Raw genomic sequence first — 71,663 nt, 5'->3', positions numbered from 1 at the left:
GTAACGACGTCGCTTGATATTAAAGCTTAAGATTTCACCACAAGAGAAAAGAACAACAAAAGGTGGATTAATTAGTTTAAGCTTAGTAAAGAGTGTCCTCTGTTGCTCAGGGCTAGCCAGTCGATTTTGTGTGGAATAATCCATGTGTTCCAGAGAAGGTCCGTGGGATCCCAAAGTCTTTGAAGCTATAGCGTTGGTATTTGTGAATATTTAGACACTGATACGAGGTTAACCCTGAGTAAATGTAATAATGTAATAACGTTAACTCGAAAAAGGTCATTTGACTAAAGAAATAGGGGTAAGGGATTCTTGTTATTTACAATATATAATTATTATATGATCACCAAATTTGTCCCATTTTTATTAATATAAAAAATTGTTAATATAATAATGTAAATGGAATTAGGCAACAGCTAAATCCTAATCTGTTTACTGTTTGCCAATATTTAAGAATAAGGTACATGATTTTAAATAAACAACTATGGATAATATCGAAAAGTTGGTTGCTCAAACGATCTTTGTTTTCTTTCAGTTTTTATTCATACATTCTCCCTTTCGTTCGTTCCTTCCCGGTTTTCCTCCCTCCCTCTCTACCTCCATCCTTTCATCCATCCTTCCCAATATTTCTCTATTTATCCCCCATCCTTCCATCCATTCATCCCTATATCCATCCGACCCTACATCCAACTATAATTTATCCCTTAATCTCTCCCTCCGTCCATATAATCTCGGCGTGCGACGAATAACGAGGGCTCTATCCCTTTTTTGAGACCAGAATTTCTTGGACTTCCGGTATGACAATACAATCGTTCAAAAACGTCACAGCCAAAAAAAAAAAGATGATAATGATGATGATGACAATAATAATAAAAAAATAATGTTTTCGATTTCTATTTTTTATTTCGATCGGAAGTCAAGAAGGTATTATATTTCACTTCCGGAAAATTGCGCATCCGCCAAAAATAGATTATGCCAGAGCCCTCGTTCTTCGCCGCAGGCCAGAAGAAACGTAGGATCTGGGTACGAGATTTCCATCCATCTGGTGATTATGATGGTGATGGTGATGGTGATGGTGATGGTGATGTTGATGTTGATGTTGATGTTGATGTTGATGTTGATGTTGATGGTGATGGTGATGGTGGTGGTGATGTTGATGGTGATGGTGGTGGTGATGGTGATGATGATGATGGTGATGATGATGATTATTATTATCATTATTCTTTTGGATTTCACAGCTTGTCGGAATTTTACATTACATAGACTCAAAGTAATTAAATAATAATAAAAAATAATAATAATAATACTAAATAGTATAAGTATTAATGGCTTGCAATCATTCCCAAAAGGATAAAAATAACAAAAAGAACATGGCAGCCATGTAAGATGATATAACAAAATAGACTAATGACGAATCTTTGGTTAAATTCATCCAACATGGCGGATGTACAAACCATCAATACTAGTAATAGCAACTTTCCTTTAGCTCAGGTAGGTGTAGCTTTATTCCTCCTACTCGCTTTCTCAGCTATATATGACGTGTTAGTTTTTCTATACTCATTTTCTATACTCAGCAGGAAAAGGAAAGTAACGTGTGTTGTTTCCAACTCTTCTTCTTTCAAATGAAACTTCAAGCGTTTTTCAATGACCATGTTTGCAATGCTGTCAACTGCTCGACCAAACACATTGTCTTCACCAAGTCTTTCGCTGCTTTCTAGCATTTCAAACCAAGTTAGAAACCCATTTTGTTCACAAAAACTGTCCATTGCTTGTTTGTCTTTGAATATCTTGTTTTCTCCAAGCCATTGTACGGAACAAGTGTTGTCAGTGAGTAACACGAAAGGAAAGTGATCGTCTTTGGCAGATGGTAGATTTTCTTGAACGGCTTCTTTCCATTTTACTGCTCCATCGAGAGAAGAAGGCATCGTTGGACCCCAAAATACCACAGCCCCAACAGGAGGTCCTATCTTCAAATAAGTTCTCATCATTCGGCTGTGCCTTTCCTGTTCACCCAACATCACGAACATAGTTCTTTGTTGACGTGTGGATAAAACTGGTAAGGTGACTTTCTTTTCGTACAGGCGAAAATCTACTCCCATTATAGGTCGGTCTTTACGTCCTTTATTTCCCATACATTGGTCCACATAAATCTCTTTTGATTTACCACCAGTCCAGTCACCAACACATAAGATACAAACTCTTTCATGTATGGACCAAGGTCCATCCATTTCCGGTCTCTGATCTGCTGCATTGGTTTTGAAGGTTTTCAGCTCGACCTCCTTGCCTAACTTACTGACCAACTGTGTGATTTCAGGCTCTGGAGTTTCATAACTACAAGAATACGCCATTTGCTTCAACTGTTTATAATAATTTTAAACAATTTGGAAATAATAGTTCAAGTTTGTACGTAAGTAAAAGTTAAGAATGAGGAATATACCACAGGAAAACCAAAATAAGGAAATCGATATTTATCGGTCACGCAAAAAGACATGCAGGGGAAGGTCAACGAAAAGACACTTTTTTCAATTTTAATTCATTTTTACTTTCTTCTCCCTTGTTAGTTTATTTTTCGGAGATACTAGTACAAAGGCTAATTCACAATCCGAAGGAAAATTAATTGTATGGTATGCATATCGTGAAGAAAGGTCTTTACTAGAGGCCACTTCATTATTGACATCGATTCATATCAGTTTTCCTCGTCTTATGTAGAAGTTTTAACACTATCGGGTTATCATTTGTGATGCCGAAATCTTGTCCCTCTACGCAAAACAATTCGCTTTCTCAGCTATATATAACTTATTAGATTATCAATACTTATTGAGCAGCAGGAAAAGGAAAGTAACGTGTTGTTTCCAACTCTTCTTCTTTCAAATGAAACTTCAAGCGTTTTTCAAGGACCATGTTTACAATGATGTCAACTGCTCGACCAAACACATTGTCTTCACCAAGTCTTTCGCTGCTTTCTAGCATTTCAAACCAAGTTAGAAACCCATTTTGTTCACAAAAACTGTCCATTGCTTGTTTGTCTTTAAACATCTTGCCTTCTCCCAGCCATTCTACTGAACGAGTGTTGTTAATGAGTAACACGAAAGGAAAGTGATCGTCTTTGGCAGATGGTAGATTTTCATGAACGATTTCTTTCCATTTTACTGTCCATCGAGAGAAGAAGGCATCGTTGGACCAAAAAATACCACATCACCAACGGGAGGTCCTATCTTCAAAACAGGGTTGGTCATGAAAGGCGTGTGCCTTTCATGTTCACCAAGAATTAAGAATATAATTCTTTGTTCGTATGAAAAACTGGGGAAGGTAACTTTCTTTTTGTACAGACGAAAATCTGCGCCCATTATAGGTCGGTATTCAAAGCTTTTATTTCCCATATAATGGTCCACATAAGTCGGTGTTGATCTACCACCAGTAAAGTCACCAACACATACGATGGCCAGACGTTCATCCATTTCCGGTCTCTGATCTGTTGCATTGGTTTTGAAGGTTTTCAGCTCGACCTTCTTGCCTAACTTGTTGACCAACTGTGTGTTTTCAGGCTCCGGAGTTTCATAACTACAAGAATACGCCATTTGCTTCAACTATTTATCAAAGTTTTAAACAGTTTGGAAATAATAGTTCAAGTTTGTACGTAAAAAGTTATAAGTGACTATGAGGAATATACCACAGGCAACCCAAAATTTAAAAAATCGATATTTTACCGGTCACGCAAACAGAAAGGAAGGGGAGGGTGAACAAAGGGAGACTTTTTTACTCGGGCTACCCGCAGGATAAGCCCGAGTCTATGTTTACCTTTTTGCCAATCTGTCGTGCAACGTTTTGGAAATCACAGGTAGTCCAGCGATCACTAATTGGCTTACTACAGGTAGTTCAAGAGTTCAAGAGAAGAATCATATATTTTGTGGCCACTGCAATATAACTGCGTAGCCACTATGCCATAGTCGTGAATGAGTGAGGGAATGTTGACACATGACGTCATCAATCACGTGACTACATAAAACTGTAAAGGCCTATTTACACGGCACGATTTGCCGCGCGCGACTTGACGTATACGGCAAATTTTGGTACCATTTACACGAGCACAACTTGTCGCACGCGGCACGAAAAAAACGCGAGCAATTTACTCGTCAAATTACATGACTATTTCTCATTACAGCAAATGTTTCTTGTAAAATGCCACCATTCACAGTTGAGAAGTGCAGTAAATAATCATGTCTACCTTGTTATTTGATGAGATCATTCAGAATTTTTGCACTTCGTGTTTAATTAACGGTAAAGACGTTTTCATGGAAATCCGCCATTTTGTTTTGGAATCAACTAGTTCCATAGCGAATCTCGCTCAAAAACGTCATTTTTACGTCATTTTCCTACGGCATGTAGTAGGATTTTAAGCCAAAGTTTAAAATGCTACGACAAGTCTTGAGGCCGCGTACGTCTGTTGTAGGACCATTTACACGACCCGATTTTGAGCTGATTTTGCCGTATACGTCAAGTCGCGCGCGGCAAATCGTGCCGTGTAAATAGGCCTTAATAAATCTACAAAAATTTGACCACTGTGAAAAGAATCTTCGATTATTTTTCATTCGAGATGAAGATAATTTCTCTCATAATAAAAAAACATGCAGTGAAATCGAATCGAAATGCACTACATTGTTTGTTTATTTTTTGCGCGAGTATACTCTCCCTCTTAGTAATTTTGCACACAAATCACCACCACCCCCAGGGGCTAGTTTTGTTCTTGGTAGATTCTTCGACAAAGTTTCCCAAGGCCGACAGTTTTAGGCTTTGAATCTCTTTGACCATGGCGAGGTCATTTAAATTGATATTTTTGGTGGTTACATTGTTTGTAAACGAATTTTATTGCTCTCACAAAAGGTGTTCAGTATGTAAGCACTACGAGAACAAAGCAAAGTCAGCCACAAGTTTTAAGAGTGATTTCAAGCAGTGTTTTGGAATTGAAACAACTGGCGAGCAACTGTTCTACGTGTATAAGGGCAGTCGCCGAATTTCGAAAAAGCGGAAAAACTTTCCTCCACGTAAGTAGTTTTTTCCCCCATAAATTTACCAAAAGTAGAATCTGCATATGTTTGATACAAGGTATGATCACTGAGTTTGCACTTTGTTGCAGCTCGCTCAACAAAGCCGGGGAAAGGGGAAGACCGAGAAAAAAAGCCTATGACGGGTGCGGGTGTAGCTCCTTCGACAATTTCAACCAGCATTCAAACCGAAGCTGTAGCAAACACTTTGGATATGAATGTAATGGGTGGAAAGTTAAAGACACGTGTTTTTGCCAGATCCTCCGTGGCCATGGCGGCAAAACCATTCTCCCCCCTGGACTTTTTGAGGAAGTTTCACAACACATGAAAGGACTATCACAACGTAAGTCATATTTATTTCAGTTCTTTTTTAATTCAAAATGCTTACCATTGACATATTCTATTTCAGGTTGCGACCTCCAGACAGAACTACAGCTATTGCCGCGAACAATACTATTTAAGAGCGACTGTCCACTAATATCGAGCCAAATCAAGAATCGGCGGCAACAGTGAAAAAATCGATTTTCTTTATTTTTGGTCCAGAGTTAGGTATTAGTGAGTAAGTAAACGTGGTGGGTTTTATTTCTTCAAAAAAAATGTTATCGCTGAGAAAAATCGAAAAAACGGTCCGTCCGATATAGGGCCCAAGACGGCACGAAATGAAAGCCATTTTAGGGGTCTCTTTAACGTTATCCTGTAAAGTCGCAACACATTTTCCAGCCTTTTTAAATTGAGATATTCGTTCTTCAACTATTCTTGAACATTTTCATGCAATTTTAGGCTCATGGGTTTATTTATTATTTTTTTAGAGGTCCGTCAAACTCGCTATAATTTGAGTCTGCAAAAACTTCGCTCCGGCACACAAATTCAAAAAATAAATTCTACATGTGGTATAATTCAGAATCTTTCAAAACTTCGGATTCTAAGCAAGTTAATATGGATCTTAAAAGTTCCATCAAAATTAGTTTGGGGAAATTTCCACAGCGGTCCAAACAAGCGAGTGAATAATGCTGGTTTTTAGAAGAAACCGCCCCGTGACTTGAAAACATTGTGTTTGGAGCCTTTGAAATTAGGACGAAAATCAGTCTATAATTTTGCTAAAACGGACAGGTTTTAATTTCCAACGACTTTCTTAGTGTTTCTTTGAGTTAACTTCAAAATATCAAAGCTTAAGAATCGAGTTTTCCTTTTATTTACTTTGAGTAAGAACTACCCAGTTTCTAATTAGCATAGTGCTTTCAACGAGTAGATTTCAAAATATGTTTTTTGGTCTGAAAACACTCCTACAATTCGACTAATGTCAAAGCAATGTTACAGAAAGACGTTTCCTACTTGCTTTACATGTTTTCTTGCTAATTCTGTACAGTTTTACTTCCATTTTCAGAATTAGTTGTGATACGTTTATCGGAACTTGGGATCAGTACTATTGATTGCGTGACCTAACGTCCCGTGGGGGAAGGGGGGCGGGGGGTGAAAAGCTGAATGTAGCGGGCTTCCAGGTTTTGATACGAGGGAAGTCTCGAATCATTTCTTATTTTCTCGATTTGCGAAGCAATAACAAACTGGCTCCTTGCTGGCCTGACAACTATATTGAACAAAAATGTACCAAAGGATTTTACTGTAGTTACTTAACTACCTCGCTGATACCTGAGGCTAATTTCTAATTTGAAGATCTTGCTTACGTGAATCATGGCAAAAGATAAACCCAAGAATGGGAAACATTAAGAAAAAATACTGAAATTGTCAATTCCTACTTGTCATGACGTGCTCATAAATACCTGGACAAGCGTTTCTTTTTTTTTCTTTTGTTTTCCTTTTTTTTCTTTTTTGTTGCCTTTTTTTTTTAGTTTTAGTTTTTGATTTATTTTTGTACTTGCGCTCAGGTAAAATCAACGAAAAGGCGTTTCAGTCAGAAAGACTTAACTTTTGAGTTCTACATATGAGTTTAAACCGAATCGGTGCGACTTTCTGCCATTAAACCTGACATTCGCAGTTTGCATAAAGGGCCATAATCTTGTCTGTATATGGCTTCTTGCGCTTGACTTGAACATCTGTGGTGTCAATACCAAAATGGAGGCATATTTGCTTCAACATTGCGATGGCAAAAGTCTCCAGTTTTGACTTTGATGCCAAATCACAAATGTTATATGTGTCGAAAACCAGTGGGTGCTTTACGGACAGTTCGCTTTTTGCCTTGGCTGCGAATTCTTCAATCTCATATTGATGAATGGCGTTTTCCAGTTCGTCAGCAGTATAATCATCGACATCTTCCTTTGGATCTGGACTCGGAAGCTTCTTCTTTTTAGCTACGCGTGAAAAAAAACTGGTAATCTGCTTGCTTGTCAAGAATTCGTCGCTGTTGAACAGTCGATTGCCGTTGATGTCCTTTGCTGTCATCATGGCTCTAGCAACTGACAAGGAATTTGCTTTCTGTCCAGTAGTTTCTCCTATCTGGAATTTCTTCAAAAGGTAGTCTTTCTGCTTTTGGGAGAATCTTTTTTTACCTCCTAGTGAAGATCTTAGGGCCCATCCCATTGGCAAGGTTTCTTTCTTGTTTTGTGCTGTCGTTCTTCTGTAGCTCGCATCTAAATGGGGGATCCCAATGAACTGTCCTTCTAATTTTTCTGCGTAACAAAGTGTCGCTTTGTCAAAAATGGTCTCCCGCTCCAAAGCAAAATGGTGTTTTCCACAATCTAGATGCTGTTCAAGGGAAGAATGTCTCAAGAACGTCATCGTACACCCTTCTTCAGGACAGGTAAACAGTGCACTTGGCTCTCTAGCTTCTGATGGAGCACTGAGTGTTTTCTCTGTGGTCGTTATTACTGATTCAACGGATTTGGGAGTTTTAGATTTGATCTGTGTAAATTGACTATCGCTGGTTTCAATCAACGTCAGGGATGGTATCTGTGAGTCGGTAGGTAGTTGTAGATCTTTGGATGATAGAAGTTTACCTGGTCCAATTTTGTATGCCTTCCAGATACGAATCCCATCTTCACAATACTCTACATTAGATACTTGACTGACACCATCCAGTTTCAATGTTGGCATATCTGGGATGACGGGGGATCCAGAGAGGATGACGCCCACAGCAGGAACTCCGCCTGACGATAAGATTGCTTTTTTCATGTGCTCATGAGAAATGATATCATTGCCTTCATTGAGGTGGATTCTCATATGGGACTTGATGGTAGCAGCCTTTCTATCACAGGCTCCCTTTCCTCCCTGTGGATCTGAGAAGTCCATGCGCTTGATTGCAACACCATGACAATGGCCTAATAACTTTGCATAAAAAATGTTCGGACCGTTGCGATAGCATCCAGCGTTGTCCTGACGGTAAAAAACTGAGCGTAGTTTGGGCATGATGACTTTAAGCCTTTCAATGACATCTGACATTATAGCCAGAATGACGACGTATTCCTGACTACATGACTCAAAGATGTGAACAAATGTTAACATTTCTAATTGACCATCTTTGCCTCGTTTAGTCGCTACTGTGATGTGCCAAGACATGCCACGTTTGGCAAACCAGTCTTTCTGACTCTCTCTAAACTTTCTTGGAATGAATTTCATGGCCCAGTCTTGGGTTAGAAAAACGGACGTCTCATCGAGGACTTCTAAGATGTCTACTCTAGCCTCATCTTGGTTAACATAGCGCAGAAGATGTGATTTCCATGCTCCAATGTTTGTTTTGGCCTGTCGCACACGGAAAGTCAGCTCTTCCTTTGTATCTTCAGAGAGATTTCCCGACTGCTCTTTTAAAGCTTCCTCTATGCACATGACGGTGTCGGTTAGCATAGTACACCGATCACATGAGCTATCGTGCTGGTGATTACACTCTGACTGATAATCTGAATCACCAGGGTCACTCAAGGCATACCGCCTACAATGATCAGCCACCGTCGAACTCTCAGATATGTGCACCTGCAATTTATATTTAAAAATATCCATCACTGAATTAATTTAAATTAGCCTTTAAATAAAACTAACCGAGGGGATGTTTGGTTTATCTTTAATGCTCTAGCTTTGATTCTCTGTTGTTGATTTTATTTGTACTGGACAGCGAAGGTCCGCTATATTAGAGTTTCAGTATTGTGTGTAAGGTTACTCTAAGTACGTGAATCCGCGTGAATTGCGCTATTTTAAAACATCTGCTTTGACTGCGGAGAGACTCCCTAATCGGCCTACGCGGTCTTTGTACCGTAATGTGATGTTATAGCGGTTACCTTGTAGTCAGTTTTCAGGTAGCGTTTTCCTGCTTTAAGGCGATCTTGTTGTTGTTTTGCCCAGGCCATTCCTAAACCGATGTCTCCTAGTATTTCTGTAACGCTTTCTAGATCGTCAAATGCCTCTGCACCTGTCGAACTTATGTAGTCCAAACCCTGAAGCGAAGTTCTTAAAGAAGCAGGACAGACCATAAGGATACGAAGCAAAGTACTGCGACTCAAGGGCGTAAAGGCTGACTCCCGACAGAATTCCTGGTACTGTTGAATTACCCTTTCGGGAATGATCGTACGAATTACGTTTGGGACCTTGACTAGCTGATCAGAAGATAATTTTATGGTTTTCTCTCCAAAAGGTAAGTCCTGGATGATGTGTGGACTGGTAACGAAGTTAATAAAGTGGTCGATCTTGCTTGTTGACACGGAAATTCTTGACTGAGGTGACAGTGGGACAGGTTCTCCTCTTCCGTAAAGTAGGCAGTGACGTTTGGCCTCAGTATATCGATACTTTGTAAGATCTGGAATCCATTTACGAAGATTGTTTAGACTGACCTTGTCCGCCATGATAGAGAGAATTTGTCTTCGAGTACCCCAACTACCTGCAGTATTGTAACATTCGGTCAGCGCATCCAAAAGAATGGTATCCATGTCTTTAAAGTTTGCTACATCATCAGAAAACCGCTGGCAAAGGGCTGTCGAAGAAGAGACTGACTGCCAGAGAAAATCAGCATCACACGGGGCAATTTCTTCAAGAACGGCTGTTACTCCTTGGTATGCTTTGCGTGTATAATATCGCTTGGTCCTGTCACTAGCATTAGACCAAGGCGTAGTTAGGGTGTGTCTGACTGGACTGACATCTCTGGAACGCAAAAAGCTATTCAGTTCTTGTAAAGGATTTCCAGATGATTCCTCCCAGCTGCTATCATCAGAGGGCAAAAAAAGGCTCCCACCAGGTGTTACTGGGTTTAGATGTGGTTGACCGGTACTTTTTGCAGTCAACGGGGTGCTGTGGGCGGTTGGGGTATTCATTGTTACCTCTTTGTCAGTCTCCTATAAAATACAAGTACATACATATGAAAAGTTAATTTTATTTCCTGAAAGACAAGAAAACGCATGGGAGTTATAATCATTTAATAGAAGGGGCGGATCCAGAATGTTTTAAGGGGAGTAATTCTTACAGGGTAACCAATGCCGTTGCCAGTCTAAAATGTTTTCTGACATAAACACTAGTAATGCATTCCCTCGCCACCCCTGGACCAGACCCTCAGGATATGTGCTAAAACCACGCCTTTATTTAATGCTACGAAAGACATCGACTCACCAAGGACATACACTTCATCTTTGCTTGAACAGTGTAATCGTCTAGAAGGACCCTGCATTCCCGGCATATTGCTGTATAACAATGAAATATTCACATGGCATGATTTCAGTATATCAGACTTTATGGCGTCAAGTTAACGTCTTCATTTGACATTGCTTGAATTTTCACATGCAGCTATTGCAGCATGCAATTTAGCGGGAAATACATTTATTTTCATACTGAATTGGCTTTATTTCATTCCTTAGTACACAAAAAGAGTAACATATATACTAACCTGAACCTACGGGAACAAAGACACCCGTCATCTGCAAGATAGTATTCGATTTTTCTTTGCCGATCCCGCGATCAGCTTTGGGCCATTTTGCTTTCTTTTCGCCATGCCTTGACAGCTCCTGAGGAACTCGGCAGCACTGGGAACTTCTGCGCCAGCCTATACCTAACAATGAACGATGACCTGGACAAATTGTCAACTCTGCAATATTGTCTGGAACCGAGAATATCGAAGCTCGAGCCAAAAGTAGTTCAACCTCAGAATCGACATCCTGTATACCAAAAGCTTTCTTATGCCCGGATATATCCAATTCACATGAACTAAGTGGTATCACGACCATCTTCTTGTTTCGATCTCTGGGATCATAACCGCAATTTCCGCCTACGATTTTCTTAAATGAACAGCTGACTTCCATTCCTAATCCCTCATGAACGAAAGCCGCTTTATTAGGAAGTGCTAGTAAACGTCATTTTCCCATGTCACGTGGTTGAACGCTTGTCCAGGTATTTATGAGCACATCATGACAAGTAGGAATTGACAATTTCAGTATTTTTTCTTAATGTTTCCCATTCTTGGGTTTATCTTTTGCCATGATTCACGTAAGCAAGATCTTCAAATTAGAAATTAGCCTCAGGTATCAGCGAGGTAGTTAAGTAACTACAGTAAAATCCTTTGGTACATTTTTGTTCAATATAGTTGTCAGGCCAGCAAGGAGCCAGTTTGTTATTGCTTCGCAAATCGAGAAAATAAGAAATGATTCGAGACTTCCCTCGTATCAAAACCTGGAAGCCCGCTACATTCAGCTTTTCACCCCCCGCCCCCCTTCCCCCACGGGACGTTAGGTCACGCAATCAATAGTACTGATCCCAAGTTCCGATAAACGTATCACAACTAATTCTGAAAATGGAAGTAAAACTGTACAGAATTAGCAAGAAAACATGTAAAGCAAGTAGGAAACGTCTTTCTGTAACATTGCTTTGACATTAGTCGAATTGTAGGAGTGTTTTCAGACCAAAAAACATATTTTGAAATCTACTCGTTGAAAGCACTATGCTAATTAGAAACTGGGTAGTTCTTACTCAAAGTAAATAAAAGGAAAACTCGATTCTTAAGCTTTGATATTTTGAAGTTAACTCAAAGAAACACTAAGAAAGTCGTTGGAAATTAAAACCTGTCCGTTTTAGCAAAATTATAGACTGATTTTCGTCCTAATTTCAAAGGCTCCAAACACAATGTTTTCAAGTCACGGGGCGGTTTCTTCTAAAAACCAGCATTATTCACTCGCTTGTTTGGACCGCTGTGGAAATTTCCCCAAACTAATTTTGATGGAACTTTTAAGATCCATATTAACTTGCTTAGAATCCGAAGTTTTGAAAGATTCTGAATTATACCACATGTAGAATTTATTTTTTGAATTTGTGTGCCGGAGCGAAGTTTTTGCAGACTCAAATTATAGCGAGTTTGACGGACCTCTAAAAAAATAATAAATAAACCCATGAGCCTAAAATTGCATGAAAATGTTCAAGAATAGTTGAAGAACGAATATCTCAATTTAAAAAGGCTGGAAAATGTGTTGCGACTTTACAGGATAACGTTAAAGAGACCCCTAAAATGGCTTTCATTTCGTGCCGTCTTGGGCCCTATATCGGACGGACCGTTTTTTCGATTTTTCTCAGCGATAACATTTTTTTTGAAGAAATAAAACCCACCACGTTTACTTACTCACTAATACCTAACTCTGGACCAAAAATAAAGAAAATCGATTTTTTGCTGTTGCCGCACATTGCTCGATATTAGTGGACAGTCGCTCTTAATGAATTCACTGTGTCCAATAAACGGTTTTTATGCATATAATTACTGATCTTATCAAAATCCATTGTTTTCAGTCTGCATTATCCCAACGAATGCATAGAGGAAAATCAGACATATTTAGTTCATTCATTATTGGTTTTGTTTCTATGGTAAACAAGCTAGAAAGAAAACAATTGGATTTTGATAAGAACAATAATTATACTAGATAATCACTTCGGCACGCAGCATTCGTAGACGCCCTCAGCTGCCTGCATTATACCTACGAATGCTGCGTGCCTCAGTAATTATCTATTAAATATTACTTGCAAAAAGTTTAATTTTTTTGGTATAAGCCGATTTTTTGCAGCATGAAATTTAAGATCATATGAAAACACTGTTATCGTACAATATAATTATTGCAAGCTAAGGGTGGAGATAGCGTATGGATTTTGAGAAATTTGAAAAAACAAAATTTCTCTCTAACGTAATGTATGCAAGAAAATAATGTGCGCACAACATTGGTGTATAAGTAATGAAATAAATACCCGATTTCTAAAATATCTTTCTTCCTTGGAGATGAACAGCAATATTACCAAAGCCACATAAAAAAATGGCAAAAGAATTTTGATTAGCCTGTTGCTTATCGTAAAAGGAAGATATAATCTATACATAGGCTTCAAACTCCCCCCAAAAAACAACGTAAATACACCTTGAAAAAAACAAACACAGAAGGTGGAGATAGCGTCTAGTTTTAGAGTGATGACTACTCGAACATTTACTAAAATTTGAACATGTAAGTGATTTGATGTAGAATAAGGATACTTTTTGTATATATACAAAATGTCGATCACAGTTAGGGTTGGCCAAGATATTATAGTTATTAATAAACTCTTAACATGTGTATCCATATCTATACGATGTACCTCTGGCACTGAATATTTGAGAGTATTTTACTTGTGTTATATATGACAACGAAGGAAGCCATGACACTTTTGCAGTGTCTTCTTCGCGCTAAAAAGTCCATTTTGTCTAGAAAACTAATATCTTTTTTCATCATATTAGTTGACCAGAAGATGAACTAGTCGTATCTTATTTTATAATGTTTAAAACACTGGTAAATTAGGTAAAAATATTAGATTAAATAGGTAAACAATGCAGTATTCTTGCTCATCTGGCTACGCACTCGTGTTCAGTCAAGCATTTCGGCGCGTGCGTATGCAAAATTCCCTCCTGTTTCTAAGTAATATATTTGAACTAATAAGGTACAGTGGAACCCCGTTAATAAGTACACTGTTGGGACGGACAAAACTGTCCTTATTAACGGGGTGTCCCTATTAACCAAGGTGTCAGAAAAACAGCTGAAAACACATTTTTAACCATTTATTTTTACTGTATTGTAAACCTTGAACTACAATGTTCAATACAACAGCCTAAACTGGAACAAAAAAGGCATTACTGTATAAGAACTACATTCGCATTTTCGGCACTGCATTGTACAATTTCATGTTAAGTTGAGTTCTGGAAAATAACATTGCAATGGTATTGCGAGCTTTGTCTATTTCATTATGCTGTAACAGCAAAGTCTATTGCAATGATCAGTGTGTGGTCCGTTCGTTGATACGCAAAAACTGAATACATAATCCGTACTAAGCTCATTATATCAATAAACAAATACAGTAAAGACGTCTTCATATTTCATATGTCTTTAATGCGGGGTTAATCATTGTATGGAAACTGTCATTCAGGTCCTAGAAATGTGTCCTTTGTACTTATTAACGGGTGTCCTTATAAAGTGGGTTAATTCAACAGAAAATGTATGGAGTTTTCGTTGGGACTTTGAAACCTATCCTTAATAGCGAGGTGTCCTTATTAAGCGGGTGTCCTTAGAGGTTCCACTGTACTCCGTATTTGACGCACTAAAGCCCACGTGTAGTCGGTGGGGAAGGACTAGTCCACAATGCACCGGAAGCCTAACTACAACATATGATTACGTCATACTATTACGTCATACTATTACACAGATAATCCAATACAATATCAAGTTGAGTGAGATTTACTTCGGATGTCTTTCATTGAAATCGAAAATCTGGAGATTTAGGACAAATCAAGATTCAATAGACTTGAAAACCGGTTAAGGTGAGCAGAAAATACGTTTACTTAATTACGTCTTTTACAGTACGAGTAGAAGTTTACATTCAGTTAAACTTGACAAGAACAACTGAGTGAAATTATTGAATAAAAGTCTTCGTTGTTTTGCCGATGGGACCCCGCGATAGGAGGCGAACAAAGCCGCACTTGAAAGAAAAACATACGATAGTTTATTAAAAACAACCGAATTGTTAAAGAATTACAAAGCTAAATAAAGGACAAATATTTGTTGTAGTATCTTCTTCGTGTTTTATTTCCTCCAGAATTAGAATAAATTAAGCTTACCTATAGAAATATTAAAAGTTTTGAAAGAAAGTCTTTAATTTGTCGATTCGTCGAGAAAAATGCTTGTCAAAAAAATAATAATATACGATTGCTTGCTAAACAACACACACCTGAATTCTTGAAGAACACTTCTTGATCCATCTTTGACTAAATAAAAGTTTTTTTTATTTGTTGTTGGTTTAAAAGTTGTCCTAAAGCTATTTTTCTCTGCATTTGAGAGCGGCTTTTCCGAGTAGTTTTGCTTTGAAATCAAGCGGGATTCCTGTGTTCTGTACACGGACGCCGTACGTAAGTAGTATGTACGTACGTACGTACGTACGGAAGAGACGTAGTAGTCAAGCCATTAAAAATCAACTCGATGGTTTACCATATTTTCTTAAATAGAGAGAATAAGAGAAAAATATGATCAAATGCCCTTGGCGGGAAAATATTTTCTTAACTATGGTGCTCCGCGCGGGAGCTCTTGTAAAAAACATTTCAAGGGTATTCACAGGTAGCCCAAGCTTGGTTTCTGTGGTGTCCTGTTGTAAGGAAATGTATGGGGATTCATCAAAAATTTCAATAAAATCATCTAAACGTGAAATAAAGCCTCGAAATTTTACCCGATCATTGATAAATAGCACTTCTTTCGCTCTGCGTGGTTACTTTTTGAATTTAGCCCGTTTTAAGATTTTTTCCCCACCAGTAAGAAATAAGAGAAGGTTGGAAACTCGAGTCCCAAAAGCGAACCATCACGAGTCTTTGAAACCTCGTACGTCTTCGAATTTTCTTTCCAGCGCCAAATTTTAGTCATGACCCTTCTCTCACATCCCTATAGAACCGAGAAAGTCGCATTAGAGATTAGTCTTCGCGTCTTTAAGCCATGAAATTTGCCTGTACTCACATACTACCTCGCTTGTTCTGACCTGTACTTGGAGCTCACTGTACACCAGTTCAACGGATTTCTTTCGGCAACCGACCCGAGGTCACGCCGGAAGTCTTCGTATCGTAAATGCGGATTGGATGTGGATATAGTCTTTCTTCGAAATTATGGTGAGTGTATTTTTTAACGGCCTAAGATACAAAAGTATTTAACTTATAATTTCGAAGAAAGACTATATCCACATCCAATCCGCATTTACGATACGAAGACTTCCGGCGTGACCTCGGGTCGGTTGCCGAAAGAAATCCGTTGAACTGGTGTACAGTGAGCTCCAAGTACAGGTCAGAACAAGCGAGGTAGTATGTGAGTACAGGCAAATTTCATGGCTTAAAGACGCGAAGACTAATCTCTAATGCGACTTTCTCGGTTCTATAGGGATGTGAGAGAAGGGTCATGACTAAAATTTGGCGCTGGAAAGAAAATTCGAAGACGTACGAGGTTTCAAAGACTCGTGATGGTTCGCTTTTGGGACTCGAGTTTCCAACCTTCTCTTATTTCTTACTGGTGGGGAAAAAATCTTAAAACGGGCTAAATTCAAAAAATAACCACGCAGAGCGAAAGAAGTGCTATTTATCAATGATCGGGTAAGATTTCGAGGCTTTATTTCACGTTTAGATGATTTTATTGAAATTTTTGATGAATCCCCATACATTTCCTTACAACAGGACACCACAGAAACCAAGCTTGGGCTACCTGTGAATACCCTTGAAATGTTTTTTACAAGAGCTCCCGCGCGGAGCACCATAGTTAAGAAAATATTTTCCCGCCAAGGGCATTTGATCATATTTTTCTCTTATTCTCTCTATTTAAGAAAATATGGTAAACCATCGAGTTGATTTTTAATGGCTTGACTACTACGTCTCTTCCGTACGTACGTACGTACGTACATACTACTTACGTACGGCGTCCGTGTACAGAACACAGGAATCCCGCTTGATTTCAAAGCAAAACTACTCGGAAAAGCCGCTCTCAAATGCAGAGAAAAATAGCTTTAGGACAACTTTTAAACCAACAACAAATAAAAAAAACTTTTATTTAGTCAAAGATGGATCAAGAAGTGTTCTTCAAGAATTCAGGTGTGTGTTGTTTAGCAAGCAATCGTATATTATTATTTTTTTGACAAGCATTTTTCTCGACGAATCGACAAATTAAAGACTTTCTTTCAAAACTTTTAATATTTCTATAGGTAAGCTTAATTTATTCTAATTCTGGAGGAAATAAAACACGAAGAAGATACTACAACAAATATTTGTCCTTTATTTAGCTTTGTAATTCTTTAACAATTCGGTTGTTTTTAATAAACTATCGTATGTTTTTCTTTCAAGTGCGGCTTTGTTCGCCTCCTATCGCGGGGTCCCATCGGCAAAACAACGAAGACTTTTATTCAATAATTTCACTCAGTTGTTCTTGTCAAGTTTAACTGAATGTAAACTTCTACTCGTACTGTAAAAGACGTAATTAAGTAAACGTATTTTCTGCTCACCTTAACCGGTTTTCAAGTCTATTGAATCTTGATTTGTCCTAAATCTCCAGATTTTCGATTTCAATGAAAGACATCCGAAGTAAATCTCACTCAACTTGATATTGTATTGGATTATCTGTGTAATAGTATGACGTAATAGTATGACGTAATCATATGTTGTAGTTAGGCTTCCGGTGCATTGTGGACTAGTCCTTCCCCACCGACTACACGTGGGCTTTAGTGCGTCAAATACGGAGTACAGTGGAACCTCTAAGGACACCCGCTTAATAAGGACACCTCGCTATTAAGGATAGGTTTCAAAGTCCCAACGAAAACTCCATACATTTTCTGTTGAATTAACCCACTTTATAAGGACACCCGTTAATAAGTACAAAGGACACATTTCTAGGACCTGAATGACAGTTTCCATACAATGATTAACCCCGCATTAAAGACATATGAAATATGAAGACGTCTTTACTGTATTTGTTTATTGATATAATGAGCTTAGTACGGATTATGTATTCAGTTTTTGCGTATCAACGAACGGACCACACACTGATCATTGCAATAGACTTTGCTGTTACAGCATAATGAAATAGACAAAGCTCGCAATACCATTGCAATGTTATTTTCCAGAACTCAACTTAACATGAAATTGTACAATGCAGTGCCGAAAATGCGAATGTAGTTCTTATACAGTAATGCCTTTTTTGTTCCAGTTTAGGCTGTTGTATTGAACATTGTAGTTCAAGGTTTACAATACAGTAAAAATAAATGGTTAAAAATGTGTTTTCAGCTGTTTTTCTGACACCTTGGTTAATAGGGACACCCCGTTAATAAGGACAGTTTTGTCCGTCCCAACAGTGTACTTATTAACGGGGTTCCACTGTACCTTATTAGTTCAAATATATTACTTAGAAACAGGAGGGAATTTTGCATACGCACGCGCCGAAATGCTTGACTGAACACGAGTGCGTAGCCAGATGAGCAAGAATACTGCATTGTTTACCTATTTAATCTAATATTTTTACCTAATTTACCAGTGTTTTAAACATTATAAAATAAGATACGACTAGTTCATCTTCTGGTCAACTAATATGATGAAAAAAGATATTAGTTTTCTAGACAAAATGGACTTTTTAGCGCGAAGAAGACACTGCAAAAGTGTCATGGCTTCCTTCGTTGTCATATATAACACAAGTAAAATACTCTCAAATATTCAGTGCCAGAGGTACATCGTATAGATATGGATACACATGTTAAGAGTTTATTAATAACTATAATATCTTGGCCAACCCTAACTGTGATCGACATTTTGTATATATACAAAAAGTATCCTTATTCTACATCAAATCACTTACATGTTCAAATTTTAGTAAATGTTCGAGTAGTCATCACTCTAAAACTAGACGCTATCTCCACCTTCTGTGTTTGTTTTTTTCAAGGTGTATTTACGTTGTTTTTTGGGGGGAGTTTGAAGCCTATGTATAGATTATATCTTCCTTTTACGATAAGCAACAGGCTAATCAAAATTCTTTTGCCATTTTTTTATGTGGCTTTGGTAATATTGCTGTTCATCTCCAAGGAAGAAAGATATTTTAGAAATCGGGTATTTATTTCATTACTTATACACCAATGTTGTGCGCACATTATTTTCTTGCATACATTACGTTAGAGAGAAATTTTGTTTTTTCAAATTTCTCAAAATCCATACGCTATCTCCACCCTTAGCTTGCAATAATTATATTGTACGATAACAGTGTTTTCATATGATCTTAAATTTCATGCTGCAAAAAATCGGCTTATACCAAAAAAATTAAACTTTTTGCAAGTAATATTTAATAGATAATTACTGAGGCACGCAGCATTCGTAGGTATAATGCAGGCAGCTGAGGGCGTCTACGAATGCTGCGTGCCGAAGTGATTATCTAGTATAATTATTGTTCTTATCAAAATCCAATTGTTTTCTTTCTAGCTTGTTTACCATAGAAACAAAACCAATAATGAATGAACTAAATATGTCTGATTTTCCTCTATGCATTCGTTGGGATAATGCAGACTGAAAACAATGGATTTTGATAAGATCAGTAATTATATGCATAAAAACCGTTTATTGGACACAGTGAATTCATTAAGAGCGACTGTCCACTAATATCGAGCAATGTGCGGCAACAGCAAAAAATCGATTTTCTTTATTTTTGGTCCAGAGTTAGGTATTAGTGAGTAAGTAAACGTGGTGGGTTTTATTTCTTCAAAAAAAATGTTATCGCTGAGAAAAATCGAAAAAACGGTCCGTCCGATATAGGGCCCAAGACGGCACGAAATGAAAGCCATTTTAGGGGTCTCTTTAACGTTATCCTGTAAAGTCGCAACACATTTTCCAGCCTTTTTAAATTGAGATATTCGTTCTTCAACTATTCTTGAACATTTTCATGCAATTTTAGGCTCATGGGTTTATTTATTATTTTTTTAGAGGTCCGTCAAACTCGCTATAATTTGAGTCTGCAAAAACTTCGCTCCGGCACACAAATTCAAAAAATAAATTCTACATGTGGTATAATTCAGAATCTTTCAAAACTTCGGATTCTAAGCAAGTTAATATGGATCTTAAAAGTTCCATCAAAATTAGTTTGGGGAAATTTCCACAGCGGTCCAAACAAGCGAGTGAATAATGCTGGTTTTTAGAAGAAACCGCCCCGTGACTTGAAAACATTGTGTTTGGAGCCTTTGAAATTAGGACGAAAATCAGTCTATAATTTTGCTAAAACGGACAGGTTTTAATTTCCAACGACTTTCTTAGTGTTTCTTTGAGTTAACTTCAAAATATCAAAGCTTAAGAATCGAGTTTTCCTTTTATTTACTTTGAGTAAGAACTACCCAGTTTCTAATTAGCATAGTGCTTTCAACGAGTAGATTTCAAAATATGTTTTTTGGTCTGAAAACACTCCTACAATTCGACTAATGTCAAAGCAATGTTACAGAAAGACGTTTCCTACTTGCTTTACATGTTTTCTTGCTAATTCTGTACAGTTTTACTTCCATTTTCAGAATTAGTTGTGATACGTTTATCGGAACTTGGGATCAGTACTATTGATTGCGTGACCTAACGTCCCGTGGGGGAAGGGGGGCGGGGGGTGAAAAGCTGAATGTAGCGGGCTTCCAGGTTTTGATACGAGGGAAGTCTCGAATCATTTCTTATTTTCTCGATTTGCGAAGCAATAACAAACTGGCTCCTTGCTGGCCTGACAACTATATTGAACAAAAATGTACCAAAGGATTTTACTGTAGTTACTTAACTACCTCGCTGATACCTGAGGCTAATTTCTAATTTGAAGATCTTGCTTACGTGAATCATGGCAAAAGATAAACCCAAGAATGGGAAACATTAAGAAAAAATACTGAAATTGTCAATTCCTACTTGTCATGATGTGCTCATAAATACCTGGACAAGCGTTCAACCACGTGACATGGGAAAATGACGTTTACTAGCACTTCCTAATAAAGCGGCTTTCGTTCATGAGGGATTAGGAATGGAAGTCAGCTGTTCATTTAAGAAAATCGTAGGCGGAAATTGCGGTTATGATCCCAGAGATCGAAACAAGAAGATGGTCGTGATACCACTTAGTTCATGTGAATTGGATATATCCGGGCATAAGAAAGCTTTTGGTATACAGGATGTCGATTCTGAGGTTGAACTACTTTTGGCTCGAGCTTCGATATTCTCGGTTCCAGACAATATTGCAGAGTTGACAATTTGTCCAGGTCATCGTTCATTGTTAGGTATAGGCTGGCGCAGAAGTTCCCAGTGCTGCCGAGTTCCTCAGGAGCTGTCAAGGCATGGCGAAAAGAAAGCAAAATGGCCCAAAGCTGATCGCGGGATCGGCAAAGAAAAATCGAATACTATCTTGCAGATGACGGGTGTCTTTGTTCCCGTAGGTTCAGGTTAGTATATATGTTACTCTTTTTGTGTACTAAGGAATGAAATAAAGCCAATTCAGTATGAAAATAAATGTATTTCCCGCTAAATTGCATGCTGCAATAGCTGCATGTGAAAATTCAAGCAATGTCAAATGAAGACGTTAACTTGACGCCATAAAGTCTGATATACTGAAATCATGCCATGTGAATATTTCATTGTTATACAGCAATATGCCGGGAATGCAGGGTCCTTCTAGACGATTACACTGTTCAAGCAAAGATGAAGTGTATGTCCTTGGTGAGTCGATGTCTTTCGTAGCATTAAATAAAGGCGTGGTTTTAGCACATATCCTGAGGGTCTGGTCCAGGGGTGGCGAGGGAATGCATTACTAGTGTTTATGTCAGAAAACATTTTAGACTGGCAACGGCATTGGTTACCCTGTAAGAATTACTCCCCTTAAAACATTCTGGATCCGCCCCTTCTATTAAATGATTATAACTCCCATGCGTTTTCTTGTCTTTCAGGAAATAAAATTAACTTTTCATATGTATGTACTTGTATTTTATAGGAGACTGACAAAGAGGTAACAATGAATACCCCAACCGCCCACAGCACCCCGTTGACTGCAAAAAGTACCGGTCAACCACATCTAAACCCAGTAACACCTGGTGGGAGCCTTTTTTTGCCCTCTGATGATAGCAGCTGGGAGGAATCATCTGGAAATCCTTTACAAGAACTGAATAGCTTTTTGCGTTCCAGAGATGTCAGTCCAGTCAGACACACCCTAACTACGCCTTGGTCTAATGCTAGTGACAGGACCAAGCGATATTATACACGCAAAGCATACCAAGGAGTAACAGCCGTTCTTGAAGAAATTGCCCCGTGTGATGCTGATTTTCTCTGGCAGTCAGTCTCTTCTTCGACAGCCCTTTGCCAGCGGTTTTCTGATGATGTAGCAAACTTTAAAGACATGGATACCATTCTTTTGGATGCGCTGACCGAATGTTACAATACTGCAGGTAGTTGGGGTACTCGAAGACAAATTCTCTCTATCATGGCGGACAAGGTCAGTCTAAACAATCTTCGTAAATGGATTCCAGATCTTACAAAGTATCGATATACTGAGGCCAAACGTCACTGCCTACTTTACGGAAGAGGAGAACCTGTCCCACTGTCACCTCAGTCAAGAATTTCCGTGTCAACAAGCAAGATCGACCACTTTATTAACTTCGTTACCAGTCCACACATCATCCAGGACTTACCTTTTGGAGAGAAAACCATAAAATTATCTTCTGATCAGCTAGTCAAGGTCCCAAACGTAATTCGTACGATCATTCCCGAAAGGGTAATTCAACAGTACCAGGAATTCTGTCGGGAGTCAGCCTTTACGCCCTTGAGTCGCAGTACTTTGCTTCGTATCCTTATGGTCTGTCCTGCTTCTTTAAGAACTTCGCTTCAGGGTTTGGACTACATAAGTTCGACAGGTGCAGAGGCATTTGACGATCTAGAAAGCGTTACAGAAATACTAGGAGACATCGGTTTAGGAATGGCCTGGGCAAAACAACAACAAGATCGCCTTAAAGCAGGAAAACGCTACCTGAAAACTGACTACAAGGTAACCGCTATAACATCACATTACGGTACAAAGACCGCGTAGGCCGATTAGGGAGTCTCTCCGCAGTCAAAGCAGATGTTTTAAAATAGCGCAATTCACGCGGATTCACGTACTTAGAGTAACCTTACACACAATACTGAAACTCTAATATAGCGGACCTTCGCTGTCCAGTACAAATAAAATCAACAACAGAGAATCAAAGCTAGAGCATTAAAGATAAACCAAACATCCCCTCGGTTAGTTTTATTTAAAGGCTAATTTAAATTAATTCAGTGATGGATATTTTTAAATATAAATTGCAGGTGCACATATCTGAGAGTTCGACGGTGGCTGATCATTGTAGGCGGTATGCCTTGAGTGACCCTGGTGATTCAGATTATCAGTCAGAGTGTAATCACCAGCACGATAGCTCATGTGATCGGTGTACTATGCTAACCGACACCGTCATGTGCATAGAGGAAGCTTTAAAAGAGCAGTCGGGAAATCTCTCTGAAGATACAAAGGAAGAGCTGACTTTCCGTGTGCGACAGGCCAAAACAAACATTGGAGCATGGAAATCACATCTTCTGCGCTATGTTAACCAAGATGAGGCTAGAGTAGACATCTTAGAAGTCCTCGATGAGACGTCCGTTTTTCTAACCCAAGACTGGGCCATGAAATTCATTCCAAGAAAGTTTAGAGAGAGTCAGAAAGACTGGTTTGCCAAACGTGGCATGTCTTGGCACATCACAGTAGCGACTAAACGAGGCAAAGATGGTCAATTAGAAATGTTAACATTTGTTCACATCTTTGAGTCATGTAGTCAGGAATACGTCGTCATTCTGGCTATAATGTCAGATGTCATTGAAAGGCTTAAAGTCATCATGCCCAAACTACGCTCAGTTTTTTACCGTCAGGACAACGCTGGATGCTATCGCAACGGTCCGAACATTTTTTATGCAAAGTTATTAGGCCATTGTCATGGTGTTGCAATCAAGCGCATGGACTTCTCAGATCCACAGGGAGGAAAGGGAGCCTGTGATAGAAAGGCTGCTACCATCAAGTCCCATATGAGAATCCACCTCAATGAAGGCAATGATATCATTTCTCATGAGCACATGAAAAAAGCAATCTTATCGTCAGGCGGAGTTCCTGCTGTGGGCGTCATCCTCTCTGGATCCCCCGTCATCCCAGATATGCCAACATTGAAACTGGATGGTGTCAGTCAAGTATCTAATGTAGAGTATTGTGAAGATGGGATTCGTATCTGGAAGGCATACAAAATTGGACCAGGTAAACTTCTATCATCCAAAGATCTACAACTACCTACCGACTCACAGATACCATCCCTGACGTTGATTGAAACCAGCGATAGTCAATTTACACAGATCAAATCTAAAACTCCCAAATCCGTTGAATCAGTAATAACGACCACAGAGAAAACACTCAGTGCTCCATCAGAAGCTAGAGAGCCAAGTGCACTGTTTACCTGTCCTGAAGAAGGGTGTACGATGACGTTCTTGAGACATTCTTCCCTTGAACAGCATCTAGATTGTGGAAAACACCATTTTGCTTTGGAGCGGGAGACCATTTTTGACAAAGCGACACTTTGTTACGCAGAAAAATTAGAAGGACAGTTCATTGGGATCCCCCATTTAGATGCGAGCTACAGAAGAACGACAGCACAAAACAAGAAAGAAACCTTGCCAATGGGATGGGCCCTAAGATCTTCACTAGGAGGTAAAAAAAGATTCTCCCAAAAGCAGAAAGACTACCTTTTGAAGAAATTCCAGATAGGAGAAACTACTGGACAGAAAGCAAATTCCTTGTCAGTTGCTAGAGCCATGATGACAGCAAAGGACATCAACGGCAATCGACTGTTCAACAGCGACGAATTCTTGACAAGCAAGCAGATTACCAGTTTTTTTTCACGCGTAGCTAAAAAGAAGAAGCTTCCGAGTCCAGATCCAAAGGAAGATGTCGATGATTATACTGCTGACGAACTGGAAAACGCCATTCATCAATATGAGATTGAAGAATTCGCAGCCAAGGCAAAAAGCGAACTGTCCGTAAAGCACCCACTGGTTTTCGACACATATAACATTTGTGATTTGGCATCAAAGTCAAAACTGGAGACTTTTGCCATCGCAATGTTGAAGCAAATATGCCTCCATTTTGGTATTGACACCACAGATGTTCAAGTCAAGCGCAAGAAGCCATATACAGACAAGATTATGGCCCTTTATGCAAACTGCGAATGTCAGGTTTAATGGCAGAAAGTCGCACCGATTCGGTTTAAACTCATATGTAGAACTCAAAAGTTAAGTCTTTCTGACTGAAACGCCTTTTCGTTGATTTTACCTGAGCGCAAGTACAAAAATAAATCAAAAACTAAAACTAAAAAAAAAAGGCAACAAAAAAGAAAAAAAAGGAAAACAAAAGAAAAAAAAAGAAACGCTTGTCCAGGTATTTATGAGCACGTCATGACAAGTAGGAATTGACAATTTCAGTATTTTTTCTTAATGTTTCCCATTCTTGGGTTTATCTTTTGCCATGATTCACGTAAGCAAGATCTTCAAATTAGAAATTAGCCTCAGGTATCAGCGAGGTAGTTAAGTAACTACAGTAAAATCCTTTGGTACATTTTTGTTCAATATAGTTGTCAGGCCAGCAAGGAGCCAGTTTGTTATTGCTTCGCAAATCGAGAAAATAAGAAATGATTCGAGACTTCCCTCGTATCAAAACCTGGAAGCCCGCTACATTCAGCTTTTCACCCCCCGCCCCCCTTCCCCCACGGGACGTTAGGTCACGCAATCAATAGTACTGATCCCAAGTTCCGATAAACGTATCACAACTAATTCTGAAAATGGAAGTAAAACTGTACAGAATTAGCAAGAAAACATGTAAAGCAAGTAGGAAACGTCTTTCTGTAACATTGCTTTGACATTAGTCGAATTGTAGGAGTGTTTTCAGACCAAAAAACATATTTTGAAATCTACTCGTTGAAAGCACTATGCTAATTAGAAACTGGGTAGTTCTTACTCAAAGTAAATAAAAGGAAAACTCGATTCTTAAGCTTTGATATTTTGAAGTTAACTCAAAGAAACACTAAGAAAGTCGTTGGAAATTAAAACCTGTCCGTTTTAGCAAAATTATAGACTGATTTTCGTCCTAATTTCAAAGGCTCCAAACACAATGTTTTCAAGTCACGGGGCGGTTTCTTCTAAAAACCAGCATTATTCACTCGCTTGTTTGGACCGCTGTGGAAATTTCCCCAAACTAATTTTGATGGAACTTTTAAGATCCATATTAACTTGCTTAGAATCCGAAGTTTTGAAAGATTCTGAATTATACCACATGTAGAATTTATTTTTTGAATTTGTGTGCCGGAGCGAAGTTTTTGCAGACTCAAATTATAGCGAGTTTGACGGACCTCTAAAAAAATAATAAATAAACCCATGAGCCTAAAATTGCATGAAAATGTTCAAGAATAGTTGAAGAACGAATATCTCAATTTAAAAAGGCTGGAAAATGTGTTGCGACTTTACAGGATAACGTTAAAGAGACCCCTAAAATGGCTTTCATTTCGTGCCGTCTTGGGCCCTATATCGGACGGACCGTTTTTTCGATTTTTCTCAGCGATAACATTTTTTTTGAAGAAATAAAACCCACCACGTTTACTTACTCACTAATACCTAACTCTGGACCAAAAATAAAGAAAATCGATTTTTTGCTGTTGCCGCACATTGCTCGATATTAGTGGACAGTCGCTCTTAATGAATTCACTGTGTCCAATAAACGGTTTTTATGCATATAATTACTGATCTTATCAAAATCCATTGTTTTCAGTCTGCATTATCCCAACGAATGCATAGAGGAAAATCAGACATATTTAGTTCATTCATTATTGGTTTTGTTTCTATGGTAAACAAGCTAGAAAGAAAACAATTGGATTTTGATAAGAACAATAATTATACTAGATAATCACTTCGGCACGCAGCATTCGTAGACGCCCTCAGCTGCCTGCATTATACCTACGAATGCTGCGTGCCTCAGTAATTATCTATTAAATATTACTTGCAAAAAGTTTAATTTTTTTGGTATAAGCCGATTTTTTGCAGCATGAAATTTAAGATCATATGAAAACACTGTTATCGTACAATATAATTATTGCAAGCTAAGGGTGGAGATAGCGTATGGATTTTGAGAAATTTGAAAAAACAAAATTTCTCTCTAACGTAATGTATGCAAGAAAATAATGTGCGCACAACATTGGTGTATAAGTAATGAAATAAATACCCGATTTCTAAAATATCTTTCTTCCTTGGAGATGAACAGCAATATTACCAAAGCCACATAAAAAAATGGCAAAAGAATTTTGATTAGCCTGTTGCTTATCGTAAAAGGAAGATATAATCTATACATAGGCTTCAAACTCCCCCCAAAAAACAACGTAAATACACCTTGAAAAAAACAAACACAGAAGGTGGAGATAGCGTCTAGTTTTAGAGTGATGACTACTCGAACATTTACTAAAATTTGAACATGTAAGTGATTTGATGTAGAATAAGGATACTTTTTGTATATATACAAAATGTCGATCACAGTTAGGGTTGGCCAAGATATTATAGTTATTAATAAACTCTTAACATGTGTATCCATATCTATACGATGTACCTCTGGCACTGAATATTTGAGAGTATTTTACTTGTGTTATATATGACAACGAAGGAAGCCATGACACTTTTGCAGTGTCTTCTTCGCGCTAAAAAGTCCATTTTGTCTAGAAAACTAATATCTTTTTTCATCATATTAGTTGACCAGAAGATGAACTAGTCGTATCTTATTTTATAATGTTTAAAACACTGGTAAATTAGGTAAAAATATTAGATTAAATAGGTAAACAATGCAGTATTCTTGCTCATCTGGCTACGCACTCGTGTTCAGTCAAGCATTTCGGCGCGTGCGTATGCAAAATTCCCTCCTGTTTCTAAGTAATATATTTGAACTAATAAGGTACAGTGGAACCCCGTTAATAAGTACACTGTTGGGACGGACAAAACTGTCCTTATTAACGGGGTGTCCCTATTAACCAAGGTGTCAGAAAAACAGCTGAAAACACATTTTTAACCATTTATTTTTACTGTATTGTAAACCTTGAACTACAATGTTCAATACAACAGCCTAAACTGGAACAAAAAAGGCATTACTGTATAAGAACTACATTCGCATTTTCGGCACTGCATTGTACAATTTCATGTTAAGTTGAGTTCTGGAAAATAACATTGCAATGGTATTGCGAGCTTTGTCTATTTCATTATGCTGTAACAGCAAAGTCTATTGCAATGATCAGTGTGTGGTCCGTTCGTTGATACGCAAAAACTGAATACATAATCCGTACTAAGCTCATTATATCAATAAACAAATACAGTAAAGACGTCTTCATATTTCATATGTCTTTAATGCGGGGTTAATCATTGTATGGAAACTGTCATTCAGGTCCTAGAAATGTGTCCTTTGTACTTATTAACGGGTGTCCTTATAAAGTGGGTTAATTCAACAGAAAATGTATGGAGTTTTCGTTGGGACTTTGAAACCTATCCTTAATAGCGAGGTGTCCTTATTAAGCGGGTGTCCTTAGAGGTTCCACTGTACTCCGTATTTGACGCACTAAAGCCCACGTGTAGTCGGTGGGGAAGGACTAGTCCACAATGCACCGGAAGCCTAACTACAACATATGATTACGTCATACTATTACGTCATACTATTACACAGATAATCCAATACAATATCAAGTTGAGTGAGATTTACTTCGGATGTCTTTCATTGAAATCGAAAATCTGGAGATTTAGGACAAATCAAGATTCAATAGACTTGAAAACCGGTTAAGGTGAGCAGAAAATACGTTTACTTAATTACGTCTTTTACAGTACGAGTAGAAGTTTACATTCAGTTAAACTTGACAAGAACAACTGAGTGAAATTATTGAATAAAAGTCTTCGTTGTTTTGCCGATGGGACCCCGCGATAGGAGGCGAACAAAGCCGCACTTGAAAGAAAAACATACGATAGTTTATTAAAAACAACCGAATTGTTAAAGAATTACAAAGCTAAATAAAGGACAAATATTTGTTGTAGTATCTTCTTCGTGTTTTATTTCCTCCAGAATTAGAATAAATTAAGCTTACCTATAGAAATATTAAAAGTTTTGAAAGAAAGTCTTTAATTTGTCGATTCGTCGAGAAAAATGCTTGTCAAAAAAATAATAATATACGATTGCTTGCTAAACAACACACACCTGAATTCTTGAAGAACACTTCTTGATCCATCTTTGACTAAATAAAAGTTTTTTTTATTTGTTGTTGGTTTAAAAGTTGTCCTAAAGCTATTTTTCTCTGCATTTGAGAGCGGCTTTTCCGAGTAGTTTTGCTTTGAAATCAAGCGGGATTCCTGTGTTCTGTACACGGACGCCGTACGTAAGTAGTATGTACGTACGTACGTACGTACGGAAGAGACGTAGTAGTCAAGCCATTAAAAATCAACTCGATGGTTTACCATATTTTCTTAAATAGAGAGAATAAGAGAAAAATATGATCAAATGCCCTTGGCGGGAAAATATTTTCTTAACTATGGTGCTCCGCGCGGGAGCTCTTGTAAAAAACATTTCAAGGGTATTCACAGGTAGCCCAAGCTTGGTTTCTGTGGTGTCCTGTTGTAAGGAAATGTATGGGGATTCATCAAAAATTTCAATAAAATCATCTAAACGTGAAATAAAGCCTCGAAATCTTACCCGATCATTGATAAATAGCACTTCTTTCGCTCTGCGTGGTTACTTTTTGAATTTAGCCCGTTTTAAGATTTTTTCCCCACCAGTAAGAAATAAGAGAAGGTTGGAAACTCGAGTCCCAAAAGCGAACCATCACGAGTCTTTGAAACCTCGTACGTCTTCGAATTTTCTTTCCAGCGCCAAATTTTAGTCATGACCCTTCTCTCACATCCCTATAGAACCGAGAAAGTCGCATTAGAGATTAGTCTTCGCGTCTTTAAGCCATGAAATTTGCCTGTACTCACATACTACCTCGCTTGTTCTGACCTGTACTTGGAGCTCACTGTACACCAGTTCAACGGATTTCTTTCGGCAACCGACCCGAGGTCACGCCGGAAGTCTTCGTATCGTAAATGCGGATTGGATGTGGATATAGTCTTTCTTCGAAATTATAAGTTAAATACTTTTGTATCTTAGGCCGTTAAAAAATACACTCACCATAATTTCGAAGAAAGACTATATCCACATCCAATCCGCATTTACGATACGAAGACTTCCGGCGTGACCTCGGGTCGGTTGCCGAAAGAAATCCGTTGAACTGGTGTACAGTGAGCTCCAAGTACAGGTCAGAACAAGCGAGGTAGTATGTGAGTACAGGCAAATTTCATGGCTTAAAGACGCGAAGACTAATCTCTAATGCGACTTTCTCGGTTCTATAGGGATGTGAGAGAAGGGTCATGACTAAAATTTGGCGCTGGAAAGAAAATTCGAAGACGTACGAGGTTTCAAAGACTCGTGATGGTTCGCTTTTGGGACTCGAGTTTCCAACCTTCTCTTATTTCTTACTGGTGGGGAAAAAATCTTAAAACGGGCTAAATTCAAAAAATAACCACGCAGAGCGAAAGAAGTGCTATTTATCAATGATCGGGTAAGATTTCGAGGCTTTATTTCACGTTTAGATGATTTTATTGAAATTTTTGATGAATCCCCATACATTTCCTTATAACAGGACACCACAGAAACCAAGCTTGGGCTACCTGTGGAGTATTCGATATTTAAGGACGTCTGTAACGGTCGAGAAACCCAAAACAGTTGCGAAAAATCAAAGTTGATTTTCTTTCACCAAAAGAACCTTTTTGATCGTGTTTTCTGAGATACCTATCTATAAAGTCCAAGCGCAATTTTATTTTTGTGAAATTTACGAAACAAGTATAATTGTTATATAGCTACGAAATTTTTCGATACAACGAACACTCTCATTGTTTGAAAGTTGGCCACTTGACACTAGCTAAATCTAAATATTTCCCAACCGGGAAATAAGTAACTTATTTTCTGGTCGCGAAATAAGTTATAATTACACGTGATAATATAATAATATAATGATATAATAATCGTGAAAATAAACAAGTGCACATGGTCAGAATGAGAAAAACGCTGGTGGCGGGATGTTTTACACCAATCACCAACAACAAAGCGAGTGCATGGGAAATCAAAAGCGCGCTAAGAAGGGATCCTTATTGTTGTAAAATAATGAGAACCCGAAGATATTTACTGGACACTGGTGATTACGGCTGGATGGAAGCAACCCAGGTTGCTATTGATCAACGTAAATTTCTCTTGAACAATTTATTCACTACACAACATCTACAAATACAAACGGACGAAGCAGAAGACATGGAATAAGAATTTGTAACGAGGAATATAATAATAGTTTGTTATTACGGATAAGACCCTCGTTGACAGGTAAAAATGATGGTGCCCGTCAACACTGCAATGTTAAAGCTCAAAATCATATCAAACATGTACGTTAATTATGACACCAACTTGATTTGTAACAAACAAAATATTTTATTTCACTTTTCAATAAATGCTACAGCAAATCAAAAACAATATGTCTTTGGAATAATAATTATTTTTTCTATGACGTCGGATAATAGTACATTCGAGATCCTCAACTGGGTACTTGGGGCTGCTGTCCAGTAGCTAATCCATTTTGCTGTTCCCTTGTTGTCAGTTCGATCCATTTCTGGACCGAGCGCATTAAAAATAGTGTCCAGTTCAGAAGTGGTGAAAATTCTTGGTAAATAATCTTGTCCTTGTTCCTCGAAATTTTGCGCATTGCCATCATCCGGAAGGGTTTGAATGGATCCAGAAAACGTTGGCTCCTGATGTAGGTCGGCGGTTTTGGACCGACTGGATACAGTAGTTGCCTTATTGTTCACTAACTCCGTATCCACTGCTTCAATTGCCGATTTGAGTGATGTCCATTCGTCTAAAGTCAAAGACACTCCTGAGCTAGTTAGAACCGTCTTCCCGCTCGATAAATCTTTCTTCTGTTTGCGGATACATATTTTTTTCTCCCTTCGAACATCCTTCGCAAAAATAACGTATCCACGGTCTCCTATTTGTATTACTTTTCCAGATGACATGTTAACTAATCTATCCGTAATCTGGCTGGATGGATTATAGTGCAAGTGGGGTTTTTTTCCGACGAAGGTGATGAGCAAGGGATTCTGCTGATTTTGATCGGGCTTTTAAACTTTTCTCTTCATAAAAATATGTTTTCATATTTCATATTTCAAATTCCCGCCTTGGTGATTGGAATTCGTACTTTGACCCTGTTCTACATTCCAACCTTCCCTCCCCCTACATTCTTAAGGGGGTATTCAGGAATTTAGACCACCCCTCCCCCTACATTCTTAAGGGGGGAATCAGGAATTTAGACCACCCCTCCCCCTACATTCTTAAGGGGGTAGTCAGGAATTTAGACCACCCCTCCCCCTACATTCTTAAGGGGTAGTCAGAAATTTAGACCACCCCTCCCCCTACATCCTTAAGGGGGTAGTCAGGAATTTAGACCACCCCTCCCCTCCTTAACAAAAGGTGCTGGATGGGGGGTCATAACTACTGATGAAAGAGTTTTAATTTTGGAACGATTTTCGTCCAAGTGGCCCTTTAAAGCTTTGATACTTTTTCAAATGGTGGAAAGTCCTTTGGACGCTCTCTCTGTCAATCCTGAAGAGTTAGAACCAGTTGCTACCGACGAAGAAGTTATCATGTATAAGAGAGAAGATGAAACCGAACTAGAAGAAGAAGCAATGCTTGCGAAGAGGTTTTCATAAGAATTCCTTACTTTTATTCCTTTATTTGTATTTGCTACATACTGTCCATGATATTAAGATCTTAAATTTGAAGTTTCAATATAATCTAACAGCTATTGATGTTATGAAAAAATCTGATTGCCTTTTGAATTCTGCGTTGTGATATAAATATTTGTGATCATTATTTAGATCTATGTGCCGAATAATCTAGAATGTGAGCTCGTAATTCTCCTGATTTGCTACAAAACGTTTATTATTTGCTCCAAAATGTTTATTATGCATTAATAGGTAAAAACATACGATTATTTAATATCATCTTTGTAAAAAAACATGACAAAGGTTTCTTTGGCGGCCATCACAAGAGCAAAGCGAACAGAGGTTCGTATGTCTGCATATGTTTTTATCGTCCGGTATGGTGTAAACGCAGCTTAAGTCCTATCCATATATGTATCTATTTATAGGCGCAACCAGGGGTATACTTTTAGTTAGAAAACAAGCATGATGATATGACGTCAGCAGTGTCTCATCAGTTGGTCAGTCAAACAGAGTCTTTATCTTTGAATGATCAAGCTGACCAATCTGATCAAGAATACATGCCTATTCCCCTTCCAAACCGTAAACTTCAAACCCTGAATCGGCACATTACCAGTTTGAGTGTAGGGCGAGTGAGCCCAGTGCGATTTAAACTAAACCAAGCTATAACCGAAGTTGCCAGAAGCAACTTATATTAAACGAAAGGCCAATGAAGTTGTCGCAACAACTCTTGAATGCATAGCGCCCGGACAGTCTGAAGAACTTCTAGGGCTAATAGCGGTATCTTCTTCAACAATTGATGACAGACCTGAAAATGATGTTATGAAGACGCTCATTTCACTATACAATGGGGCCACATCACGGCACACCAAACTGACATTGTTGTCGATCTTCGTCAAGCACTACACCAAAACGCAACTCAAGGCAATGGTTCCTGGACTAACAACATGGCGAATCGACGAAGCAAGAAAATACGCAGTCGTTGGACGTTTGTGCGAAGGAAAATACCCTGTAATTTGTTATCGGTTAGATGAAAAGAAAGTCGATCATTTTATAGATTTCATCAGCAGCCCTTATTATCTTCAGGACGTGGCATACGGAACAAGGAAGCTAAAGTTATTGAATGGAGAAGTAATCGAAATACCAAATATGGTTCGGACTGTGATAAATTCAAGAATGGTAAGGCTCTATGAATCATATTGCCAAGAAACAGGCTTTACACTGCTAGGACGATCGACGCTCTCTTCCATTTTAAAGGTATGCATTAATAATCAAACAAATGTCATATCTTTTCAATGAAAGAAATTAAACTATTTCTATATAAAAAAGAAACTAAATGAAAATAAATCATAAGGGGCATGTGACACCAAAAATCTGAGCTCCTTCGAGAAGTGAAAAAATGAAGTAGAAATGCACCAAATCATTTTCTTCGCACGAGTCTTTGTTTTCGACCTTAGTACTAGCATGGGTGGCGTTCGCAGCTGACGCCTCGTCTTTCACCGCTGTGAAAGAGGACGGGTCGACTGGGTCGGGTCGCTGGTTCGAGCCCTGCTGTCGCCACATGTGAATTGAGTTTGTTTGATGTGTTGTTCTCTCCTATGCTACGAGGGGTTTCTCCGGTTTCCTCCCTCCGTAAAAATCAACATGCTGAGCTGAGCGTTGTGTGCATAGAACATTGAATATAGTGGTAGTGCGTGTGAGCGAAAAGTGTCCCCAAGTAGTACGAAAGCGCTAGAACGACTAGACACTTAAATAAAGATGATTCATTTTTTCATTTTGTCACATGTACACAACCCACCACCAACCACCCCAGGGGCTAGTTTATTTTACTTGAAAAACGAAAGATAACTACAGTTAATCCAATAAAATGTCAGGTTTAGTGAAATTTAACTTGGATGCTTTTCATTAAAACCCAAATTTCGGAGATTTCCTAAATTTTTATGGACAAATCAGCACGGGCATAAGACAGACTTGAAAACTAGATTATAAGAAAAGGTGAGCAAAGTACAAGCTTACTTTTACTTCCTTTGTATAACAATGTTTGGTTATCCATTTGAAGAGTTTTATATTTTTATAAGAATTGTATTTTTACCGCAATAAAATTAAGAAAATAAATGCTTAATTGGTAGCATCAGAGAGTGATCCTAATTCTTCGTTAAAAGATTTTTATTCCTTTCATAAAACCTTAATTACTTTTCGATAAGCTTGAAAACTTAAGATTACTAGATTTTGAGTTTCGATTTTACCAGTTTTCATCTGTTTACATATGAGAGAAAAATACAGAAACCACGAAGGACAAAAGTTTTCCAAAATCTAAGTTTTACATTCAGTTAAACTTGACAATAACCGACTGATACAAAATACAAAAGAATGCAAAATGCAATGCCAAATACAAAATAACGAATTTCTTTGTCAGTAAATGGGCATTTGTAAATGTGTTTGTATTCAGTATTTTAAGCTTTTTAAAGTGAAACAAGGTCTTCATGCCATCATTTCTCTCAAAAACACAAATTTAAGCTCATTTGTATAATCATACTAGCTCGAACAGCTTAATATACAGTTTAATATTTGTTGTAATTTCATTGAATATTTAAACAAAATATCTGTAGAAAGATATAAAATTATTGAATGCTGCATTTTTCTTGAACGAAAAACATACGATTTCGTTAAAAACAACCGAATTGCTAAAGATTTAGGCAAAGCTGAATAAAGGACAAATATTTGTTAAAATATTCTCTCCGTGTTATATTTCTTACAGTATTAAGATAAATTAAGATTATGTATAGAAGTTTTGAGAGAAAGTCTTTGATTTGTCGATTTGTCGGAAAAAATGCTTGTCATAAAAAATATTATTATTATAGTATTGTTTGCTAAAAATAACACACCTGAATTCTTGAAGAACACTTCTTGATCCATCTTTGACTACATGAAAGTTTTTCTTATTTCTTGTTGGTCTATAATTTAAACTAAAGCGATATTTTTCTGTGCATTTGAGAGCTGCATTTGCGAGTAGGTTTGCTTTGACATCAAGCGGGATCCCTGTGTTATGTACGTTATTAACGGCAACAGCAAGTGGAATTACTAGAGTTTTTCTGCACAAGTACCTTACCCAAGTCAGTGTATATTTCTTGTCCTTAGGTATGGTAATTCTTTGACAGCCTACTGTTTTCAAGTTAGCTGAGATGTGAAGCGATTCTGTGCGTGGTAGTCCCATTTTTATTTTCACTTATTGCCCTATATCTCGGCTAACTCCAAAACAATAGGGAGTCAACGAAATACCACACCTATGAGGTCGAGAAATGTACATTAGCATGTTTAAGACACATGGACGAAAAAAAAAAAAACCACCACAGTGCATTGCACGTCACCATCCCAAAACTTTTGGGGCAAGGTCGCAGCTGTAACCTAATTGGATGAATACGATAGAACGAGTCGACAAATATGAAATATATTATGTTTTGGCCAATCTCGACAGCTCTTCTTAGCGGGTGCGACGTTTCTGAACTATTCAAGCAGGTCAAAATGTCAATGAACATCGAGCAACTATTGAAAAGAATTAACAAAAACGCTTCCAGTTTAATGCTCCAAGTTTTTATTGGAGTTTTTATTTTATTGTTATTTTCCCACTAATCTAACATTACAATTGATTGACCTGAAATCTTAGTCTTATAATAATGGATCAGTACAGAAAATCACCGCTTGCAGCAATCGGAGAAAAAACCACGGCTTTTCCCGCAAAAATGCCAACCTTTAGGGCAGCCGTTGCCACCATAACCACCTGTTTTCATCCACATTATTCCTGACAAATTATTGCCTCTCGGACTTGGGCCGTCACTTACACACAGGCAAGGAACACCCCTCTTTGCTATGTCGACATCTTCTGAAATTGAAAGTTCAAATAAATAAAGTAAACATGCGAATGATAGAGACATGTGAATAATTGTTCAAGGTGTTTCAAAAAGGTCTCTATCATTGCAAGCTCACCGTTCGTCTCGCTTCGATGCAAAGGCACGGCTACCTTTCAAGATGGCGCAGGGAACTGTGAAGGGGACTATTGGATATGAGCATGTTGGCACTAGAATTTAGCGCCTAATGCATAGATAGCTTAATTTCTTCTCATATCTTACTATTTTGATATCATGTTTTCAAATTGTATGAATGCCAACTGACTGTGTTTTATGTTAAAGCAAAATCATCACCATCATTACCATCTGCAGAAGCCAGAGCGAGGATTACGGCTGCAAATACCAGTATCATCAGGCGATTCATTATGAAATTCTAAAAAAAAATCAAAATTACAATTTTGATAGATTGAAATTTATAAATCATTTGCAATCTGTGTCAAAAATAATAATAAAAGGTATATACGCGAACTAAACATTTTAATTTTAAGTAGAACACTCATTAATAATTCATAAGCTTATGGTCCAATTGGAGCCACCATACACGTCACGTGCATGGACCTTTATACCTGATAAAGTCCTCTTCATTAGTATTCAAGTGATTTGATATAAAGACCACTCGAATACAATGAGGATGACTTCATCAGGGATGAAGTATGCATCCAAGTTTAGATGAAGACTTAGAGCCTCATCAAGGTCATAGTCAACCCTAAAAATCTTTGACTAACGTGCCTGTCTTTGCCTTGGCACGCAATATCCAACGTGTGGGAGCTTCTATTGAATCTGGTTGTGCATGCCTGTGACGTCAAATCTCTATCGAAGTATAAAAATCCATGCACGTGACGTGTATGGTAGCTCCAGTTGAACCAAAATATTATAAATTGTTCATGAGTGTTTTTAGCAGTTCAAAAAACTCGTTTTTTAAACACTGCTTATAAACTCTGAATCTACATTTTAAAGTTATTATAAATGAATAAATAAATTATCGATTAGTTCCATATATTTTAATATAGTAAGCAGATATTTGGGAGGCGGACGTTAAAATTATTGTATTTACGTCCAAATTAAAGGTACTTCTCGTATACCTATAGGAAAACGGCTTCGGCCAGGAAGAAATACGTTTTTGTGCTTGAATGGATGGATGGATGGATGGATGGATGGATGGATGGATGGACGGACGGACGGACGGACGGACGGACGGACGGACGGACGGACGGACGGACGGACGGACGGACGGACGGACGGACGGACGGACGGACGGATGGTTGGATGGATGGATGGTTGGATGGATGGATGGATGGATGGATGGATGGATGGATGGATGGATGGATGGGTGGATGGATGGATGGGTGGATGGATGGATGGGTGGGTGGGTGGGTGGATGGATGGGTAGGTGGGTGGATGGATGGATGGATGGATGGATGGATGGATGGATGGATGGATGGATGGATGGATGGATGGATGGCTGGATGGCTGGATGGATGGGTGGGTAGGTGGGTGGATGGATGGCTGGATGGATGGATGGATGGGTAGGTGGGTGGGTGGATGGATGGATGGATGGATGGATGGATGGATGGATGGATGGATGGAATGTTTGCCGTAGGATAGCCCCACAAGGGTTATGAAGATTTTATTTTTAATTGTAACGCAGTGAGGTAAAGATGTAATTGCGTCGAAATCGCGTGACAAAACAATGGACTCTTAAATCGAGCTCACTGGCTCTATTCAAAATGATTGGTGCAATGACTACAAAGAAAACAGGAATATTAAGCATAGGTATTTCAGTCTGACAAAGGAGTCTGTTGGATTCAAACAAGCAGTCAATAGAGGTTTTGCGCCATCACGGGTCGGCGCCCATACTACAGCTTGGACTGCCTGTAATTAGAAGGCAGAACAATAAAATCCCTTTGCTCTTGGGAATTTATTCTTGTTCTCATGTAAAACGTTTGTATTGTTCCTGCCATCTAACATGGCTGTCGTTTCGCGGTAGTGCAAAATCTTTATAAAAACTTTAATGCTACAAATTAATTGCACGTGGCAAGATCAAACGCATTGATCTTTTGCAACATGATTTTGATACAGAGTTCATTTCTGTAAGAACAGGATAAATAAGCAAATAAGCAAACCAACTAGTACCAAATATATTACATAAATAATACAAATATATATAAATAAATACATAGATATATAAATATAAATATAAATTTTATATTACATAGATAATTTTAAGGATTATAATTGCACTCAAATTATTCACACACATTTTATTAACACATTCCAAAACTCAAAGTCATGTTTCCTGCGATGCCAATTGAACACAGCGAAGTTTACGAAAGGCTATTCCACACAATGTTTTTGGCTAATTTCGTGAATCTCGAGTCCGAATCACGTTTTGATAAATTTTACGCGGCTAAAATAATATTTCAGAAAACAAACTCCTCCACGTTTCTAAGTATACATTAGAGTATCAATGGACAAGATATTAAGGATTTTGATTTTTCATCATACCCACCCCTTGCTCGGTGATAGTGGACATTCCCTCTTAAGCCCCGTTTACACTAGCAATTTTTGCGGCGATTTTTGCTGCGATTTTTTGCGATTTTGTCCATAATAAATAATAGTAAAGAACTTACTTTTAAAGTTTTTAACAGGATACCAAGATTTTCCTAGACGAATGTCTCTTTTGACGGATGAGACAAAATATTTCATATTTCCGAAAATTGCCACAAAAGTTGCAGCACGCAAAAATCACCGCAAAAATCGCCAGTGTAAACGGGGCTTTAAGCCCTAGCTCTACGAAGCATTAATGTATTTCAAATGTAGTATTAAATATTACCTTCAAGTGTCTCTGCAGATTCGTGGTTTTAGAAAATGACTGGTGTGCACTGCTTGATGTTGAAATATCAACTAACGGCTATAGTCATAGGTATTGCTATTTGTATGATCAATGTTCAAACGAAGGGTTTGAATTAACCACATTAGTATGCAATTATAGTATCAAAACAACTAATCAGCTAATGAACTTTCATTAGGGTATTTTTATTTTATTTTATTTTTTAAATTTAATTTTGCAATAAAACATTTGCTGGTAGACATCAGACTTTGCCTAAAAACGAATGTTTTCATACAAAATTTCGATTTTTGAAACATTCATATCTTGGCAACTTCACAGGTTTAACAATTTTACATGCCTTTTTCCAACGAAGGTAATCATTTTTCTATCCTGTGAGTTTTGAAGAACCTTGGGGATTAACGATGGTGTTAACAAGACCAGAGAAAGAGAACTTGCCCTTTTTAGTAATTTGCATATGTCTAGACAAATATGTCTTTTTAGCAAGGGTGGGCGGTTTACGCTGGGGTCCAGAGGTTATGGGCTCACTTCAGCGTTTGCTGTTTTCGAAATTTGAAGATTGCCAAAAGAAAGCAGGTTATTACGGCTTTCGTGTGTATATTTGGCAGGCTTTTTCCTTTTCTGAGTTGCCAACGAAGCACTATTTTTAGGTTAGTAAAGTTATCACGGCAAAAAAATCACGGGTTTTTATGCGCAGTGAAATAGAGCTTGAAAATGCGTTACTTTAATTTCAAAGAAATGTCTCAAAATATAGACTGAGAATAGCTGAATAGTGCATGTTTACATACCAGTATGTGAATATTTGGCAAGTTTTATTTTCGCAAAAAATACTCAATCTTAAATCTTCAATACGTTTTCAGTTAATGTGTTAGTTTCGTGGCAATGAGCAAAAACGAATTCCTTATGTCGGGAATGCATGAGCGCACGCACCATTTTACGTTCTACAATACGTGATTGTAGGTTTATTTAGCATCGCACTTGGTTAGTAAATGCAAGAATTTATTGCTACTTTTTTTAGAATAAAAGCTGGAAAAAGGTTCAATGACATTTATCTCAAGTTATGTCATTATTGTAAACGAGTTGAAGTGGCACGATATGTGATCCGGTGGCACAAAACTGGGCGCTTCTTGTTCAAATGTAAAAGCTGCAATCGAAATACAATCAGTTTCATAAAACATTTTAAGATTTCAAGAAAATTGTTTTTAAAGTATAGCAATGGCGGAATCCTTTCTCTGTGGAACTCGCCGTTGATCATGGATTTCGGAGGCCGAAGGAACCAACTTAAAGGTACTTTTTTAGCTAAAAAACTGCGTGATTCGATTGCAGCTTTTACATTTGAACAAGAAGCGCCCAGTTTTGTGCCACCGGATCACATATCGTGCCACTTCAACTCGTTTACAATAATGACATAACTTGAGATAAATGTCATTGAACCTTTTTCCAGCTTTTATTCTAAAAAAAGTAGCAATAAATTCTTGCATTTACTGACCAAGTGCGATGCTAAATAAACCTACAATCACGTATTGTAGAACGTAAAATGGTGCGTGCGCTCATGCATTCCCGACATAAGGAATTCGTTTTTGCTCATTGCCACGAAACTAACACATTAACTGAAAACGTATTGAAGATTTAAGATTGAGTATTTTTTGCGAAAATAAAACTTGCCAAATATTCACATACTGGTATGTAAACATGCACTATTCAGCTATTCTCAGTCTATATTTTGAGACATTTCTTTGAAATTAAAGTAACGCATTTTCAAGCTCTATTTCACTGCGCATAAAAACCCGTGATTTTTTTGCCGTGATAACTTTACTAACCTAAAAATAGTGCTTCGTTGGCAACTCAGAAAAGGAAAAAGCCTGCCAAATATACACACGAAAGCCGTAATAACCTGCTTTCTTTTGGCAATCTTCAAATTTCGAAAACAGCAAACGCTGAAGTGAGCCCATAACCTCTGGACCCCAGCGTAAACCGCCCACCCTTGCTAAAAAGACATATTTGTCTAGACATATGCAAATTACTAAAAAGGGCAAGTTCTCTTTCTCTGGTCTTGTTAACACCATCGTTAATCCCCAAGGTTCTTCAAAACTCACAGGATAGAAAAATGATTACCTTCGTTGGAAAAAGGCATGTAAAATTGTTAAACCTGTGAAGTTGCCAAGATATGAATGTTTCAAAAATCGAAATTTTGTATGAAAACATTCGTTTTTAGGCAAAGTCTGATGTCTACCAGCAAATGTTTTATTGCAAAATTAAATTAAAAAATAAAATAAAATAAAAATACCCTAATGAAAGTTCATTAGCTGATTAGTTGTTTTGATACTATAATTGCATACTAATGTGGTTAATTCAAACCCTTCGTTTGAACATTGATCATACAAATAGCAATACCTATGACTATAGCCGTTAGTTGATATTTCAACATCAAGCAGTGCACACCAGTCATTTTCTAAAACCACGAATCTGCAGAGACACTTGAAGGTAATATTTAATACTACATTTGAAATACATTAATGCTTCGTAGAGCTAGGGCTTAAAGCCCCGTTTACACTGGCGATTTTTGCGGTGATTTTTGCGTGCTGCAACTTTTGTGGCAATTTTCGGAAATATGAAATATTTTGTCTCATCCGTCAAAAGAGACATTCGTCTAGGAAAATCTTGGTATCCTGTTAAAAACTTTAAAAGTAAGTTCTTTACTATTATTTATTATGGACAAAATCGCAAAAAATCGCAGCAAAAATCGCCGCAAAAATTGCTAGTGTAAACGGGGCTTAAGAGGGAATGTCCACTATCACCGAGCAAGGGGTGGGTATGATGAAAAATCAAAATCCTTAATATCTTGTCCATTGATACTCTAATGTATACTTAGAAACGTGGAGGAGTTTGTTTTCTGAAATATTATTTTAGCCGCGTAAAATTTATCAAAACGTGATTCGGACTCGAGATTCACGAAATTAGCCAAAAACATTGTGTGGAATAGCCTTTCGTAAACTTCGCTGTGTTCAATTGGCATCGCAGGAAACATGACTTTGAGTTTTGGAATGTGTTAATAAAATGTGTGTGAATAATTTGAGTGCAATTATAATCCTTAAAATTATCTATGTAATATAAAATTTATATTTATATTTATATATCTATGTATTTATTTATATATATTTGTATTATTTATGTAATATATTTGGTACTAGTTGGTTTGCTTATTTGCTTATTTATCCTGTTCTTACAGAAATGAACTCTGTATCAAAATCATGTTGCAAAAGATCAATGCGTTTGATCTTGCCACGTGCAATTAATTTGTAGCATTAAAGTTTTTATAAAGATTTTGCACTACCGCGAAACGACAGCCATGTTAGATGGCAGGAACAATACAAACGTTTTACATGAGAACAAGAATAAATTCCCAAGAGCAAAGGGATTTTATTGTTCTGCCTTCTAATTACAGGCAGTCCAAGCTGTAGTATGGGCGCCGACCCGTGATGGCGCAAAACCTCTATTGACTGCTTGTTTGAATCCAACAGACTCCTTTGTCAGACTGAAATACCTATGCTTAATATTCCTGTTTTCTTTGTAGTCATTGCACCAATCATTTTGAATAGAGCCAGTGAGCTCGATTTAAGAGTCCATTGTTTTGTCACGCGATTTCGACGCAATTACATCTTTACCTCACTGCGTTACAATTAAAAATAAAATCTTCATAACCCTTGTGGGGCTATCCTACGGCAAACATTCCATCCATCCATCCATCCATCCATCCATCCATCCATCCATCCACCCACCCACCTACCCATCCATCCATCCATCCAGCCATCCATCCACCCACCTACCCACCCATCCATCCATCCAGCCATCCAGCCATCCATCCATCCATCCATCCATCCATCCATCCATCCATCCATCCATCCATCCATCCATCCACCCACCTACCCATCCATCCACCCACCCACCCACCCATCCATCCATCCACCCATCCATCCATCCACCCATCCATCCATCCATCCATCCATCCATCCATCCATCCATCCATCCATCCAACCATCCATCCGTCCGTCCGTCCGTCCGTCCGTCCGTCCGTCCGTCCGTCCGTCCATCCATCCATCCATCCATCCATCCATCCATTCAAGCACAAAAACGTATTTCTTCCTGGCCGAAGCCGTTTTCCTATAGGTATACGAGAAGTACCTTTAATTTGGACGTAAATACAATAATTTTAACGTCCGCCTCCCAAATATCTGCTTACTATATTAAAATATATGGAACTAATCGATAATTTATTTATTCATTTATAATAACTTTAAAATGTAGATTCAGAGTTTATAAGCAGTGTTTAAAAAACGAGTTTTTTGAACTGCTAAAAACACTCATGAACAATTTATAATATTTTGGTTCAACTGGAGCTACCATACACGTCACGTGCATGGATTTTTATACTTCGATAGAGATTTGACGTCACAGGCATGCACAACCAGATTCAATAGAAGCTCCCACACGTTGGATATTGCGTGCCAAGGCAAAGACAGGCACGTTAGTCAAAGATTTTTAGGGTTGACTATGACCTTGATGAGGCTCTAAGTCTTCATCTAAACTTGGATGCATACTTCATCCCTGATGAAGTCATCCTCATTGTATTCGAGTGGTCTTTATATCAAATCACTTGAATACTAATGAAGAGGACTTTATCAGGTATAAAGGTCCATGCACGTGACGTGTATGGTGGCTCCAATTGGACCATAAGCTTATGAATTATTAATGAGTGTTCTACTTAAAATTAAAATGTTTAGTTCGCGTATATACCTTTTATTATTATTTTTGACACAGATTGCAAATGATTTATAAATTTCAATCTATCAAAATTGTAATTTTGATTTTTTTTTAGAATTTCATAATGAATCGCCTGATGATACTGGTATTTGCAGCCGTAATCCTCGCTCTGGCTTCTGCAGATGGTAATGATGGTGATGATTTTGCTTTAACATAAAACACAGTCAGTTGGCATTCATACAATTTGAAAATATGATATCAAAATAGTAAGATATGAGAAGAAATTAAGCTATCTATGCATTAGGCGCTAAATTCTAGTGCCAACATGCTCATATCCAATAGTCCCCTTCACAGTTCCCTGCGCCATCTTGAAAGGTAGCCGTGCCTTTGCATCGAAGCGAGACGAACGGTGAGCTTGCAATGATAGAGACCTTTTTGAAACACCTTGAACAATTATTCACATGTCTCTATCATTCGCATGTTTACTTTATTTATTTGAACTTTCAATTTCAGAAGATGTCGACATAGCAAAGAGGGGTGTTCCTTGCCTGTGTGTAAGTGACGGCCCAAGTCCGAGAGGCAATAATTTGTCAGGAATAATGTGGATGAAAACAGGTGGTTATGGTGGCAACGGCTGCCCTAAAGGTTGGCATTTTTGCGGGAAAAGCCGTGGTTTTTTCTCCGATTGCTGCAAGCGGTGATTTTCTGTACTGATCCATTATTATAAGACTAAGATTTCAGGTCAATCAATTGTAATGTTAGATTAGTGGGAAAATAACAATAAAATAAAAACTCCAATAAAAACTTGGAGCATTAAACTGGAAGCGTTTTTGTTAATTCTTTTCAATAGTTGCTCGATGTTCATTGACATTTTGACCTGCTTGAATAGTTCAGAAACGTCGCACCCGCTAAGAAGAGCTGTCGAGATTGGCCAAAACATAATATATTTCATATTTGTCGACTCGTTCTATCGTATTCATCCAATTAGGTTACAGCTGCGACCTTGCCCCAAAAGTTTTGGGATGGTGACGTGCAATGCACTGTGGTGGTTTTTTTTTTTTTCGTCCATGTGTCTTAAACATGCTAATGTACATTTCTCGACCTCATAGGTGTGGTATTTCGTTGACTCCCTATTGTTTTGGAGTTAGCCGAGATATAGGGCAATAAGTGAAAATAAAAATGGGACTACCACGCACAGAATCGCTTCACATCTCAGCTAACTTGAAAACAGTAGGCTGTCAAAGAATTACCATACCTAAGGACAAGAAATATACACTGACTTGGGTAAGGTACTTGTGCAGAAAAACTCTAGTAATTCCACTTGCTGTTGCCGTTAATAACGTACATAACACAGGGATCCCGCTTGATGTCAAAGCAAACCTACTCGCAAATGCAGCTCTCAAATGCACAGAAAAATATCGCTTTAGTTTAAATTATAGACCAACAAGAAATAAGAAAAACTTTCATGTAGTCAAAGATGGATCAAGAAGTGTTCTTCAAGAATTCAGGTGTGTTATTTTTAGCAAACAATACTATAATAATAATATTTTTTATGACAAGCATTTTTTCCGACAAATCGACAAATCAAAGACTTTCTCTCAAAACTTCTATACATAATCTTAATTTATCTTAATACTGTAAGAAATATAACACGGAGAGAATATTTTAACAAATATTTGTCCTTTATTCAGCTTTGCCTAAATCTTTAGCAATTCGGTTGTTTTTAACGAAATCGTATGTTTTTCGTTCAAGAAAAATGCAGCATTCAATAATTTTATATCTTTCTACAGATATTTTGTTTAAATATTCAATGAAATTACAACAAATATTAAACTGTATATTAAGCTGTTCGAGCTAGTATGATTATACAAATGAGCTTAAATTTGTGTTTTTGAGAGAAATGATGGCATGAAGACCTTGTTTCACTTTAAAAAGCTTAAAATACTGAATACAAACACATTTACAAATGCCCATTTACTGACAAAGAAATTCGTTATTTTGTATTTGGCATTGCATTTTGCATTCTTTTGTATTTTGTATCAGTCGGTTATTGTCAAGTTTAACTGAATGTAAAACTTAGATTTTGGAAAACTTTTGTCCTTCGTGGTTTCTGTATTTTTCTCTCATATGTAAACAGATGAAAACTGGTAAAATCGAAACTCAAAATCTAGTAATCTTAAGTTTTCAAGCTTATCGAAAAGTAATTAAGGTTTTATGAAAGGAATAAAAATCTTTTAACGAAGAATTAGGATCACTCTCTGATGCTACCAATTAAGCATTTATTTTCTTAATTTTATTGCGGTAAAAATACAATTCTTATAAAAATATAAAACTCTTCAAATGGATAACCAAACATTGTTATACAAAGGAAGTAAAAGTAAGCTTGTACTTTGCTCACCTTTTCTTATAATCTAGTTTTCAAGTCTGTCTTATGCCCGTGCTGATTTGTCCATAAAAATTTAGGAAATCTCCGAAATTTGGGTTTTAATGAAAAGCATCCAAGTTAAATTTCACTAAACCTGACATTTTATTGGATTAACTGTAGTTATCTTTCGTTTTTCAAGTAAAATAAACTAGCCCCTGGGGTGGTTGGTGGTGGGTTGTGTACATGTGACAAAATGAAAAAATGAATCATCTTTATTTAAGTGTCTAGTCGTTCTAGCGCTTTCGTACTACTTGGGGACACTTTTCGCTCACACGCACTACCACTATATTCAATGTTCTATGCACACAACGCTCAGCTCAGCATGTTGATTTTTACGGAGGGAGGAAACCGGAGAAACCCCTCGTAGCATAGGAGAGAACAACACATCAAACAAACTCAATTCACATGTGGCGACAGCAGGGCTCGAACCAGCGACCCGACCCAGTCGACCCGTCCTCTTTCACAGCGGTGAAAGACGAGGCGTCAGCTGCGAACGCCACCCATGCTAGTACTAAGGTCGAAAACAAAGACTCGTGCGAAGAAAATGATTTGGTGCATTTCTACTTCATTTTTTCACTTCTCGAAGGAGCTCAGATTTTTGGTGTCACGTGCCCCTTATGATTTATTTTCATTTAGTTTCTTTTTTATATAGAAATAGTTTAATTTCTTTCATTGAAAAGATATGACATTTGTTTGATTATTAATGCATACCTTTAAAATGGAAGAGAGCGTCGATCGTCCTAGCAGTGTAAAGCCTGTTTCTTGGCAATATGATTCATAGAGCCTTACCATTCTTGAATTTATCACAGTCCGAACCATATTTGGTATTTCGATTACTTCTCCATTCAATAACTTTAGCTTCCTTGTTCCGTATGCCACGTCCTGAAGATAATAAGGGCTGCTGATGAAATCTATAAAATGATCGACTTTCTTTTCATCTAACCGATAACAAATTACAGGGTATTTTCCTTCGCACAAATGTCCAACGACTGCGTATTTTCTTGCTTCGTCGATTCGCCATGTTGTTAGTCCAGGAACCATTGCCTTGAGTTGCGTTTAGGTGTAGTGCTTGACGAAGATCGACAACAATGTCAGTTTGGTGTGCCGTGATGTGGCCCCATTGTATAGTGAAATGAGCGTCTTCATAACATCATTTTCAGGTCTGTCATCAATTGTTGAAGAAGATACCGCTATTAGCCCTAGAAGTTCTTCAGACTTTCCGGGCGCTATGCATTCAAGAGTTGTTGCGACAACTTCATTGGCCTTTCGTTTAATATAAGTTGCTTCTGGCAAGTTCTGTTATAGCTTGGTTTAGTTTAAATCGCACTGGGCTCACTCGTCCGTCACTCCAACTGGTAATGTGTCGATTCAGGGTTTGAAGTTTAGATCACCGAGATATAAATTTGAAATTAAGATGAAATTGTATAAAAAGCATCGATCGACACAGGTTCGATTTTTACCCAAACTAGGCACCAAAATAAAGTGCCTTATATTTGAGTCAACGAGCACAGAATATATATATGTAAACAACAAATCTAAATTGTGAACTTGTATTTACTATTCTTACAAGGTAAAGGTTTTTATACATTATGATATGGCCTAAGTCTACGCCATTTTTTGTTTGAATGGCTTTTTGGAAAAAATATCAGGGATGACATCCCATAATTTCTGATATACTTTTGATATACTTGTATTGATGGATTGCAAGCATTCCCAAGAGATTCAAGACAAAAGCATGGCGGCCATTGTGGTGCCATTCACAATGGATGCTAATGAGAAATCTTTTGTTAAATAGCACCAATATGGCCGCGATGACGTAACGTGCAATCGAAGATTATATATATAAATGGAAGAAAAATCTATTTTTTTCATTGTTTGTTTCATTCAATGACTGTCAAAATATTATTTTCTTGTCCATTAGATCGTACAGATTATAAATCAGTTGGTTTTAAGCGTTGAAAATGGTTATTTTGTATTATGAATCTCATTAGATATACTGAATAAATTAGATATTTGTATAAATGTATACTACAACGTTTCTGCAATCGAGTGTATATATATATTTATGTATATATCTTGAGTAGTAGTAGGACCATGATTCAATTCAATGTTGTAGGAAGCGTCGGTGTTGGCATAATATCTAAACTTTGATTTGGAAAATTTTGGAGTTACCGGATCAATAAACAGCTTTTGTTTGAAAGCCTGCGGCACCATTGTTTGCATGCAAATTCCAGTAAACCAAAGCAGCCAAACTACATCCATATCTAAATGTGGCGTATTTGCTCCAAAAACGGCGAAAACTGAACCAGAAATAGAAGGAGATGACAGTCCAGGTAGGTAATTAACGGTCAAGCAACCCAACATGGTCATTAATTAAACTGTCAAACTGCGACATAGTCTACTCAAAACTCAGTGTAATATAAAAAACCAATACAGAAGTTTTTTCCTTTAACAATAAAAATGTAATAAAAATGTGTGACAACCTATGCCGCACTTTTATGAGAAAAAATTGCAAAAATGTTTGACTCACGTTATTCAGAATCCGAATCTAGTACACTTCTTATTCGCTTCCATTTCTCTTTTCAACAATTTGTGAGGTTTTGCTTTGCAATGGAATAACAGGAGAAGTATTCAGAGTGTTAACTTTTAAATATTGAAATACCCGTCACTTATACTTGCTTCTTCAAATAACTTCAAAGTAGTTGGTTATGGTGTAGAAGATGCACAAGAGGCAGCATGATCTGTGGTTTGTTGTTGAAGTGTCTTTGACTCGGTGCAGCTCAGAATTTCAGATATTTTATGTTGCTGTTCCATGTTAACGAAACTATAGTTCACTATACTTTGCAAGTTTTTGTGACCACTTACCGCCATTTGCATTGCTACGCGGCCACCCCAGGCAAAAATCGCGACGTGTACTTTGCAATAGACTGCCGTCAATCAAACACGTTGACATCATTTACACGTGTGTGTGATTCAAAAGACGCCAAAACTTTTTCGATTGTTTACAAGTAATATGAACCACACTCACCGGGCTTATATCCGGGCCAATCCAAACGCGTGTAAATGACGTCAACGTGTTTGATTGACGGCAGTCTATTGCAAAGTGCGCGTCGCGATTTTTGTCTGGGGTGGCCGCGTAGCAATGCAAATAGAGGTAACTGCATGATGTGTATTGGAGGAATGTCATTGTCATTGAGTTTCTGAATCATTCGCTTACGAGCGCTGTGATTTGTTAGCCGCTCATTTAAAAGGTTGGCCTTTGTCGTCATCGTTTTCATAAGCGAATTTAGTTTGTTTACACCCATTAGGACAGACTTAAACCGCTGTTTGTCACACGTATATTCATTCTTTGTGCGACTTATTCCCAAATAAAACGGTGCGTCGGCATCTAACATGCTTTGAGGTCGCTTTTCAGGGTAGGTTTTGTACACGTTCACTGGATCACCGCAGCACATTTGCCGATGTTCTTGGCAGCCACGTAACCCAAAGTGAACGGTGTTGTTCAATCACAGTGTATTCAAAATTGCTTCTGGTGATGAAACGCCCTGTAGATTTATCCAGCTCTTGCGGCTCTATTTCGTGAACTTCTCTTTCCTCATTTTGTGATGTTGGATAGCTTTTTAGTAGCCTCACATCTCGCTCGGTTTTTCCCTTAGTATTCTTGTTTTGTAGACTTTCTACATAATCCTCTACAGTGTCATTGGGAGTAACAAATCTATTTTCTTCCATATTTTATGCCTTTGCTTACTTTTTACAGTAAAAAAGGACATATTTTAGTAAAATAAGAACAACAACAGCACTGACAAGATTTACTGATTCGCTCAATGACAAAGCTACCAAAACTATGAGCGCAGGGATGGAAACCATTCAACGGTGCAGTGCAAAAATATCGTTCTTCCAATCAGATCGGCGAACGACTTTTTCACGGTGAAAAACGTCGTTCGTCTCTCTGATTGGCTGAGACCAGTGAATGAAAGAATATTTACTGAATAGATTTTCAGTGAGTATTTCTCAGTATGTATATAATAATATGCCTTTTGCTAAGAGATATGTGATGTATCTTTCAACAAATTAGTTTTATTATATGTTTCCTTATTATAGATGTTTTGTATCAACCACGTAATACGTTTTTCTTAACCAAGCTTTCGGAGATAATTCTCCATCATCAGGGTATTGAAAATAACAATAGAGCGCGAGGAAATTCACAAAACATAGAACACATTAACTAGGTAATAAAAAAAAACCGAAACAAACGGTCCAACATACGAATACTTGCGCGCGCAACATAAGCGCATGCTAATAAAATTAACCAACTAATATAAAGAACAGCCAAAAAAAAAGAACTGATTGATTAATTGACACTTACGAATGCTTGAGCCTAAGACCTCCTTACAAAGGTAAAGACTGTAAATGTAAGTATATATATATATATATATATATATATATATATACATACATATACACCGAATCCCTAAAACTCTGACAGTTAAGCGATATATATACATACATATGTATCCCCCTTTTTGCTACTGTCTTTCCTTAAAACTCTAGGTAAGACAATAGGGAAAATGGGGACATGTATATATGTATATATATCTCAAACACGTCATAGTTTTCGGGATTCGGTGTATATATATATATACACTCGATTGCAGAAACGTTGTAGTATACATTTATACGTTTATACAAATACCTAATGAGATGCATATTGCAATTTTACTTTTTTAACCCTCAAAACCAATTGATTTATAACCTGTAAAATGATAAACACAAGAATAAAATATTTTGACGTTCACTGAATGAAACAAATAATAAATAAAGCGAGTTTTCTGTTTTGCATATCATTGAATATACTGAATAAATTAGGTATTTGTATAAATGTATACTACAACCTTTCTGCAATCAAGTGCATATATATATATATATATATATATATATATATATATATATAGTAAAGATTGGATTAAAGACGAGACATGTTCACTGTAACTCCGAGTTTCGTGCTTACGCACTCATCAGACAGACTTTAATGAAACATATTCCTATTACTGTGATATTTATATACAAGAGGTGTAATGATTATTTACAAAAGAAGTATTGTTCGGAAAGGAGTTAATTAGCTAGGCCTGGATTTCTATTGTTCATCAGATAGAACTTGTTTTCATGTCGGCATTTGGAGATCAATTCGGATCGCTTGTTTAAAAGAGTGTCGCTGTTTGTTTTGATGATAAGTAGCTTTTCTGTTAAGCACAGGTCACACCTCTTAGAAATGTTGCTGTATGGTCTGGCTGAAGTGATGATTGTCCATTCTATGTTGTAGTCTTTGTTGTTATCTTTAAGGTCCCAGATGTGTTTAGAAAGTTCGGTGCTGTTAGCGTATTTTATATTTCGCAGAGATAGTTTGTGCTGAGTGTATCGTTGTTTGAATGTTCCTTCTGTCAGGCCAATGTAGTTTTTCCCAGTAGTGTCCTCGTTTGTTGTGACATGAGCGTTGTAGATGATGCTGGAGGAGAGGCAGTTGTTGTTTAGAGGGCATTGATCTTTTTTACGGCAGTTGCATGTTTTCTCAGAGGTGGTGGCGGGATCGGTATCGGTGTTGAAGATTTTCTTGTTGTGTTTGGTAATGGTGGTTTTCATGTTTTCCATGCAGCTGTAGCTCACTTTGATATTATTCTTATTGAAGATCCGGTGAAATCTGTGGTGCTTGGGAAAGTGTTTGTGTATGAGCTTCAGGAAGATGCTTCCGACGTTGGTTTGTACATTCTTGCTGTATGGAGGGTTGTACCAGATGATGTTCCGTTGTCTGTTTCTTTTTGAATGTGTAAATGGTTTATGGTTGTTGTAGGTCAGGGTTTTGGTATATCCGCTGGATTTCAGGGCGTGTTCATAGATGGGTTTGGCTTTGTCGAATTCGGTCTTGTTGCAGGATATGTTGGATATACTACGGTTGATGGCGTCTGGTAGTTGTTTGATTATGTTGGGCGGATGATTCGACTTTGTGTTGATGTATAATGGCTGGTCGTTAGGCTTTCTGTAGGGGCAGTACGTTTCGTTTGCCAGGTCAAAGGTTACGTCAAGGAAGTTAACTATTTTCAGGTTCGTCTGTATGGTGATGTTAAGGCCGTGGTGCTTGAATAGGTTCGTTATGTCCTTTCTGATTCTGTCTGCTTGTGGTCCTGATGTATTCTTGAAAACAGCAAGTCCATCGTCTCTGTATAGTCCTATGTAGTCCTTCCCGTATTTAGCGCATAGTTTGTTGAGGATGAATAGACCGACTAGCTCACAGATTTCCGCGCCATCGTAGCTCCCCATGGTAACATCGAACATATTGCCTTTCTTCTTGATCCAGGGAGTGCCGTTGTTGAATAGTAGTGATTTGCGGGCGTGCATAATAATGTCAATGTCTCTGGCCGTGATTGTGCAGTATTTCTTGGCGAAGGACAATGCGTCTGTTAGAAGTTTCTCTGTGATGGAAGGGTAGAAGTTTTCAATGTCGAAGATAGCGAATGTATGTTGGTGCTTGTTGGGTATGTTGGAGAACCAGTTGATTACGGACGAAGAGTTTTTCCATTGGTTTAGCGTAGTTTTATTTCTTATAGTTGTGTTAATGTTGTCGAGGATCTGTTTGCTTATACGGCCAATTTCACTTTTTGCTGGGTTGATAAGTCTGCAGGTGGGATTGTTCTGGAAGTTGTCTTTGTGGTCTTTTAAGGTTATGAATGCCTGTCGTTCTGCCATGCTTTCTGTTCTGTCTTGAATGTTGAGTTCGGTTGCAATATTCTGTGCTTCGTAGTTGATGGTGTGAATAGTGTTTTCGTTCGCTTTCTTGTAAGTCGATGTTATGCTGTTTGTGAGAAGTTTATCGTGTATATTCTTGTCGAGTTCGTAGTAGTTGGTTGTTTGGTCGGCTGGGATGAATGCTTTCGTGGAGTTGTTGATCTTCTTTATATCATTGCGTAGTTGGTCTTGGAATTCGTCGCATATGTTCCTGAATTGGATGTTTTTGATCATACCTAGTAAGTCAGCTTCAAAGTTGTTTAGATCTTCGTTTTGTGGTGGGCATTTTCTTGATTTAAATCCGAATGTATCGCTGCGGTCGTCGGTATGGGGGTCGTCTTCGTTATTTCTATCAAGAAAGAAGGCTTTCCATCTCATGCGTTTGATGACGTTTTCGGTTTTTTCGATGAGTTTCTTTAGATAGTTGTTTCTTGGAGGTATAGGAATATTTTTCATTGAATAGTTGAACCTTATCTGTTCCATCTTTGGAGTATCAGTATTCGACGAGAGTGCTCGACTGTACAGGAGCGTGTATAACAAAGTATGTAATGTGGTCTATACTGTTGAAACAGTGCTCGATGAGTGGGGATACTTTGTTATACACGCTCCTGTACAGTCGAGCACTCTCGTCGAATACTGATACTCCAAAGATGGAACAGATAAGGTTCAACTATTCAATGAAAAATATTCCTATACCTCCAAGAAACAACTATCTAAAGAAACTCATCGAAAAAACCGAAAACGTCATCAAACGCATGAGATGGAAAGCCTTCTTTCTTGATAGAAATAACGAAGACGACCCCCATACCGACGACCGCAGCGATACATTCGGATTTAAATCAAGAAAATGCCCACCACAAAACGAAGATCTAAACAACTTTGAAGCTGACTTACTAGGTATGATCAAAAACATCCAATTCAGGAACATATGCGACGAATTCCAAGACCAACTACGCAATGATATAAAGAAGATCAACAACTCCACGAAAGCATTCATCCCAGCCGACCAAACAACCAACTACTACGAACTCGACAAGAATATACACGATAAACTTCTCACAAACAGCATAACATCGACTTACAAGAAAGCGAACGAAAACACTATTCACACCATCAACTACGAAGCACAGAATATTGCAACCGAACTCAACATTCAAGACAGAACAGAAAGCATGGCAGAACGACAGGCATTCATAACCTTAAAAGACCACAAAGACAACTTCCAGAACAATCCCACCTGCAGACTTATCAACCCAGCAAAAAGTGAAATTGGCCGTATAAGCAAACAGATCCTCGACAACATTAACACAACTATAAGAAATAAAACTACGCTAAACCAATGGAAAAACTCTTCGTCCGTAATCAACTGGTTCTCCAACATACCCAACAAGCACCAACATACATTCGCTATCTTCGACATTGAAAACTTCTACCCTTCCATCACAGAGAAACTTCTAACAGACGCATTGTCCTTCGCCAAGAAATACTGCACAATCACGGCCAGAGACATTGACATTATTATGCACGCCCGCAAATCACTACTATTCAACAACGGCACTCCCTGGATCAAGAAGAAAGGCAATATGTTCGATGTTACCATGGGGAGCTACGATGGCGCGGAAATCTGTGAGCTAGTCGGTCTATTCATCCTCAACAAACTATGCGCTAAATACGGGAAGGACTACATAGGACTATACAGAGACGATGGACTTGCTGTTTTCAAGAATACATCAGGACCACAAGCAGACAGAATCAGAAAGGACATAACGAACCTATTCAAGCACCACGGCCTTAACATCACCATACAGACGAACCTGAAAATAGTTAACTTCCTTGACGTAACCTTTGACCTGGCAAACGAAACGTACTGCCCCTACAGAAAGCCTAACGACCAGCCATTATACATCAACACAAAGTCGAATCATCCGCCCAACATAATCAAACAACTACCAGACGCCATCAACCGTAGTATATCCAACATATCCTGCAACAAGACCGAATTCGACAAAGCCAAACCCATCTATGAACACGCCCTGAAATCCAGCGGATATACCAAAACCCTGACCTACAACAACCATAAACCATTTACACATTCAAAAAGAAACAGACAACGGAACATCATCTGGTACAACCCTCCATACAGCAAGAATGTACAAACCAACGTCGGAAGCATCTTCCTGAAGCTCATACACAAACACTTTCCCAAGCACCACAGATTTCACCGGATCTTCAATAAGAATAATATCAAAGTGAGCTACAGCTGCATGGAAAACATGAAAACCACCATTACCAAACACAACAAGAAAATCTTCAACACCGATACCGATCCCGCCACCACCTCTGAGAAAACATGCAACTGCCGTAAAAAAGATCAATGCCCTCTAAACAACAACTGCCTCTCCTCCAGCATCATCTACAACGCTCATGTCACAACAAACGAGGACACTACTGGGAAAAACTACATTGGCCTGACAGAAGGAACATTCAAACAACGATACACTCAGCACAAACTATCTCTGCGAAATATAAAATACGCTAACAGCACCGAACTTTCTAAACACATCTGGGACCTTAAAGATAACAACAAAGACTACAACATAGAATGGACAATCATCACTTCAGCCAGACCATACAGCAACATTTCTAAGAGGTGTGACCTGTGCTTAACAGAAAAGCTACTTATCATCAAAACAAACAGCGACACTCTTTTAAACAAGCGATCCGAATTGATCTCCAAATGCCGACATGAAAACAAGTTCTATCTGATGAACAATAGAAATCCAGGCCTAGCTAATTAACTCCTTTCCGAACAATACTTCTTTTGTAAATAATCATTACACCTCTTGTATATAAATATCACAGTAATAGGAATATGTTTCATTAAAGTCTGTCTGATGAGTGCGTAAGCACGAAACTCGGAGTTACAGTGAACATGTCTCGTCTTTAATCCAATCTTTACTATATATCTATTGCTCTGCATCCCCACGCATCGAGCACTGTTTCAACAGTATAGACCACATTACATACTTTGTTATATATATATATATACACTCGGCTGCAATCAATCGACTTTTTTAACGAGCTTTTTAACTAACATTTTTTTTTGTAAATATTGTAAACACGAAACAAAAATTTATTGAAGAAATCATGGAAAAAAAGAATTCGCCACAGTGTGAAGATAGAGGTTAGGACATTTTCTATTTTGTTTTATTTAGTGTAGATAACATAAAAAACGAGCAGCAAACTAGCATGACGAACGAGCGAAAAAAGTACTTGTTTTGTTCTTATGGTAAGAGTATTCATAGTTCATACATGATATAAAATAATCATTTGAAAAAGCACTTTTTTAATTTCACAATTAAACAAATCCAAGAGATTTTTGTCAAAGTTTAAAGCTAAATAACATTCCTAAAACTACCGGCAAACGAGAAACGAACTACAATGATAAACGTGCGAAAAAAGCGTTATTATGGTAAGAGTACTTTCATTTTGAATTTCATTCAATAATTTTATATCTTTCTACCGATAATTTATCTAAATATTGAATGAGTTTTAAAATTACACCAAATATTCAACTGTTTATTGAGCTTTTCGACCTAGTACATGATTATAAAAATGAGCCTTAAATTTGTGTTGTTGTGAGATGTGTTATTGTATAAAGAGCGGTACCTTGTCTTTCACTTTCAAAAGCTAAGAAAATATTTTAAAAACTTTTCCAAATGCCAATTTACTGACAAAGATAATTAATTTTGTATTTGCATTGCATTTTGCGTTATTTTTTATTTTGCCTCAGTTGCTCTTGTCAAGTATAAATGAATGTAAACTTTTTAGTTTTCCAAAAACTTTTGTTGTTAACAAGATGAAAACTGGTAAAATTGAATTTTCAAAATCTAGTAAGCTTATGTTTTCAAGCTTCTCGAAAAATAGTTAAGACTTTTATGAATGAAAATACGGTTCTTGTAAAAACATAAAGCTTTTGATGTGGATAATTAACCAAACATCGTTATTAGTTTAAAAGAAGTAAAAGTAAGCTTATGTATTTTGCTCACCTTTTTTTGTGCTGTGCCTATGGGCACAGTACATTTGTTTTTGTTGAGTTAGGTATGATCGGAATTTAGTGTTACGAATGCCATTGGTGGACCTCGTCATGATTGACATTGGTGAAACACGAGGTGAAAATGCATGTTGAGATCTGTAAGATCGGGACACGGAGGAGGTGAAAGAGGTTGAACATATGTGGTTTTCGTGGTAAGAGTGGCTTAATCCAACTTACTTTAAACTTAATTTGGTAGTTCTAAGCAGATAATTAGAAACTGGAGCTAAATTAGAAACTTTAAGTGCGATTTTTGTTTTTTGATACAACTCGAATTAGCTAGGAACAGTTGATCATAGGTAGGGACGGTTGATCATAGCTAGGAACAGGTAATCGTTAAGAGGGAGAGGTGAGGTATAAGTGTGGAATACTTCTATGGGAGACTATACGTAGCGACTATATGACATTCTACCATGAAATACATCCCTTCCAAGGAAAACAAACACTTGATCGATCGATAAAAGTCAATAAAATACACAAACTGGACGACAAACTCGATGGAGATTCAATGTTTTGGCTGGTTTCAGGTACGTGCTTTCAAGATGGTTTCAGGTCGTTTCAGGTCGTTTCAGGTCGTTTCAGGTCGTTTCAGGTCGTTTCAGGTCGTTTTAGGTGGTTTCAGGTGGTTTCAGGCCGTTCCTTGTCTTAGTAACAGTACCCGCACGAGTTATATGTTATTGTATTAACTAAAGTAATAATTTTTGTTTTGGTTAGCTAAACGTATCTATTTCTAGTCGAATATTTTTATGAAAAAGGGATTTTCATGCCGAAACCTTCAACGAGTGGGTGGACGAGGAATTTACTGCGTCATAATTTACATAAAAGAGTACTCACACGAGTTTTATATTAGTTTATTTATAGTTCCTTTCACAATTTCCGACGCCATATTGTTTGGGCAAAAGTGTAGGGAAAGAGATACGTTTTTCGTACTATTTCCATTCTGAGGTTACCCTGCGAGCAAAGTCTCCTTTACCTTCCCCCGAGTGAGAGAAAGGAAAGAGTCTTCTTTCCTTTCTCTCACTCGGGGGAAGGTAAAGGAGACTCTGCTCGCAGGGTATTCTGAGGTAAATTTTCGAGACCAAACTTTTTCTGTAGATGGAGAATCTTCTGTTCAATAATGTTTTGTGTGGTGTTTTTGAGCCGATGGAGCCACCATAACACTGGTTCTCAGAGAGACGGAAGCTTGCTTTGGGGTTTGCGAACAAGACTCGTTTATGCTGGTTCAATTTGACCGTAAAAAATATTCAAACCGAATCCACGGACTTTCTTCTGTCTTACAATGACTAAATCCCAAATAGTCTTGTACTCTATTCAAAGTATCCATGCGCACAGCACATTTGACACGTTTTCCCGTGTCAAAACTTGTTATACCAGTTTTCAAGTCTGTTTCATAGTCTTGATTTGTCCATAAAAGTTCGTAAATCTCCAAAATTTCTATTTCAATGAAAGACATCCGAGGTAAATGTCACTAAAGCTGATATTGTATTGGATTATTTGTAGTTATCTTTCGTTTTATAAGTAAAATTAACCAGGAATTCAAAGCTTAAAAAATGTCGGCCATTGAAAACTTTGTCGAAGAATCTTCCAAGAAAAAAACCTAGCCCCTGGGGGGGTTGGTGGTGAGTTGTGTACAAAATTCATATAAGTGGGATCGGGAGAGTATTCTCGCGCAAAGAAAAAGATGTAGTGCATTTTGGTTGATTCGTTTTCAGTGCATATTTTTTTCATTATGGGAGACATTATCTTAATATTGAATAAAAAAATTGAAGATTTTTTTCCGATTTTAATTTTATCTTCCACATTCATTCAAATTGGGTTCCCTGTGACTTGCGTATCGGGAGCTCCGCTTTTAGGTAGTGCATAAATATATTTAATATAGCTCCCTTTTTCATATGGATAAGTTCAAAGGCGCTTTACGATGAGCTGTGAACGAAAGGTAGCTAGTATGAGGTGTAGGCACTGAGGGTTGCCACTACCAGGGTTTCTTGAAGTTCCCAGTAGTTCTTTTACGTCTCTCCAATATATTTAAGTATATGACTCAGTACCTTACTTCAGAAAGATAATTTATGATCTTTCAAGGATTAGTTTATTACATGGACTTTTTGAAGTCTTTTTTCGACCTGTTTTAGTGTCATATTTGATAGTTAAGCTTTGTAAATGAAGCGAAGCAGCAATCACGGTAACGGGAAGGTATCACAGAAGCGTTATGCGTTAGTGTCTTGAAGCCAACATTTTACGGAGTTATTTAGTTTGATTCTTAAGTATTTTACATTAATTGTCTCTTTGTCTCATTCATTATGGTAAAATCATCAGCTTCCACACTTCCGGTCAGCGGTTGAAAATGAGAACAACAACATTAGATCAAGAATTATTTCTTTTAAATATTCTCAAAATGAGCATGTTTTCTACGTTGTAGCTTTCGAAAGTTCAGTATTCATATTAAACAACAGCTTACAGGTAAATCTGTCACGAAATACAGGAATTTTGAAGCTCGAAGAAACTATAAATGCTGTATTGTTTATCGAACGAAACGATAATTCAATGACTTGTGTATTCTGTTGAAATTTCTTTGTAGAACCACTTTATTATTTTCTTGGATTTTATCTCTTTGAAGACTTGCTCCAAGTCTCGCTCGTTATTTTTTCCGTTGGCGAGTCGTGGAATTCAAATTTCGGGCACTTCCGGTTCCGACAGATTTCCGAAGGGAATGGCCGAAACAAAATGAAAAGCGAGCGAGACTTGTAAAACTCGGCATCTCATTAATATTCGCGGACAGGATTCTGTCCGCTGACGTAATATATCGACTCATTCTTAACCAATGAGGAGCAACAACATGAGAGACCAAAACTATGTCAGGGGGGAGTCGTATTGCACGACTTTATCATTTATCGTCGGCCATATTGGTAAAATTTGATTTGGTTCTTGTATTTATTAGTCGAAAAGTTCTGGGGAAAAAGCCATCGAAGCAGTTAAGAATGTTCTAAAGCTAGAAAATCTTAAAAATTATCAGACGGAAGCAATTAGCAGTCTTCTTGAGGGAAAAGATTGTTTTATTTCGCAGCCAACAGGTTCAGGAAAGTCCACTGTATATCAGTTATTCCCGTTTGCTTTCGAAGCATTCCGATTTAAAAATGATGTGGATTTTGAATCAAAATCGCAAGAGATTGTCTTATCCAAGACCACAAAGTGTAAAATTCTCGTCATCCAGCCTTTGATTTCCTTGATGCGAGATCAGTTGAGAAAATTAGAAAATTTAGGAATCAAATCCTGTCGGTTGCATTTAGATCACGATGAGCTATCTCCTATTACATGATTTTTAAGGCTGAACATAGTTAATAGACTATGGGCTGAACGTATGCTCCTGGAGCATGATTTACAAATAACTTTGAAGTCCGTGGCATGAATAGTCTCTGACAAATAACTTTCTTTCCAGTACAAAAAGTCTTTTTATTATTTGCATTGAAAAATAAAGCCGAATGATGTTGTCTTTTGGCACTTTGTAGTGGCTCGCTATTTCTTTTACACAAACAATGTATTCCTAAATTCCTCGAGTTCAGGCTGTATAGCTTATATAGGCGTAATTTTCGTCTCTTCCATAATAAAGCTGCATTGTTTACAGGCTGTAAAAACACGCGCAGCGACGCTCGCTCGCCTTTTTTTACATGTTTTACATGTCTCCGGTCTTTCCCCTACACTGGCTAGCATTGGCTCACGTCGACGCGTATGTGCCCCCTGGAAATGCAAACGGGACATGTCAATCAAAGCTCCCGCCAACTTGTCGAATATTAATGAGATGCCGAGTTTTACAAGTCTCGCTCGCTTTTCATTTTGTTTCGGCCATTCCCTTCGGAAATCTGTCGGAACCCGAAGTGCCGAAATTCGAATTCGACGACTCGCCAACGGAAAAAATCACGAGCGAGACTTGGAGCAAGTCTAATCTCTTTGCAACCAAGGTAGCTCGGTAAATGCTTATTGAGTTCCCAAGAAACATTTCCTTGTGAAAATTTAGTAGAGTACCACAAAAGACACGATGTATCGATAAAGGTAGGTTGAAAATGACGATAATGCAAATAACCCTTTGTTTACTTTGCATAAAAATTAATTTTACCGTGTTTGCACACTAGAATTTTTTTTCTAGAATTTTGTTGTTTAGGTCAATAATATCCTTCAACTTATTGCATCTTTTTCGGCTAATTAGATATAGTTGAATTTAGGACATTTTGAATTTTAGGCCTTATAATTTGACTAACCACGGACAAACGATGATTGTTCCCGCAGAGGTTTTGCACGATTTGGTAGCTTCAATGTCTCAGAAAACTTCCCACCAAGCCTCTATATTAGAACTGCCAATTTTTTGGAGAACGACCAAAAAATATTTTGACCATTTTAGGTTGTAGCTAAAACAGTTGATGCATCTGTTTCTTTAGAGAAAAAATATTTCATGTACAAAAAAAATAAAAAATAAAAAAAAAATAAACTAACAATATTTGGTATTTTTCTAAACAAGAAAAGATACTTCATAACTGACGAAAGTTTTAAGGAGATTAAGTTTAGCATGTATGAGAAAAACAGCATTAAATTTTACCTTCGAATGGGTTTAATTTATTCCAAAAATTGTAAATTAAGGTCTCATAAAACACTTCAACAGTACATTTGGTGACCAAATTGTTGATGTTTTTGTGCATCCCATTTAATGGCCTACTCGCACAACAAGCTTCAAGGGTGATCAAAAAAATTCATTTCCCACTGTGCTTGAGTCTTACAGAGACCTCCTCGCCTTTGCCGATGACAACATTTATTGAAATAGGTGGATAATCTAATACTTCAACTAACAGTTCTAAGGCACAAAAATAATCGTTCAAAGTTTGGTTTTGAAAGACCTTTTAATGGTCTTTTTGGAGTGAATTTTGAAATTCACTAATATCGCCCTTCGCTTCTAAAAAAATTAGAAATGATCTTTTCCTTAAAAATATGAAAATATGTTTATAGATGACAAAGCGACTAATATGCAGTCAAAATAATTTCATATATAAAATCAAAAGAAAATTTTCCTAGTAATTGATACAAGATCGATTTCAAAATTTATTTTCATTATTTTATTAGTGTTAATAATAACAAAAACAAAACTCGAATAAACTCATATGTACCTGGTGTTTATTTGTAGTTTTTCAGAGTCAATATATCTTTAAAAAATATTGCATCTAGTGATCAGAACCGAGTCAGCTTGCGAAATAATTTAAAAGTCGAAGACATTGATCAGGCGCGTAGTTCTTTAACACGGCTATACCTATGACTATAACTATTGCTGTTATAAAATTTTGCAGAGGTGATCTAAGCAATTGCGCGTTCAGGTTTTGCCTAGTCGTTAAAGACAACAGCTAGCCATCCAGTCATCGTTTTTACAGTTTGTTTTATTTTATATACATCAAGACCATGCATTCAAATTTTATCAAGTAAACATATTCATATTACTTCGTATTCTCTTGCTAACGGTATACATCTCCATTTCTATGTCTCTTTTTGAAGACTTTAAGGACTGGAGATCTTCAGGGGCATGTTTCTCTTTAAATCTCTCTCTAACGCAACATGTTAAACAAAACCCCCTAATATTATATATCTTTTTAAAGGCCAGATGTTAAAGATTTCGAAAATAATAGTATTTTAAAGTGATTTTCCAATTTGAGGCAATGCCGAGCTTTAAACACAAATCGGGCACGTTTTGTAGAAGTGAATTAATGGAATCGCGTTAGCGCATATAGTCAAAAGAACCTCACTATGTGAATAAGCAAAAGGTAATATACAAATAGGTGTGAGCGATTTTTGATATTTTGAGTATTTCTTCTTTTATGCGGTAAAATATTACCGTCATTGTTCCGACTTTAAAATTCAATAACTTTTTAAAGAAGCAAGATATTGAAATTCGTTTGCACGCTTTTGTTGTTTATCTTTTGCTTATTCACATAATGGAATTCTTTTGGCTATACGCGCTAAATCCGTGTTTGATAATTCACCTCTACTGAACGTGCCCGATTTGTGTTCAAGACTCAGGCATTGTTTCAAAATAAATAACCGCTTTAGTTCAAATGATATTATTCTCTGAATCATTATTATATTACCTTTAAAGCGATATATAGTGTTATGGGGTTTTGTTTAAAGTGATGCGAAGAGAGAGTCTTAAGCGAAACATAATCATGAGGGTCTCCAGTAACCTTAAATGATCTCGAGTTAAAATATCGCCTTCTAATCAAACAAAAAGCAATACAAAATGCTAACTAAGAAAATGAATTAGGAAGGGCGTTCAGCAAAGAATCAAGAAACATCAATTCAATTAGCGGCGTTGACATCAGTCGTGGGCGCGATCTATCTTAAATTTATATTATATTATTCATTAGAGTCTTGCCCTAATTAGTTTTTTCGAATTACCTAGCTACGTCTCTTTACAAGCGACAACACCGAAATGACTTCTCGGTAGTGGGGAAAGAATGTTACAGCAAATACACCATGTAAAATGAAATGCCGCATTATTGAAATAGTTTCACATAAGAATGGTTATCGTATGATTGGGAAACATACGGTAAAGTCTAAAGCAACTACACGGTAAGTTTGTCGACCTTTTCAACAAGGTTCTACAAAATTCACAGGACACAGAAGAAGAGTTGTCTTGTTTGAATGAGCGTATTAAAAATTGATATAACTGTGAAGTATGGAAGAAATAAGTTCCGAACTTGCAAAATTATGATTGTTTCAAAAATCGAAATGTTTAATGAAAACATTTCTTAACTCATGGTTAGTAGGCAAGCGATGTCTACCGGCAAATGTTTTCTTACAACATTAACAATTTAAAAAATAATATATACGCGTGATTTGAGTTTATTTCCTTCAACTCTCACCTCTTTTTTTAATAATTTGAACATGCTCCTCAAGCTAATACTTATACTTAACACGGCGTGTGTATACTCGTGTATTTGCGACATAAGGAATTACATTAAGGAATACTGGTTGAAAAAATTGAGCCTAATACATACATATATTTTTTCTAACGCCATTTCTCTTTGTTTATTAAGTTTATAAATTTTGGTTTATTTGTTTTGAACATAAGTAGTATATTCAGCACCGTTCGAGCCCGGTTTTTGCAACGGCAACGCCGTCCTAATTCTAAATGGATTGTTGACCAAGTGACTAACGTTACATATTTTGTCACGAAGGTCATCAACCACCCGATCGGTAGAGGTGAAACACCATTGCCACATTACATTGCTAGAAATCGTGGGATGTATTCGTTGGATTGCGACAAACGAACTGGAGTTCCCTATCAAGACAACCTGTGCTTTTTTCGAGCATTGGCTCTACATAATGGAGCACATCTAAAAAATTTAGAGAGAGATGCTAAGCATTATTTTGAAAGGTCAGTTTTATTTCTTACTCGTTCTCTATTCTTCTGCATGCTAGCGTATGCAAATTATGCTCGTATCTATGGCTTGGCGCTTTTAATTGTTTTATGTTTAATCTATGTCTACACGAAATTGTATGTACATGGATTAATCAAACAATATGTTGACATATAGACGATAGACTAGTATTGGATTTTAATAATCTTTGCGTTACATTATTTCTTAAATAGGTATCGACAAACCCATTTGCTTGACCAAGAGTTTAATAGAGTGACTTTAGATGACCTATCAGACTTAGAGAAACTGTTTGAAGTAAACATATTTGTCTACTCTCTGGAGCCATCCGAAGATGAAACTAATGAAGAAGAAGAATCTATCAGTGAACCAGAAATATGTGCCAGACTCGTTTCCCGTTCTCATCGCAAGTTCAGTAACAGTCTTTATCTGAACATCTACAAGGATCATTTCTCCTATATTTTTGACCTCCAAAAATATTCAAAGTCCTTTTGTTGTTCTCGATGTGGCAAGTATTGGAAGCACGCAGGAATGTTACACCGACACGAGCGTACCTGTGAAGCAAAGGTACGATTCACATTCCCAGGCGGTGTCTATAATATACCACCAACAATCTTTGACCTTCTGGAAGATGAAGGTATCAATATTCCATCCCATCTCAAGTTTTTTCCATACCGTGCAACCTTTGACTTCGAATGTATGTTTAACTACGACGATCACCTTAAAGATACAAACAAACTAAAGTGGCAAGCCAAACATATCCCCATCTCAGTTAGTGTGTGTTCAAATGTTCCTGAGTACGACCGCCCCTGCTGCTTTGTTTCAACTGGAGACTGCAAGCAGTTGGTCCAAGAAATGGTCGACTACATGATAAGAATAAGCAAAGAAAGCTATCGTTTAGGGAGAGAACAGTTTGCAGGTGTATTTCAGAGCATTGACGAAAAGTTAGGAAACGATGCTGATCCGGATGAAAACAATGTTGACAATGACAGCGAAAGGGGGATAGACGTCATAAATGATGATGATGATGATGATGACGATGATGAAGAAATTGAATCAGAAAATGAAGAAGATCGCAACTTTATTGACGATGACAGTATGGTAGAAGACGACCTTTCCTTTTACAGATCCTTAAACCAAGATCTTGGTGAGACTAGACCTATTCAGGAAAGCAACGAGAAGAAAGTTGACAAGAGAAAGCATCCTTTACTCAAATTAAAGGTATTTAATGTTATTTAAGTTTGAATGGGTGTGAAGTTTTTTCTAACAAAATTATTTCGTTGCAGGGAATTAAAATATAAGATAAACTATTCCAAAACCTTATCCGAATTTTATATATATATATATATTTTTTTTCAAGGTGAAATTGGAAAACTATCTTAAAGAGCTTCCAGTGGTCGGTTTCAACTCGGGCAAGTATGACCTCAACGCAGTCAAAGAGTTTTTGATTCCAGTATTGGTGGAACACGAGCATATCCAGTGCACGATCAAACGCAACAACAACTTCATGTCCCTAAATACTGAACATCTGAAATTTCTTGACGTGACCAACTTCCTTGCCCCAGGATTCAGTTACGACAAATTTCTAAAGGCCTATGACTGCCCCAAACCAAAGGATTCTTCCCTTATGAATGGATGGATTCTCTACAAAAGTTGAACTGTCCTTCTCTCCCCACTCATCAAGCGTTCTACTCGTCACTGAAAAACAAGAACATCTCCGAAGAAGAATACCTTTACTGCCAGCAGGTATGGCATGATCATGCTATGCAAACGTTTAAAGATTTCTTAGTCTGGTACAACAATTTAGATGTTCAGCCGTTTTGTGAGGCCTTGGAGAAGATGTGCCATTTTTGGAAAGACAAGAATATTGATATGCTCAAACAAGGAATCTCTATACCTGGCGTGACTCTGACTTATCTATTCATGACATTAGAACCTGGTATTTACTTTTCATTGTTTGATGATTACAATAAGGATTTATACAAGCTGTTCAAAACAAACATGGTTGGAGGACCAAGCATAATATTCCACAGATATCATGAAAAAGGAAAGACAACGATCAGAGCAAACGAAATGCTGAATATGGGAAGGGAGCCCAAGATGTGTCAAAAGGTTGTTGGATACGATGCTAACGCGCTTTACCTGTGGGCCATCATGCAAGATATGCCTACTGGTAATTTCACTCGTCGACTTGAAGAAAACCAATTCAGGAAAGAAAATTCCATCAGGATGGCAACACATTGGCTAGAGTGGGAAGCTCAAAAGAGAAATATCGTCATCAGACACAGCATGAATAGCACAGAAAAAAGAATAGGGCACAGGCAACTACCAGTGGATGGATTCCATGGTCCCTCCAAGACAGTATTCCAATTTCAAGGTAAAATATTTTACTTTCATATCAACTAATTATTTAGCATTACCTAATTATTATGTATTTTTATTCATTTATAGGATGCTGGTGGCATGGTCATACTTGTCATCTGACCGAAGGAAAAGAGTATAACGAAAGAAGAATTAAGAATATGTCTGATCTGTTCTTAGAGACTCAGCAAAATTCCCAGTACATACGAGACCAGGGGTATTCCTTAGTAGAGATGTGGGAGTGTGAGTGGCGAGAATTGAAGCGGAACAATCCAGACATCAAACAGTTCCTCAGAGAGCGTTTTGAAAGACCCTTGGATCGGTATTGGACCCTCACTCAGCAGCAAATTCTGAATGCAGTCAAGAATGGGAGTCTGTTTGGTTGCCTTGAATGCGATATACGGGTCCCCGACCACCTAAAATCAAAATTTAGTGAAATGTGCCCCATTTTCAAGAATACAAGAATCAGCCGTGACGATATTGGAGAGTACATGAAGCAGTTTGCAGAGCAACACAAAGTGATGCCCACCCCACGCCAAAGTCTAATTGGTAGTTACTATGGAGAGAAGATTCTGCTAGCCACGCCCCTCGTTAAATGGTACTTGGAACATGGACTTGAAGTAACCAGGATCTACCAAGTAATTGAATACAGTCCAATATCCTGTTTCAGACCGTTTGGTGAATCCGTATCCAATGCACGGCGTGATGGAGATGCTGACCCTGACAAGGCTATTATTGCTGATACAATGAAACTGGTAAGTTTGAAACCTCTTTCAGCCAAATTGACTACTCTAATATCCTAGTTTCCTAGTTTATTATCTTTTGTAAATATCATTTTTCGTTTTGTTCACAGGTTGGAAACTCTAGCTATGGAAAGACCATCACCGATCAAGAGCGACATCGCAACATCAAGTTCTGTGAACAAACTCAAGCCTCTCGACTGATAAATTCTCCCTTCTTTAGACAGATAGACAGCATAGATAAAAATACTTATGAAGTGCAGTCATGTAAGAAAAACATCAAGTTGAATCTACCTCTTCAGATTGGCTTCTTCGTTTATCAATATGCTAAATTGCGTATGCTCCAGTTCTACTTTGATTTCATTGACAAATATATAGATAGGAGTAATTTCCAATATTGTGAAATGGATACAGACTCTGCGTATATTGCTTTATCAGGCAACAGTATAGAAGAATTGGTGAGGCCAGAATTGAAGGAGCAATATGCATTGGAAAAGTCTCAGTGGTTTCCGAGAACCGATAGTGCTGAGAACGCAGCCTATGATAAGCGAACTCCAGGCCTTTTCAAAGAGGAATGGTCAGGGGATGGGATCATAGGTCTTTGTTCTAAGACCTACTACTGCTTTGGGGTTAGCGATAAATACAGTTGTAAAGGTGTTTCTAAGAAATGTAATGAAATCAATAAGGATAAGTACCTAAGTGTCTTGCTTACTAAGCAAAGTAGTAGTGGTCTGAACAAAGGTTTTAGAGTCGTGAACAATAGCATTTACACATATAATCAAACAAGAAATGGATTCTCGTATTTTTATCCTAAGCGAAAAGTGTTAGAAGACGGCATCACAACTATCCCCTTAGATATTTAACCATTATCTAATAGCTGTTCTAATAGCTGTGAAAAATTATGTAATCTCATATCATAAGATTGTTTAATTTGTTATCACCACTTTGTTTACTTTAGATAATAAAACCCATTGAATAGATGCAACAAACGTCTGTGTTTTGTCCCTTTTGTCCCTTTTGTCCCTTTTGTCCCTTTTGTCCCTTTTGTCCCTTTTGTCCCTTTTGTCCCTCGAAATTTATATAAAAATTCAAATTTTCAGATATGAAACTCATTTTCTTCAAGTCTTTTAAATAAAAACATGAGTTATCGCGTTTGCAAAGATTGTCCAGTACCAAATTGTGGGTCAAAATATCTCGTTAAACTTTCCAATCATTTAGCCCAAGTTCACGAGTTGTCAACCGAACAGAGAAAACCTTATTTACAAAGAGCGAAACTTCAAAATTTTAAAGTTGTTCAAGAATACGATAATGCAAAATGCGACTGGTTAATTCCATCGGAGAAAAAGTTATATAAACCATTCGATATATGATTTGGCTCATTTACATTTGAGATGGACACAAGATTGAAACACCCTTTTGGAGCCATTGTCGCTGGACCCACCTGTTGTGGAAAAACCCAGTTCGTTAAGCGACTTTTAGAAAATGCTGATGTTATGTTCGATGGGACTCCTCAAAATATCATATGGTGTTATGGCATGCACCAGCCTGCATATGAAGAAATGATGGTTACCGTGCCAAACATTTCTTTCGTGGAAGGACTGCCTCATGATTTGGAAGAGATCATTGACCCGTGTGTCCGAAATCTCGTAATTATTGACGATTTGATGAATGAAGTGAGCAATGACAAACGACTAACCAATATTTTTACCAAAGGATGTCACCACAAGAACCTTTCGTGCATTTTTATTTTGCAAAATATTTTCCATCAAGGTAAAGAACTAAGGAATATCAGTCTCAACGCTCATTACATGGTTCTCTTCAAGTCTCCAAGAGACAGCAGTCAAATCAACCACTTGGCTAAACAAATGTTTCCAGGTTATGTCAAGTATATGCAAGAAGCCTTTAACGATGCCACAGGCAAGCCCCATGGATACCTGCTTTGTGACCTCAAACCAGAGACTCAAGAAGACTTTCGTCTACGTACGAATATCTTTCCCGAGGAAACACAATATGCGTACGTGAAAAAACTATAAAGCATTTTGCTTCCTACTCGATAATTTAGTTTACCATGAGTCGGCAAGTGAGAAACAACTTCCATCATCTAAAGGTGTTATCTACAAGCAAACCCCATCAAGCTAAAGCCTTGCTCAAAGTTGCTGACGACGATCTCATCAAGAGCGTTTGTGAATGTGTGTATAATATCCTCAAGTCCACTGTACCCGTTACACCACGTCAGAAGAAGGAACTTCATAGATATAAAAGGCCTTTGTTGTCGTTGGTGGATAAACAAGTCCCTTTGTCACAAAAGAGAAAGGTGTTGGTTCAGAAAGGAGGAAATTTTCTATCTCTTCTCTTACCTCCCGTGCTAAGTGTGCTAGAACATTTTTTTAAATGAATTACTCCAAGAAGATGGTTCTGGTCCCTGAACAAACTTTGGAAAGGCTCAAACAGCGAGAAAAGATCCAAACCACACCTTTGACGTCAAGACTGAGTAGACTTGATCATGATATGGAGGATGTATTGAAAAGCACAGAGTTATCGGACGAGGAAAAAGTCAAACACTACAGTCAATCACTTCAAAACTACCTCAATTATTACAACCAGAGAAGAGATGAACCCATGAAAATTAAATTTGAAGCTAGTCCAGAGCATCAGAAGGAACCACAAGAGGGGGAGGAGAAACTACCACCACCACCACCAGCAGCAACGAGATCGGAAGTACAGGATAAAATTGAGCGGGACATTATCAGTGCCTTACCCAAGTCTCTTAAAAACCGCGGCAAGCTGCTCATTGAAAAAATAAGAGAAAACCCAGAAATCATGAAATGGGATAGTCGTGGGCAGCTGGTGTTTGAAGACCGACCTCTTCCAGGCTCCCATGTAGTTGATTTGATAGGAGATTTAGTGAGAGAGCGCAAAGGTGTAGATCCAATAGGATGGCAAGTCTTTGCAAGGGGTCTCGCTAAGATGAACGCTCCTGAAGATTTGGTCAGAAATGAACGAAGAAGGGGAGCACTGAGAGAATTCAAATCTCGAATGGGTGATCAAGAAGATCCAAATGTGTGGTTGCCTAGCCCTCCGCCTACGAATCCTCCAAGACACCCAAGTCCAAAGCGTAGTCTTTACCGTGAGCTGCCATATCTACCCCCTTCAGATAAAACACCAGGAACTATTAGAAGTGTTAGACCTAGACAGCCCCCGAGACGTTGGCTAACGTTTCGATCTTGATTCGCTGTATGCAAGTGTTGTTTGAAAATGAATAAATAAACGAATATACTTCATTCACATGTTGTTTATTACTTTTTTCCTTGAAGTTTGATGGGATACATGTTTCTTAAGATGATTATAAGTTCGACTAAAATGTCTAACAATAAATCGATGCACAAAATTGTCGTTTAACCTCTTATTGTTGCTAAAACGACTTACAATAGCTTTCATGCTGACATTTCTGCAGCGGTTGAGTAAATATTACA

General features: G+C 37.6%; 6 protein-coding genes and 1 non-coding gene across 10 annotated transcripts in view; 4 read left to right on the top strand and 3 right to left on the bottom strand.

Moving 5' to 3' along the window:
* Positions 1-492, top strand: part of LOC116288905 (lysophosphatidic acid phosphatase type 6) — an 11,760-nt gene extending 11,268 nt beyond the window's left edge. For both annotated transcript variants that reach the window (XM_031695770.2, XM_031695769.2), the window contains exon 10: positions 1-492. This exon is cut by the window's left edge and continues 1,001 nt beyond it. The gene's annotated coding sequence lies outside the window, so the exon portion shown is untranslated.
* LOC148912476 (ras-related protein Rab-32A-like) lies at positions 346-2,397 on the bottom strand. The gene has a single exon (XM_089027536.1). It carries the CDS (start codon positions 2,343-2,345, stop codon positions 1,485-1,487), a length of 861 nt encoding a protein of 286 aa, XP_088883662.1. The 5' UTR covers positions 2,346-2,397; the 3' UTR covers positions 346-1,484.
* Positions 2,398-6,816: 4,419 nt separating this feature from the next.
* On the bottom strand, positions 6,817-12,661 carry LOC148912475 (uncharacterized). The gene is made up of 4 exons (XM_089027464.1): positions 10,855-12,661; positions 10,581-10,651; positions 9,263-10,309; positions 6,817-8,960 (listed from the first exon to the last, which is right to left on the bottom strand). The coding sequence occupies exons 1-4, from the start codon at positions 11,264-11,266 to the stop codon at positions 7,014-7,016; spliced, it is 3,477 nt and encodes a 1,158-aa protein (XP_088883590.1). The 5' UTR covers positions 11,267-12,661; the 3' UTR covers positions 6,817-7,013.
* A 6,940-nt stretch (positions 12,662-19,601) lies between these two features.
* On the top strand, positions 19,602-25,449 carry LOC148912474 (uncharacterized). The gene is made up of 4 exons (XM_089027448.1): positions 19,602-21,404; positions 21,608-21,678; positions 21,950-22,996; positions 23,299-25,449. The coding sequence occupies exons 1-4, from the start codon at positions 20,993-20,995 to the stop codon at positions 25,243-25,245; spliced, it is 3,477 nt and encodes a 1,158-aa protein (XP_088883574.1). The 5' UTR covers positions 19,602-20,992; the 3' UTR covers positions 25,246-25,449.
* A 10,994-nt stretch (positions 25,450-36,443) lies between these two features.
* Positions 36,444-39,750, bottom strand: LOC148912473 (delta-actitoxin-Aeq2b 1). 2 transcript variants are annotated; one of them, XM_089027515.1, is made up of 3 exons: positions 39,613-39,750; positions 37,083-37,152; positions 36,444-36,754 (listed from the first exon to the last, which is right to left on the bottom strand). In XM_089027515.1, exons 2-3 carry the CDS (start codon positions 37,141-37,143, stop codon positions 36,567-36,569), a joined length of 249 nt encoding a protein of 82 aa, XP_088883641.1. In that variant the 5' UTR covers positions 37,144-37,152; positions 39,613-39,750; the 3' UTR covers positions 36,444-36,566. The 2 variants fall into 2 exon arrangements, with proteins under 2 accessions (XP_088883641.1, XP_088883643.1); XM_089027517.1 differs by having other exon boundaries at positions 36,444-36,751.
* A 2,223-nt stretch (positions 39,751-41,973) lies between these two features.
* LOC148912472 (delta-actitoxin-Aeq2b 1) lies at positions 41,974-45,212 on the top strand. 2 transcript variants are annotated; one of them, XM_089027499.1, is made up of 3 exons: positions 41,974-42,111; positions 44,504-44,573; positions 44,905-45,212. In XM_089027499.1, exons 2-3 carry the CDS (start codon positions 44,513-44,515, stop codon positions 45,087-45,089), a joined length of 246 nt encoding a protein of 81 aa, XP_088883625.1. In that variant the 5' UTR covers positions 41,974-42,111; positions 44,504-44,512; the 3' UTR covers positions 45,090-45,212. The 2 variants fall into 2 exon arrangements, with proteins under 2 accessions (XP_088883625.1, XP_088883624.1); XM_089027498.1 differs by having other exon boundaries at positions 44,902-45,212.
* An 18,929-nt stretch (positions 45,213-64,141) lies between these two features.
* On the top strand, positions 64,142-69,166 carry LOC116308181 (uncharacterized). Its single transcript, XR_016119239.1, has 6 exons — positions 64,142-64,280; positions 64,889-65,088; positions 65,305-66,310; positions 66,450-67,466; positions 67,541-68,205; positions 68,304-69,166. It is a non-coding gene; the product is annotated as an uncharacterized LOC116308181 (transcript).
* The last annotated feature ends 2,497 nt before the right edge of the window (positions 69,167-71,663 follow it).

The sequence above is a fragment of the Actinia tenebrosa genome, unplaced genomic scaffold (assembly GCF_029948245.1).
Source record: "Actinia tenebrosa isolate PJP-AT-01 unplaced genomic scaffold, QUT_ActTen_1.0 PGA_scaffold11__36_contigs__length_13525064, whole genome shotgun sequence".
NCBI classification, from domain to species: Eukaryota; Metazoa; Cnidaria; class Anthozoa; order Actiniaria; family Actiniidae; genus Actinia; species Actinia tenebrosa.
Note: the sequence above shows the minus strand (reverse complement) of the source record. Positions and strands in the feature narration are given on the sequence as shown.

What these genes read in the sequence shown, in the direction of transcription:
- LOC148912476 (XM_089027536.1), bottom strand. Translation starts at nt 2,345, where the DNA reads ATGGCGTATTCTTGTAGTTATGAAACTCCAGAGCCTGAAATCACACAG.
- LOC148912475 (XM_089027464.1), bottom strand. Translation starts at nt 11,266, where the DNA reads ATGGAAGTCAGCTGTTCATTTAAGAAAATCGTAGGCGGAAATTGCGGT. An exon ending in AGATGAAGTGTATGTCCTTG is followed by an intron (nt 10,310 to 10,580) that starts GTGAGTCGATGT and finishes TGTATTTTATAG; the next exon opens with GAGACTGACAAAGAGGTAAC. An exon ending in ACCTGAAAACTGACTACAAG is followed by an intron (nt 8,961 to 9,262) that starts GTAACCGCTATA and finishes TATAAATTGCAG; the next exon opens with GTGCACATATCTGAGAGTTC.
- LOC148912474 (XM_089027448.1), top strand. Translation starts at nt 20,993, where the DNA reads ATGGAAGTCAGCTGTTCATTTAAGAAAATCGTAGGCGGAAATTGCGGT. An exon ending in CTTTGTTCCCGTAGGTTCAG is followed by an intron (nt 21,405 to 21,607) that starts GTTAGTATATAT and finishes ATTGTTATACAG; the next exon opens with CAATATGCCGGGAATGCAGG. An exon ending in ACCTGAAAACTGACTACAAG is followed by an intron (nt 22,997 to 23,298) that starts GTAACCGCTATA and finishes TATAAATTGCAG; the next exon opens with GTGCACATATCTGAGAGTTC.
- LOC148912473 (XM_089027515.1), bottom strand. Translation starts at nt 37,143, where the DNA reads ATGAATCGCCTGATGATACTGGTATTTGCAGCCGTAATCCTCGCTCTG. An exon ending in CGCTCTGGCTTCTGCAGATG is followed by an intron (nt 36,755 to 37,082) that starts GTAATGATGGTG and finishes TTTCAATTTCAG; the next exon opens with AAGATGTCGACATAGCAAAG.
- LOC148912472 (XM_089027498.1), top strand. Translation starts at nt 44,513, where the DNA reads ATGAATCGCCTGATGATACTGGTATTTGCAGCCGTAATCCTCGCTCTG. An exon ending in CGCTCTGGCTTCTGCAGATG is followed by an intron (nt 44,574 to 44,901) that starts GTAATGATGGTG and finishes TTTCAATTTCAG; the next exon opens with AAGATGTCGACATAGCAAAG.